Source organism: Centruroides sculpturatus, unplaced genomic scaffold (assembly GCF_000671375.1).
Source record: "Centruroides sculpturatus isolate CEXI.00-Female unplaced genomic scaffold, Cexi_2.0 scaffold873, whole genome shotgun sequence".
NCBI lineage: Eukaryota > Metazoa > Arthropoda > Arachnida > Scorpiones > Buthidae > Centruroides > Centruroides sculpturatus.
The window spans coordinates 260,445-332,533 of record NW_019385041.1 but is presented as its reverse complement, the minus strand read 5'-3'; the positions used below and the strand labels follow the sequence as shown (position 1 = coordinate 332,533).

At 28.1% G+C, this 72,089-nt stretch overlaps 3 protein-coding genes across 7 annotated transcripts in view; 2 read left to right on the top strand and 1 right to left on the bottom strand.

Annotated features, from left to right (window-relative positions):
• LOC111633763 (bestrophin-3-like) overlaps positions 1-3,378 on the bottom strand; it is a 19,256-nt gene extending 15,878 nt beyond the window's left edge. The window contains exons 1-2 of the mRNA XM_023378384.1: positions 3,277-3,378; positions 1,826-1,946 (exon numbers count right to left, since the gene is read on the bottom strand). The gene's annotated coding sequence lies outside the window, so the exon portion shown is untranslated. The remainder of the gene's footprint in view (positions 1-1,825; positions 1,947-3,276) is intronic.
• Positions 3,379-11,817: 8,439 nt separating this feature from the next.
• Positions 11,818-41,337, top strand: LOC111633764 (secernin-2-like). 5 transcript variants are annotated; one of them, XM_023378387.1, is made up of 9 exons: positions 11,818-11,965; positions 12,044-12,125; positions 17,696-17,868; positions 20,712-20,899; positions 26,963-27,162; positions 27,245-27,451; positions 29,285-29,379; positions 35,304-35,471; positions 40,799-41,337. In XM_023378387.1, the coding sequence occupies exons 3-9, from the start codon at positions 17,698-17,700 to the stop codon at positions 41,033-41,035; spliced, it is 1,266 nt and encodes a 421-aa protein (XP_023234155.1). In that variant the 5' UTR covers positions 11,818-11,965; positions 12,044-12,125; positions 17,696-17,697; the 3' UTR covers positions 41,036-41,337. The 5 variants fall into 5 exon arrangements, with proteins under 5 accessions (XP_023234155.1, XP_023234156.1, XP_023234153.1 ...); XM_023378388.1 differs by having other exon boundaries at positions 11,883-11,901; XM_023378385.1 differs by lacking the exons at positions 11,818-11,965; positions 12,044-12,125 and adding an exon at positions 12,254-12,443.
• A 10,230-nt stretch (positions 41,338-51,567) lies between these two features.
• LOC111633762 lies at positions 51,568-71,262 on the top strand. The gene is made up of 6 exons (XM_023378382.1): positions 51,568-51,657; positions 53,179-53,349; positions 66,437-67,557; positions 67,642-67,710; positions 67,820-67,909; positions 69,758-71,262. Exons 3-6 carry the CDS (start codon positions 66,586-66,588, stop codon positions 69,812-69,814), a joined length of 1,188 nt encoding a protein of 395 aa, XP_023234150.1. The 5' UTR covers positions 51,568-51,657; positions 53,179-53,349; positions 66,437-66,585; the 3' UTR covers positions 69,815-71,262.
• The last annotated feature ends 827 nt before the right edge of the window (positions 71,263-72,089 follow it).

Below are 72,089 nucleotides of genomic sequence, written 5' to 3'. Positions count from 1 at the left end.
CTTATTCTATTAATCTTATATAGCTTACTGTACCCGTATATTATTAGTAAAACATTGAACTACACTTGTTCCGTTTAAGATAAATTTTAAAAATTTGACATAAAATTTTCAATTAAAGATTTTAGTTCTTGGGATAAACACTTTAAATTTTGTATTAAATTTAGTTTTAAAGTTAGAAAACGACAGTAAGCAAATCTTGTGTTTGATTGATTTGAATTGATCCTATTATTTCAGAGTTCAGAAAATAAGACAATGTTACATGTTCGAAACGTTCTGAATGATTCAAAATTTAAAGTAAAACTGAATCTATGACATAGAATGCATTAGTTGTTATTTATTAAAATCAATTTGGTTACTCTTTACCAATAAAAACAAGGCTCTGAAAAGAGCCGTTTGGTTACTAGATTACACTAATCTAGCAATTCCATTTTCGGTTTCGAGGACGTTCATAAGATTACCGTTCTATGGACTTCCTATTCTCTTTCTGTTGCGACTACCCTTTCTACGAGATCTGCTTCGTTCCTTTTTCCTCTTAGATCTTCCTCTTTCTTTATTCTCTCCTACCCTTTTCAATTTTGATCGTCTTCTTCCGATCGTCCTTGTCTTCGATCTCTTCCTAGATGTTCCGTGTTTTTGAGTTCTCTTGCTTCCTGTCTGTTTTCTTAGAATATCGTTTTGCATTTTTCTGCTGGTGTCATAGAAGACGTGGTGTAAACTCCGAAGCATTTTTTGATCGACAGGAGTCGGTTTCTTCACTTGAGAGGAATCTTCCTTTATCATAGAAGGGCTGAGATCGCCTTTTCTCTTTTTAGTTTCCCAACGATCGTTCATGATGATATTTTTCTTCTTCGGAATCAAAGCAGAATAACGGAATTCGATATTTCGAACGATATTTAAAAAAACGATTCTGTTCTACGGCAATCGAATATTTAAATTCAAATTTAAACACGATTACTTACAAAATTTTTTTTTTTGTTTTGAAACAAGAGCGATGTAGTTTTATTAGCATTATTTAAAATGTTTATCGCAGTAATTTTTTAATATAGTTTCTAAATTTAGTTGAAAAATTTGATTAAGAACTTTGATTTTTTCACAGTTTATATATTAAAAGCATCAAAACTTATCGGCATATTCTTACTTCTAATCGAGAACAAATGTTTTTATCCTAGATGTTATGTAACATTGTCTTATTTTCTGAACTCTGAAACAATAGGATCAATTCAAATCAATCAAACACAAGATTTGGCTTACTGCTGTTTTCTAACTTTAAAACTAAAGTAATTCAAACACAAATTATTTATTGTATTTATTCAGACACTTGGCAAATCTCATCATTAAATTTTATTCAGTTGATACATGTTAAAACTAAAATTAATATAAAATTTAAGGTGTTTACACCAAGGACTAAAATCTTTAATTGAAAATTTTAAGTTAAACTTTTAAAATTTACAGCCGTTCTTCATAATTAGAAAATAATCGTGAAGAGCAACCGCATTCTTTCAAAAACACAAATTAAAGCATAATTCATTTTAAATTAAATCGTTTCGAATGCTGTACAAACTTTCGGTTGACTTTAAACACAGCAATTTAACGATTTAGATAATAAAAAATTTATTTTATTAATAAATCTCTAAAATATTTCAAATTGTTTCTTTGATACACACGGAATACTTAAAATTAATGATTTAATATTTACAATAGACATTGGCATAAACAGTAGCATCCGCTTATCTTTACCTTGGTAAATAGATTAAGAACGAAAAAGTTTTTAATATGGCAAACTTCTTCATACGCGTACTATATATACAATAAACGTGTGTATTACCTTTATTCTAAGTACCCTTATTCTTACGTCTTATTCTTCATTTATATCGTAATCATCATTTAATAAAAATTTCTTCTCAAGCGTTAGTCTGCTTTTTCCTTTGAGCTTAATTTTCTATAAACTGTAAAAATACAGGGTGATATAGTTGGAGTATCCTTATTCGGAGACGTCTAGAGATACATCTACTGGACATATTTGAACATTACTCGATAATAATACTAATTACACCCTGCAGACGTCTCTGAATAGAGATATATTAATTATTCTGTATATCAAAATATACCTAAATACGTTCATTTATTCCAAGCATCCAAAATATGATCAAAAACTTTAAAAAGTATGCTTTTCCAAACTTTAGGAAACGTCTTTCAGCATTTTTATTTCTCCTAACTTCATAAAAGTTTGCAAAAAAAATATACAAAATTCGATGCTTAGTCATAACCCATTTATCACTCGTTTTAATCTCAATTATAGATTTACTTTTTAGAAAATTTTACGTGATAATCAGTTCTTATAATTTTTTTTCTATTATTTCTTTAATTGCCAGTGTAGTGATTTTATCTGTTAACAAATATCTCTCTTTATTTACAAACTGAATTATTATTGAAATTCAGTTTACAAATAAATAAATAAATAAATAAAAACTTAAAAATAAATGGTGAAGTAAATACAAATTAATATTTTTTAAAATATTTAAAATTAAGAGTTAATACGAAACGTAAGTTTAATTTTTAGAAGCCGTTTTAACTATAGACAACATATGTACAGTATAGCATGCAGTAACTTACAATAACGTATTTTTCAGCTTGTGTTATCGTCCACACATATGGCACATATATTTAATTTATCTGAAGTAACAACAAATTAATATTTTTTAAAATATTTAAAATTAAGAGTTAATACGAAACATAAGTTTAATTTTTAGAAGCCGTTTTAACTATAGACAACATATGTACAGTATAGCATGCAGTAACTTACAATAACGTATTTTTCAGCTTGTGTTATCGTCCACACATATGGCACATATATTTAATTTATCTGAAGTAACAAGAATTTTATATTATTTAGATCTAGACATAAATGGAATGATGTCTGCAATTATTTTTGAAATATAGAACAATAAATCTAGACTATTGGAAATCAATGTAACTTATTCTGCTAAGATTGCAATAAAGTTCTACTACAGTATATACTGTATTCTGTATTGTACCGTACACTGTACACAGGGTAATGTAGTTTAATCATTGTACAATATAGTACAATGATTAAAAATATTAAATAGACATTTCGATTAATGATAAGTTTTATATATTTCTTAAAAATAATAATAAACTTTAAAAATTTATCCAATTACTTTAAGTAAATATTATTTTAAAAATTTGATTCTTTTAATAACACCTTGATGCTACTTTTTATTCTATTTTTTAATTGCTCAAAATAATAATAATTACCTTTGGAGATGACTTAAAACCAACAGAGAAATATTTTCCTCTTCATCTAGTCTGATAAGTTTTAATTAAAGAAATCATAGCGGCACACGAACAGTCAACAAGTCGTGTCATTTATAATCATTCCTAATTATCATACGGTAATTTATTAATAAAGTTTTTGCGATGTCACGAAAAACGACAAATTTCTGAACCATTTTGCAATAAATAAAAGAAGATGATATAGAACTTTCTAGAAAATCTTTTTAAATTTGTTCCTGAAAAACAGTAACGATATTAATTGATATGATGAATGCATCTTTAACGAAGAACAAGTATTTTTCATTACACAGTTTCTTTCTGTAGTCCTAGAAATGAAGAAACAAAATCTGATCGAAGAGAAATTAGAATTCAGGTTGTTCTAACGAAAATAAGATCCACTTCCACAATGATTCCTACAGCAAAGTCAAATTTAATGGTCTCTTGTTTTCCGCTCTGGGAAACATGGGAACGAATCCAGATGAGCAAATCCAAGAATTTTTCATCAGCGGTCTATTTGTCTCTTTTGGATATGTCAAACATTATTCTTCTTCAATCGCTGCTTCCTTGTGGGCCTGACGTAATGGACATAGAAAAAGCTCTCATAGAGCCCGCAAGGCGAAAATGGTCAAAATAGAAAAAAAAACGTTCCCTAAAATCCCCTAAAGATACATATTTAGAGTTTATACAGTAGTCTATACAATATATGCATATATATAAATTTATATAATTAGAATAGGCTTACGTGCTGTACAAACTTGTCAGTTACATAAATTTGTCAAAAAATGACTTTTTCCGTATTTTTATAAAAACATTCATAATAATATAAATAGTTTTATTTGATTCAAATACAAATTAGGACATATTTAAAGAATCATTAAATAACTAAGACAACCAAGACACTCTTTCGTGAATCCGAGTTTGCGTTTCAGGTCTTCCAGGGCATTTTCTTGGAATGTTGAGCTTTATTCCTCACCATCCTCAATCCCATATGGGTCTACTAATCAATAATGGTCATGTTAAAAACCTTCCGCACTATTCATAGGGTTTGAATATAAGTGTATAAATCGACCTAAACATGATGTTAATTGTCATGGTATACCTTAAATGGTTAACCTTAAATGAAAATATTTCTTACGAATTTTTCACGAAATATTCTTTATTTCAGTTTTTCGAATTGCCGTTATCTCATATAGTCCTTTCATTTGGTATTTAAATTTGAATTCCTAATTGCTTTATTTTATGAATTATCCTTCATCGTTCGGCGATTTAATTTTTCCCATTCCTAAAACAAAGACAAATTTTAATAAGTAGGCTTATATATAGGAGCAAATAATTTTCAAAAATAATTTAGAAGCATTTCTAAGCTAAACTGCGAAAGATATCTCATTTGGGAATTTGTCATTTGTGCATATTTGATTTATTATTTCGTCGCCTAGATGTCCACACGCCGCGGCGTGTGGACATCTAGGCGACGAAATAATAAATCAAATATGCACAAATGACAAATTCCCAAATGAGATATCTTTCGCAGTTTAGCTTAGAAATGCTTCTAAATTATTTTTGAAAATTATTTGCTCCTATATATAAGCCTACTTATTAAAATTTGTCTTTGTTTTAGGAATGGGAAAAATTAAATCGCCGAACGATGAAGGATAATTCATAAAATAAAGCAATTAGGAATTCAAATTTAAATACCAAATGAAAGGACTATATGAGATAACGGCAATTCGAAAAACTGAAATAAAGAATATTTCGTGAAAAATTCGTAAGAAATATTTTCATTTAAGGTTAACCATTTAAGGTATACCATGACAATTAACATCATGTTTAGGTCGATTTATACACTTATATTCAAACCCTATGAATAGTGCGGAAGGTTTTTAACATGACCATTATTGATTAGTAGACCCATATGGGATTGAGGATGGTGAGGAATAAAGCTCAACATTCCAAGAAAATGCCCTGGAAGACCTGAAACGCAAACTCGGATTCACGAAAGAGTGTCTTGGTTGTCTTAGTTATTTAATGATTCTTTAAATATGTCCTAATTTGTATTTGAATCAAATAAAACTATTTATATTATTATGAATGTTTTTATAAAAATACGGAAAAANTAGGCGACGAAATAATAGGTATAATAAATAGAATATAATATAATAGAAATAATAGGATCGCGATACGGTCAACTGAGTAACGGCGCATCGTTACTCAGTTGACCGTATTGCGATCCCAGTCTCTCACCACTGGACATCCAATTTAGGTCTGGCCGAACTCAACGGGTTTGCTAGAAAGAAGTCCTCTTAGCTCCCTCGGGATAGAGTTTAAAAAATTAATACATATAGATTAATAAAGGTAAATAAAAAGTTTTATTATTACCTCATGAAATTGTGACAATATGTGCAAATTTTTAAAGCTAATCTAGAAACAATGTTTATTAAGTCATTATTCTTTAGTCGTCCGATTATAGAATTTGAATTACAGTATATCTAGGATATCTGCAAATCTACCAGATAGTTGAAGCAAAATGTCACAGGCAACTAGATCCTGCCTCATGAGAAAAATGCTGTTTGGCTGTTCAATTCCGACATCGTCGGTCTGAACTTCAACATGTGGTAAAATATTTATACTAGTTTCGTATAAAATATAACAAAGTAATTGATGAAGTAATAAATTTATTCGTTTTTATATCAATATACTTATATAATTTTCCATTGCATAAATCTCATCAACATGTCACAGAGCAATTCTACTAAAAGTAAAAAATTTGTAAGGCATATTGTTTCTTTTCTTCAACCCCCTTCTAAAGGTTTATAGATCCACTATTGTTTACAACACTGTTTTTAAAACCGACGTAAATCTACAAGGATGATTGTTTCCTAATATAGGAGCGATTGTTTTTAGTCCATTCGTATTTTCTATTGCTTCTTAATATATTATATAATTATAATGCCAAAATATATTAATTCCGTAACTCACGTTATTTATTTTATAAAAGCATAATAATTTTTTATTTCATTATAATTTAATATAAATTTAAATTTTATATATTTCTTAAAAATAATAATAAACTTTAAAAATTTATCCAATTACTTTAAGTAAATATTATTTTAAAAATTTGATTCTTTTAATAACACCTTGATGCTACTTTTTATTCTATTTTTTAATTGCTCAAAATAATAATAATTACCTTTGGAGATGACTTAAAACCAACAGAGAAATATTTTCCTCTTCATCTAGTCTGATAAGTTTTAATTAAAGAAATCATAGCGGCACACGAACAGTCAAAAAGTCGTGTCATTTATAATCATTCCTAATTATCACACGGTAATTTATTAATAAAGTTTTTGCGATGTCACGAAAAACGACAAATTTCTGAACCATTTTGCAATAAATAAAAGAAGATGATATAGAACTTTCTAGAAAATCTTTTTAAATTTGTTCCTGAAAAACAGTAACGATATTAATTGATATGATGAATGCATCTTTAACGAAGAACAAGTATTTTTCATTACACAGTTTCTTTCTGTAGTCCTAGAAATGAAGAAACAAAATCTGATCGAAGAGAAATTAGAATTCAGGTTGTTCTAACGAAAATAAGATCCACTTCCACAATGATTCCTACAGCAAAGTCAAATTTAATGGTCTCTTGTTTTCCGCTCTGGGAAACATGGGAACGAATCCAGATGAGCAAATCCAAGAATTTTTCATCAGCGGTCTATTTGTCTCTTTTGGATATGTCAAACATTATTCTTCTTCAATCGCTGCTTCCTTGTGGGCCTGACGTAATGGACATAGAAAAAGCTCTCATAGAGCCCGCAAGGCGAAAATGGTCAAAATAGAAAAAAAAACGTTCCCTAAAATCCCCTAAAGATACATATTTAGAGTTTATACAGTAGTCTATACAATATATGCATATATATAAATTTATATAATTAGAATAGGCTTACGTGCTGTACAAACTTGTCAGTTACATAAATTTGTCAAAAAATGACTTTTTCCGTATTTTTATAAAAACATTCATAATAATATAAATAGTTTTATTTGATTCAAATACAAATTAGGACATATTTAAAGAATCATTAAATAACTAAGACAACCAAGACACTCTTTCGTGAATCCGAGTTTGCGTTTCAGGTCTTCCAGGGCATTTTCTTGGAATGTTGAGCTTTATTCCTCACCATCCTCAATCCCATATGGGTCTACTAATCAATAATGGTCATGTTAAAAACCTTCCGCACTATTCATAGGGTTTGAATATAAGTGTATAAATCGACCTAAACATGATGTTAATTGTCATGGTATACCTTAAATGGTTAACCTTAAATGAAAATATTTCTTACGAATTTTTCACGAAATATTCTTTATTTCAGTTTTTCGAATTGCCGTTATCTCATATAGTCCTTTCATTTGGTATTTAAATTTGAATTCCTAATTGCTTTATTTTATGAATTATCCTTCATCGTTCGGCGATTTAATTTTTCCCATTCCTAAAACAAAGACAAATTTTAATAAGTAGGCTTATATATAGGAGCAAATAATTTTCAAAAATAATTTAGAAGCATTTCTAAGCTAAACTGCGAAAGATATCTCATTTGGGAATTTGTCATTTGTGCATATTTGATTTATTATTTCGTCGCCTAGATGTCCACACGCCGCGGCGTGTGGACATCTAGGCGACGAAATAATAAATCAAATATGCACAAATGACAAATTCCCAAATGAGATATCTTTCGCAGTTTAGCTTAGAAATGCTTCTAAATTATTTTTGAAAATTATTTGCTCCTATATATAAGCCTACTTATTAAAATTTGTCTTTGTTTTAGGAATGGGAAAAATTAAATCGCCGAACGATGAAGGATAATTCATAAAATAAAGCAATTAGGAATTCAAATTTAAATACCAAATGAAAGGACTATATGAGATAACGGCAATTCGAAAAACTGAAATAAAGAATATTTCGTGAAAAATTCGTAAGAAATATTTTCATTTAAGGTTAACCATTTAAGGTATACCATGACAATTAACATCATGTTTAGGTCGATTTATACACTTATATTCAAACCCTATGAATAGTGCGGAAGGTTTTTAACATGACCATTATTGATTAGTAGACCCATATGGGATTGAGGATGGTGAGGAATAAAGCTCAACATTCCAAGAAAATGCCCTGGAAGACCTGAAACGCAAACTCGGATTCACGAAAGAGTGTCTTGGTTGTCTTAGTTATTTAATGATTCTTTAAATATGTCCTAATTTGTATTTGAATCAAATAAAACTATTTATATTATTATGAATGTTTTTATAAAAATACGGAAAAAGTCATTTTTTGACNAACGGGTTTGCTAGAAAGAAGTCCTCTTAGCTCCCTCGGGATAGAGTTTAAAAAATTAATACATATAGATTAATAAAGGTAAATAAAAAGTTTTATTATTACCTCATGAAATTGTGACAATATGTGCAAATTTTTAAAGCTAATCTAGAAACAATGTTTATTAAGTCATTATTCTTTAGTCGTCCGATTATAGAATTTGAATTACAGTATATCTAGGATATCTGCAAATCTACCAGATAGTTGAAGCAAAATGTCACAGGCAACTAGATCCTGCCTCATGAGAAAAATGCTGTTTGGCTGTTCAATTCCGACATCGTCGGTCTGAACTTCAACATGTGGTAAAATATTTATACTAGTTTCGTATAAAATATAACAAAGTAATTGATGAAGTAATAAATTTATTCGTTTTTATATCAATATACTTATATAATTTTCCATTGCATAAATCTCATCAACATGTCACAGAGCAATTCTACTAAAAGTAAAAAATTTGTAAGGCATATTGTTTCTTTTCTTCAACCCCCTTCTAAAGGTTTATAGATCCACTATTGTTTACAACACTGTTTTTAAAACCGACGTAAATCTACAAGGATGATTGTTTCCTAATATAGGAGCGATTGTTTTTAGTCCATTCGTATTTTCTATTGCTTCTTAATATATTATATAATTATAATGCCAAAATATATTAATTCCGTAACTCACGTTATTTATTTTATAAAAGCATAATAATTTTTTATTTCATTATAATTTAATATAAATTTAAATACATTTATAAATGCAGCGTTTATAGTATTTTCAGACATACAATCATTTTCAAGAAGCCCGAAATTCAATATACGGTAAGTTCTTCACGAATAAAATATAAAATTAAGATTTTTTACTATATTTGTTCTTTGTCAGTTTGTAGCAAAATATTCAAAGTTATTCTTCTAAGTTTGCTTATATCTTTCATGAAACTCTTTCGTGAGAATGAGTTTCATAAAACATTTGAGGAGATTGCTTCACTGCAAATAAAGTTGTTTATATTAATACATACTACTTCAAAATAAATTCTAAATTAGGAATGCTTTGAAAATCTAACCATTGTTTTAAAAATTAATACAGTGTCTAAATTTAATCACCATAGATTATAATATTGAGGTACGCTTTTTCTTTTTTAGATGGCTCATGTCTATAATACTTGCAATACATTAAGGAGAATTTGGGATATAGTTAAGGGTATTTATGTGAAATGCAACGAGAAATTCAATGAATATTTAAAACGCATTATTGGCTTAAATTCATAAACTGAATATTTAGTGAAAATACATTTGCAATGTATTTTAGTGGTTCTCAAATCTATTGTAATTGGTTAAATTGAAATTTTATAATTTTAGAATGAAAACATTAGGACATTGCGCGACTTTGTCGTATCGCGATAGAATTGAAGCGCAGTTGGAGAGAGAGACGATGCTTGCACTTGCCGGGCACGGACAGATGTCATCGGACAGACATCGCTGCACTTGCCGACATAGAGAAGTGATCCAAGAGTAAAAATCAACGTCCATTGCTTCGTTCTCGTGTTTTTTATTTAGTTTTTCGTGCCTATTTTCTGTTAGGCGTGCTCAATCGCTGCAGAAAACAGACTCCACTGTATATCGAAAACCAAGTCGTGTACTCCCACTTTTTATTACATTTTTGGATTCTTCATCGCAATTAATGGAAAAGGCAAAGCTTAATCAAAATCGATCGATTAAATTTTGAAAACGAACGCAATTCTAAAAGCCACAAAGCAGTGGCTTTACTAACTCTCTGTCTCAATGATCTATCTTTATATTTATCTAAGATATTTGATTTTTGTATTAGTATTGGTGTGTATTGATGTCTTGTATTGATATTTGATATTGTATTCATAAATATCAAAGAGAAAACTAATACATTAAAANATCGAAAACCAAGTCGTGTACTCCCACTTTTTATTACATTTTTGGATTCTTCATCGCAATTAATGGAAAAGGCAAAGCTTAATCAAAATCGATCGATTAAATTTTGAAAACGAACGCAATTCTAAAAGCAACAAAGCAGTGGCTTTGCTAACTCTCCGTCTCAATGATCTAATCTATCTTTATATTTATCTAAGATATTTGATTTCTGTATCAGTATTGGTGTGTATTGATGTCTTGTATTGATATTTGATATTGTATTCATAAATATCAAAGAGAAAACTGATACATTAAAAAAATTAAAGTGAAATTAGAAAAGTTTTGTGTTAAATAGTCGTTCTTCCTGAAACAGCGTCGTATCACTTATTAGGGCCCACCAGTGGCCGAGTGGAAAAACCATTGAATACCCATCTAAGTAGGAGCTAATTTCTCATAAAAAGACCTCCCGGGAGACATCCCCACGGTAGATAGCCCAGGTTCGCTTTGCCGTATGCAAATAAACCAATCGTGTCATTTATTTTTCAAATTGTCTGTATAAAAAGTCGTCCTTTTCAGCGCTTGCCTTATTCGTTAGTTACTAGGCTGGTTGGTTGAGCCCAATAACTAGTTTTTTTTAAAACTCTTTCCGTCCTGGGTGCACTAAGAGGGCCTCTTTTACCAAACTATTATGGATTCGGCCAGGCCCGCAATGAGACGGTCGAGTGGTGAGAGAGGGGGCCGACATATCCGGTCGGACCACCCCCTAAAAATTTCCGGTGATTTTTCGACCCGTCCGGATTCGATCCTGGGTCCTCCAGAGCGGTAGACTGCTAACTCGACAGTTCGGCCACTCGGCCGTCTGCCCAATAACTACTGATGAAGAGAGAGCAAAAAATGACATTTAAAAATCGGATAGAAGTACGGAAAAAATGACTCATTGGTGGGCCAGAAGGTTTTGTGATTATTTTATCTTATCTCAAAGATGTCAAAAAGCTAATAAGGGATATGAAAAAAATACCATACTGAAGAGAAAAAAATGATCCGTAACGCGCCTAGGCTATTAGACGATAATTTGTGAAATAAAGATGTTTGATAAGGAAAGCGCCGATAAGAGTATCTATTATTAATCATTAAAAAACAATTTTGACTGGAAAAAGAGTTTTATATTATTTGGATAATATTTATAAAAGTAAACGTTAAAATTAAACTATTGATTTCTTTACTACCGCACTACTACTAAACCCGGTACTGCACCATACTATCGCTTTAACAGATAATATCTTCATAAACAGCTTTCCTGGATAAAATTACTGTGTGTCTTTTTTTTCCTTCGATTTTTTCGCTAATGGCGCGACCTTCAGAACGTAAGAGTAGGTAATGGTACTGTTCCTTCTGATACGGTTGGCAACTTGCTTCCCTGAACTACATTTGACATGTGGTACGCGCTAATGTCTGTAAACGTGAACGTCGATCAATATGTTATTTTTTAACCTTTTTTTTTATTTGATTTTGCTAGGTGTATAAGAGCATTTGCTGGAAGTCAGTGACACGCAGAAAATAGAAGACACGCTGCTGCATAACAAATACCTGCGTAGAAGGTAATACAATTTTAATTAAAAAAAGTTTTTTTTTAATATATATTTTGTGTATAGGCTGTGTTTATACCTCGTATATAAGTAAATTTGCTACCGTAAATTCTCAAATTAATGTTATCTGTAGCCTACTACATATCATTTACACATTTTTTCCGTGACTCATGACTCATAAATAGTTTTGTTTCCATAACACAGTATTGTATTTTGAGATTTAAACTATATGGAATAAGATACAAACTTTTTAAATTTAAGTTTATTCAATAATTAGGAGGGGATAATTATGGAAGATATTGAAATAATGGATGAATTTTCATCCTAAAGGTAAAGAAGAATAGATTTTTATTAATATTCTGCCTTGATTAATTAATTATATATGTAATTGTTTGTTTAAAAAAATATGTTGAATGTTTTTGATAAAGCTTAGTTATTAAAAGCAGTAATGCAAATTTTTTTTTTTAAGTTTCTGTTAATCAATACTAATTGGTACAAGTTTTACACAAACATTCAATCAATTGAATTTTTTATTAACCTATTTGAAACTTCATATTTGTGTATTTAAAATTCAATATATCCTATAACTGTCAATCTCCCAAGAGGACTTTCTATGGGGAAAACTGGCCTCTATTTATTGCTACAAATGTGATGAAATCTGGAAAAGCTCACATTGGTGAGGTGCGAACACACAACCAACTACCAGTGTTCAGTGATTTTATCCAATCAGTCACTGGTAGGCTTNCAGATCGTCATTAATTATATTTTTTATGTCTAAGAGTGATTTGCCAATATAGTCTGGAAATGAATACACCATATGGTAATTCACTAAGTAATTTAGATAAATCAAAAAATTCTCCATAAAATTTACTTAATTTAAAGAATTAAGACTCACTTTGGAAAGTCATTTTTCATAATAATTAAAATTATTAACATCTAAAAGTGGTTCAAATTCTAAAGATTTTATGTCTGAAAATCTGTCAATATAATTATAATTAAATATAGCTTTGTAAAGAAACACACATAAAAATAACATAAAATCTTCTTTACTTTTTAAATTTTAAACAATCCACTTAGTCAAATAGCTCCTATGAGTCACTAATGGATGGAATCATTGGAAGCATTATACACTATTTTGGTGTGTAGCATCCATGAGCTAAACCACCTGAGGTTGGTGCTCTGTAAAGCACATGCGTGAATGCGTGTAATCTGGCTGCTTTACACGATTTAAATATTTTTGCCGTGGAAGCTATCCCATATTTGACAATACAGTGCTTCTATTGAGAATATGCATATACAAATTTATATTTGAATATACAATAACAATCTTAGCATTGTTTTTCACATGTATAGAAATTTGTAATAAAATACATAATGAGGTTATAATAAAATATTAATTTTGAGTAATTCAAAGTACATTAAAATATAAAAATAATTGCATAATATGTATTTATATTTTAGAAAATACAAAGGAAGTGCTGTTTCCACAGCTTCCATGGATGGCATGCCACTGATTAAATGTATACTATGGAGATTCCATTATAGATTCTCCCTAAAAGAAAGAGAATATTATAGATAATTTTGAGTGTTTTTTGTTGTAGATTAATTTTATAGTAAGAAAATCTGAAAAAATTAAAAGCACATCTTGGGCTGTGAACAGCTCACATATTTGTAAAATCTAAGTGACTCGTACAACATGGAATTCAGATAAAACGGAAAAATCAACAGTGTTATAGGGAGGTCGACTGGTATTTTAATGTACTTATTTTCTAATATAATATTTTCTACAAACTTTATAATTTAAAATAAGTAAATTAAAATGTACAAAAAACACTGAAAACACTACAAAATATTGATGTGTTTTTTGATGCTGAAAACTTAAATGGCTAAATTTCAAGTAATAAAGTACTGTATATAGTTTATTTTTATGTCAATATTACATAAATAATAAATGCACTACTTCATACATCAAATTAGATGGTGAAAATATCAATATGATTATATTATCAATACTGTCTTTCATATTTTTTAAAAGAATTTAAAAAGATTTAAAACATTATTTAGCTAATTTTTACAAAAAAACAAAACAAAATTCTAAAGGTAGGTGGATTAATTAGCTTCTAATCATTAAATTAGCCATATTATAGTCTGATAATTTGACACTTTATTTGACTACTAATAAATTAGGTTTAGAGATGATGATGATTCAAATTAATTATTAGTGAAATTTATTAGTGTTATTTAGTTATAATTTGTCAATAATTTCAAAATTTAAAAAGATACATTTCATTTAGTACAAAAAGTTTCTATAATTATGTAATTGAAATAATAATAATAATGGTTTTGAAATTTTTAGTTACCTTATTTTAAGATTTTTATTAAAATCTTAAAGCTTTGAGGATAGATCTTTTGTCCCATGAACATGAAAATGTTTGAGAATATCTGTAATCATTAGTTTTTAAGAAAACAACATATTAAAAGTATATTAAAGAAGTTTACAAATTATTATTTAATTAAAGATGGAATTATTTGTCTGTGTATGTTTTAATAATAATAATAATATAATGCCATATTGTTAGGAAATTCCTGAATACAGACACTGACACACTTATTTAATTTTAGTTTTTGGTTGCTATGTCTTGACTCTGGTCCAGCATAGTACACAGCCACCGGTATCAACCGAGTATAACCCATTAAATACTGTATAATAATATAATAATAATAATAATAATACATTAATGAAATGTGTTCTAAGGAATGATAGAAATATACACTGAACTCCCTATTATCTGTGGATGGATTATCCATGCATTGTCAAAATATTTTATCTGACTTGTTCATGGGGTTAACAAATGGGAAATTGTATACACATCATTAGTGTATAAGCAGTAAGCTTTCAAGCACAACTGACTTTCCAATAAATGATCTAAAATATCCAACAACATATTTGAAAAAAAATATCCTACTAGTCCTAAAATTATAATGTAGTTATTTGGACTATGTTTATTGACTAAATATACATAACAGCTTATGAAACTTGGGACTCACACTTGCATCATGTATATATCAAGTTGAACTGTATGTATACTATAGTTCATTTAAAACTTCTGAATAGCTTTTTTTTAATAGTTTAAAGGACTATTTTGGATTATTCATACTTTTCAGTTTTCTGTGCACACCCATCAATAATTAGCATGGATAATTGGGAATTTGGTGTATTTATCTCAGATGTGTATTCTTTTTGCAGACAATAAAAGTTTTTTTTAGAAAATTAATGTAAAATACATAAACTTTACAAAATTCATTTAAATTTTATATACTTTTTCTAATCAAGATATTTATAGTTTTATTACAGGTTTAATCAATATTTTATTATATATTGATTAGATTTGAAAATGTCACAATTTTATTTCTCTGATGTGATATTTTCTAAAGTATTAAATACAGTAGCGTGCTGTGACATTTGATGATAGGAAAGTTGTGTTTTCATAAAAATTTTAAACAAATACTGGAAATGACAAAAATAAACAGTTTATTTATTTTAATTCTAAAATAGATAATTGACATGAAACTAAGATATAAGAATTTGTTTTTATTATTTTTTATAAACTAACTCTATTTGGCAATTTTTTCCACAAAATCATTAATTACTTTATCATAAAAATTGCTTGTTGTCAATTCCATCAAAGTATTTAAAAGCTCTTTTTCTATTGAAAGCAAAGCTAGTGACAACAATCTTTCCTCTGACTGAATGAATGTTCCTTGCCAATGTATCAATTTGCTTCATGGTTGAAAAACTGTGCTGAACAGATGCACTTGTGGATGGTACCATAAAAATTAATGATATTAAATCATATCATTATTTTAGTACATCTTTGTTCAGATCGTCATTAATTATATTTTTTATGTCTAAGAGTGATTTGCCAATATAGTCTGGAAATGAATACACCATATGGTAATTCACTAAGTAATTTAGATAAATCAAAAAATTCTCCATAAAATTTACTTAATTTAAAGAATTAAGACTCACTTTGGAAAGTCATTTTTCATAATAATTAAAATTATTAACATCTAAAAGTGGTTCAAATTCTAAAGATTTTATGTCTGAAAATCTGTCAATATAATTATAATTAAATATAGCTTTGTAAAGAAACACACATAAAAATAACATAAAATCTTCTTTACTTTTTAAATTTTAAACAATCCACTTAGTCAAATAGCTCCTATGAGTCACTAATGGATGGAATCATTGGAAGCATTATACACTATTTTGGTGTGTAGCATCCATGAGCTAAACCACCTGAGGTTGGTGCTCTGTAAAGCACATGCGTGAATGCGTGTAATCTGGCTGCTTTACACGATTTAAATATTTTTGCCGTGGAAGCTATCCCATATTTGACAATACAGTGCTTCTATTGAGAATATGCATATACAAATTTATATTTGAATATACAATAACAATCTTAGCATTGTTTTTCACATGTATAGAAATTTGTAATAAAATACATAATGAGGTTATAATAAAATATTAATTTTGAGTAATTCAAAGTACATTAAAATATAAAAATAATTGCATAATATGTATTTATATTTTAGAAAATACAAAGGAAGTGCTGTTTCCACAGCTTCCATGGATGGCATGCCACTGATTAAATGTATACTATGGAGATTCCATTATAGATTCTCCCTAAAAGAAAGAGAATATTATAGATAATTTTGAGTGTTTTTTGTTGTAGATTAATTTTATAGTAAGAAAATCTGAAAAAATTAAAAGCACATCTTTAAACTTTTTTTAGTTCCCAATTAAATGTAAACAGATGAGCTAGATGCTTAAAACTTAAATCTTATTTAAATACTTTATATAAATTAGATAGGATAATAAAAATGTTAATAAAGAAAGATCTGAATATGATATGCATTTATTAACATTTTGGGAAATACAGGAAATCTTTTTTAGTTTGAAATTTAGGGTACAAAATATTAGTGACTTCAAATTATGAAACTTTGAATTATCCAAGTTTAACATATTTCTGTACAATATACCAAATGCCACATAAATGATGTAATTTATTAAGTAAGTGGAATATAGTTACTTATACAGAATGCTATGTCATTAATTAATAATTAATAATAATAATATAAATAAATTGCAGGTAAACTGCACATGTCTGGTGAGAACCTCAGCTTGCCAGATAGGTTTTTCTGAAAAGTAAAGCTGAATTACTCAAAATGTAGCTCCAATTATTTTAAAAGTGGCCCAAAAAAGTAGTAAGTTGTCCAAATGAAGTAGCCCAGAGTCCTACAAATATCTCAACCAATTACAAAGTAGCCATATTTTGAACTTACCAACTTCTTATCAGGTAAATCTTTCTATCCCTAGCCGAGACAAAAATACAGTTATGAACTAATAGTATTTCAAACTCTCCTAGTTTGAATTAACAAGGATTTCTTGTATTGCTTTAGGGAGTCTATTTTCTGTGCAATTTAATTGATAAGTTTATTAGTTTTATATTAAAAAGTAATATAATTAATTTGATTTTTTTTTTATTAATATCATTCCTATGTTTCTTTTTATGAAATAGATATGGCATCTCCCAAATTGAAGTGTTCCAGCTGTGATACATTTGTTGTTTTACCACCAGTCACAGCAAATAATTTTATTATATTTGGGAAAAATTCAGATAGGCCTTCTGAAGAAGTACAAGAAGTGGTATATGTCTCATCTCGAGATTATTCTCCTGGAACAAAATTAAAGGTAAAAGAACTTGTTTTTATAGAAGAAAGAAATTATCTTTGATATTAATCATTTGTCTTTTAATAAAAAGAAAGAATATACAAAATAACCATATTAATTTTGTATTTTCATTAAATTTAACAATATACACTTAATTTAATAGATGTTATTTAATACGAATATACTTTATAGCAGATTTTGACTGTTGTTTGATTATATGTTTACATTAACTCAAGGTGGTATAACTATCAGCTTCACAGCCAAATTCAGCTCAATCTTGGTAGTGAATTGATCTGCATTGTTGTCATTTGGTAATTACAGCATTTGTCTCAATATGATTTGCCACGTTCTACTTTTGTGCACTCAACAGGAGTAGAATATTTGGATATATTTCCAAATTTAATGTTTTTTAAGTAGGACTGCATTTAGCATAAGGTACAGTACAGTACATTAGTTACAAGCTGGGAGCCCTCACTTTAAAACCTCACTCCTCACAAAAAAACTATATAAAAAAACAATTTAGTTATTGGACTGCAATTTTGAAATTGCAGACGTGTACATTCCCATTGTCATCTTTCTGTTACGATATGTACTGGTGGCGACACATAGCGGCCAACAAAAAACGAAAGTCGTCTGTCGTCTGTCATACAGTCCATAACGAGTGTCTCCTCTTTAGTAGTAATAAATAATAATTTAAGTTTTGTCAGTCTTGTGCATTATACAACATATAATATAACACTTTCTTCCTTCATTAATCTCAAGAACAGTTAGATAGATGAAAATCAAGAACAGAAATGGAAATCTTATGGGCCAGAGATCCTGACTAACTATATATGAGCTTCTAGTCTGAAAGTCACATGATTTTTTTTAATTAAAATTTAAAAGATGATTAAAACCTGGCACTGTGACAATGTCACAATAAATGATTATAGTTGAAAAATAAAATGTATATTTTTAAATATTAAATTTATAAAGCCAAATAAACTGCCAAATTATTGGACTATGAGATGTCTATGAAATTAATTAGATACTAAATAATTTGTCTATAGGTAGACAATTATGCTGTCATTTCATGCTAGGCTTAATAATCATAACAAATTAAATTTAACTTAGAATTTTTTGGAAGAAAAGAATCAGCCTAAAGTGGACTTTAACCTGCAACTCCTGCATACCATGAAGACCTGTTGCCAGTTATTCTACTCAGATCTCCAACCAATCTTCATATTTAGAACTATTAATTTAGATATAATCATACTTGTCGTCATTGACTGGGAGTACTTTAAGCACCTGTACCCTTCCTCCTTAGCACTCAGCCAGCTAATAATGGAAATTATTTATTGTGTCTACATTATTTAAGTTAATTTGATGATTTTTTTAAAACATTACATTAAAATGTACACTAACTGTTGTTCTGGCAGATTAAATTATCTTTCTTACTATACTTGCAATGAATTTGCAAATAATAGAGTATTTGCAAATAATAGAGTATTATTTGCAAATAGAGTTAATAGCAAATAAAACAAGAGAAACATTAATACCAGAAATTAGGAAGCTGCTTATTTTGTAACAATACTTGACTCAACATCGCTGTTGTCCAGTTTAATAAAAACCTACCTATTAACATTAGGTATGATATTGCAAAATATGACATTAGAGAAACATTTATTGGGTTCATCAGTATCACACATCATAATTCCTTATGTTTAGAGGTAGTATTAAAAAACATTAGTGAACACTTCAGTCCAAAAGCCATAAATTGTATTCTAGTGAGGTTTTAATAACAATTAGTCGAAAATTTTTTATTTGCCATTCAAAAGTGTAAACGTGGCCCTGTTTTTAAACCATTTTAACTAAATGTTCCAAAACTTTCATAGTCAATGAAATGCTTTGTTTAAATCAGTATTTATACAAAGTTTATTCATATTTATCAATATAGATGCTTGCTGATCATTAAGTTTATTGACAATAAACCAATGTTGAGTCAACTTGATATACTATTTACAGGATACAATTATGTTGTGAATGAGATTATTACATAAATATTGTCTAGCTATATTCTCAGTTATTTAAATAATAATTCAAAATGTCTTACTTTCCACATGCAGATGAAAAAAATTATTTTTTAATCCTGTGATTTAAGCTGACAAGTACAGTTTGGCCCCTTAACTCAAAAAAAATTAGACCAGAAGATTATTAAAAGAATTTTTAAAAATGAAAATGAATGTTTAAATATTGCTTTTATTTATAAGAAGCAAAACTATGAACAATTTTATATTTACTGTTTGAAATAATTTTTAACATTTAACATAAATCTTAATAATATAAAATGTCTTTTTAATGANTCAGTATTTATACAAAGTTTATTCATATTTATCAATATAGATGCTTGCTGATCATTAAGTTTATTGACAATAAACCAATGTTGAGTCAACTTGATATACTATTTACAGGATACAATTATGTTGTGAATGAGATTATTACATAAATATTGTCTAGCTATATTCTCAGTTATTTAAATAATAATTCAAAATGTCTTACTTTCCACATGCAGATGAAAAAAATTATTTTTTAATCCTGTGATTTAAGCTGACAAGTACAGTTTGGCCCCTTAACTCAAAAAAAATTAGACCAGAAGATTATTAAAAGAATTTTTAAAAATGAAAATGAATGTTTAAATATTGCTTTTATTTATAAGAAGCAAAACTATGAACAATTTTATATTTACTGTTTGAAATAATTTTTAACATTTAACATAAATCTTAATAATATAAAATGTCTTTTTAATGAAGTTTTCATTAACTTGTGCATAAGTAAATATTTGTGTTTGCTTTGATAGCTAACTCTGTTTTAACTTACTTTTTTAGTGTACTTACATAGAAATTGATCAGGTACAGCATTCATATGCTGTAATCTTGAGTAAACCTGCATGGATGTGGGGAGCTGAAATGGGAGCAAATGAGCATGGTGTATGTATAGGAAATGAAGCTGTATGGACTGCTCTTAATAGTTCACGTGACAATGAAAAAGCATTATTAGGGATGGATCTTCTTAGGTAAAAGCAAGTAGGCCTATATGTACAAATAATATAAAGTTAATTTGTTATTTATACAAAATTTTTTTATTAATGTTAAATTAGATGTTTTGATCCTACTTTATTAACANTTTATATGAATTCCATGTTGTACGAGTCACTTAAAGTTTAGAAATACGTAAGTTGTTCACAGCCCAGCACACGTATTTGTAAAATCTAAGTGACTCGTACAACATGGAATTCATATAAAACTGAATTATCAACAGTATTATAAGGGGGTCGACCCCTAAAGCTAATTCCATTCAAAGTTAATTCCATTAAAAAAATGGAATTAATATCAAAGCTTTATTTATACCTTAGGTGGATAAATAAACCATATGTCTAACTATGAAATAAATAATAGTACAAAGTATTACACAACTTGCATATATAATAAACTTCCTGAATCCTGATGCATTGATACAAAACCAAATCATTACCATGATTAATCAAGCTATTATTTTGCTATTATTAATAATTAGATATTAAGTAATTTAGTAATAGATGTAGACATTAAGCACTATCTCTTATCTAAATTAATAATCGTAATTTTTAATAATTTATTAAATAATTTTGAACCATCTGGGAGGAAACAACTAGTCCGGAGCAGTTCTTTCAGACAGTTCTAAATTATTTAATAAATTATTAAAAATTATAATTATTAATTATTTAGATAAGAGATGATGCCTAATGTCTACATTTATTGATATTACTAAATTACTTAATATCTAATGATTAATAATAGCAAAATAATAACCTGATTAATTACGGTGATCATTTGGCACAACTTGCATATAGTGACATACTCCTGTAAATTGAATTAGTTAATAGAAGTTGAATGGAAAACTTGATTTGATTTAAATTATTATATAAATCAAAATCAAGTTTTTTATAGAATTGATGAAAAAAATAATAAAGACTGGAATACTGGAAAAAAATGTTTACTGTGTATCTGTGCAGATAAGATGACGTATAAATTTTCATCAAAGTTTTATAGTTTTAGCATATATCTGTCCTATAAGACGACTCCCAAACTATCAACAGCTTATGAATTTAGTTTAGATCAGCGATCATCATCTGGATAATAACACTATATAGTGTATATGGAATTATGTCTTATTTGTAATTTTTTGAAAGTACAGTGGAACCCCAGTTAACGAACGTCCTGGTTAACGACCAAATCAGTTAACGAACTTTTATTTTGCAAAAATTTTGTCTCAGATAACGAACAAAATTCAGATAACAAACGTAATGGTATTTTGTGTCAAATTTTAGTTGGTGTTAGGCATGCGTGAGTTAAGCATTGCTTTTCTGAGTGTTTGTGCTATACTTCTTTTTTCAGTTTTGTGATTTATATATTTAATCAATATGGCATCCAAGAAAGAAAAAAGTCATAGTGGCAGTAGAAAACGACAACGCAATATAAACGACAATGTGCTATCGCATTTGAGAAAAATTTTGATTAAAATAGTAAGACAATCAACTTTACATCAATTTCTTCCTTACAGAAAGAGTTTGTTTGTTTGTTAAGTTATGGCAATGCAACACTTGGGCGATCTGCCTAGGGGAATGCCTTCTGGGAGGTGTTTTTAAGGGAAACTGGCCTCTATTCAGGTGTTACAGACGTGGAGAAAACCTGGAAAACTCCACATGGCCGGCCCGTCTGAACGAGGTGCGAACCCACGAACGAACTCCCCGTGTTCAAGATACGAAGACCACTTAGCCACTGGTGGGTTTTTTTTTTACTGAAAGAGACTTCGACTCAAAGAATCTTCCAATGAAGTGCTACCCGTTATTTTTTTGGAGGGGATTCCCCTTCTAAGCATTAAGGTTCGTATATCTTCACTTTTTTGCCACCAACTATAACAAATGAAGGTATGTACAGTGCTGGTTTATTAAACAAAGTTTACATGTTTGTTGCTGTAATGATAGATACTACATTTTCATTAAAGAAAATTACTGTATATTACAAATAAAATCATAAAAATTTTGGAGACTAGACTGGATTAATTGCATTTGCATTAATTTCTATGGGAAAAATTGCTTCAGTTAACAAATGGAGTCGCAGAACGGATTAAGTTCGTTAACTGGGGTTCCACTGTACTTCAAATTTTATTTTCTTGCATCTGGCAGCACTGCCTTGTAATTGTTGCAAACATTCACACTGATTCAGGAATTTGGGTAATTATCTTGACTATTCACAAAAGCGTTGTATGGACTATTCTATTTTGTTGATATACCCTACTCTCTACCAGTAAATAATTACGGTTTGTTGGTTTTTTATAATGGTCTTAATTTATATAAATTTCAATTTTGTTTTTTTTGTTTTTTATTTGTCCTCTAAGACAACCCCAGATTTTGGGGGTCTTTTTTTTATGATTCAACTATTGCCTTATCTGGCAGATATATGGTAATTGAAAAGTTTCAGAAGTTTATCCATTCCAAATGTCTTTTGGAATGGATAAACATTTTTTCCCATTATTTCAATTTAAACCATTTTCAAATTAAAAAAAAACATTTGAAGAAATAGGAGCAGTGAATCATTTATCCAAAAACTGTAATAACTTAAGATTTACAGCTTTGCACTGAAATGTTGTAAATTGTATATTGAATATAATAGATCTCATTTTAAAACTGTTTTTGTAAATTTTATAAATTTTGTTAATAGAAGTATTACACACTAAAACTCTTTTACTTTAAAATACAGTAGAGCATCGATTATCTGACTCAATCGAGGACTCGGGTTGGTCGGATAACTGAAAAAATTGGATAACCGAAAATAATGAAAAAAATATATTATTACTATAGTATATTAGTATATCACTATTAATTAGTTAAATGTAATTAGTATATTAGTATATCGTTAACCTACTTCGCGTTGAATTTTCATTGATGTTAGGCCTAACAAATTTTTTTTTAAAATAATAATCGTCACTATTGTATCGTTAAAATTATTTTTAAATTATTTTATTGCTCACAAAACAAACAACCACTCATAATTAGAAAATTAAATCTCATTTAAATACTGGCTTCCCTTTCATGGTCGAGCTAGTATTGCCAGCTAAAACATGCAAAAATTTAACAAAAATTATATTAAAGTAGCCAAGACATATCCAAATATTGTAGCACCACATCACTAGCAGACATTTGAAATTTGCCGACTAGAACGGTCAGTTAACCGATGTGACGGTTAATCGGGGGTCGGATAATCGATGCTCTACTTTAGTTAATTATCAATAGTTTTTAGATCTTTCTGTATATACAAAATTCAATATCTTTGAAGTACACTTATAACTTTAAATTTTATCTTTAAAAATATCCGGTTATATCATTAATTTTCATATATATGTTTGATTGCTTTTTTAACCTGATGATGATGATTTAAAAATATATTATTTGCTGGATATTACTGGTATCATTTCATTATTTATATTTGTAATCTAGTATTATATAAATTATATTTTTTTTAGATTGGGATTAGAGCGTGGCAATACTGCAAGAGAAGCACTTGACGTAATAACCCAATTGCTAGAAAAATATGGCCAAGGGGGTCCTTGTTCTGATATTATGCCATCCTTTACATACCATAACAGTTTCCTTATTGTTGATAGAAAAGAAGCTTGGATTTTGGAAACAGCAGGAAAACTGTGGGCAGCTGAACATGTTACAAGTTAGTGAAAGTAAAATTTGATATTAACTAAAATATTTTGGTAGTAAATTTTATTTATTGATTTCTTAATTGATTATTTTAGGTGGATTTAGAAATATATCAAATAGTTTATCAATTCATACTAAAATAGATTTAATGAGTGAAAACTTGAAAGAATATGCCATGAAACATAAACTTTGGCATTTGTCTCAAGGAGAATTTGACTTTGCTGAAGCATTTGGTGATGGAACTGGAGATGATCCTAGATTTAAAAGTGGAAGACAATTATTGGCTCAGCATTCAGTTTCAAGTAAAATCTTATGAAATATCAATGATATATTTTTACTCTAAGCAGTGTGTTCTATAAGTCATGATCATTCTGTGAAATTTTTAAGCTCAAATTTAATTACTATTATTGATGATAATAATTAAATTTAAATATATATTATAGGCAATAAAATAACTGATTTTATCATTTCTCCAAAATATTAACATTATTTTCTTTTTATCTACTTTTTGATATAAATTTAATAATTTAAAATTATATTTAAATTATCCGTCAATGTCAAAAATGTAATTGTGTCAATGTCAAAAAATATGTGTTAATTATATAGAAAATATTTTTACTGTTTACTGTATTATGTATACTGTGTATTTTTACTGTATACTGATAGCTTATAGAACATATGGACATATTAGACACATCCATATTTTAGCTAGTAATATTCAGGAAAATATTTTAATGTATTTAAAATACATTAAAATATTTTCCTGAAATATTTTAATGTATTTCAGGAATAACAAACCTTTAATATTTATTAAGGTCTCCAGAGTGTTAATTGGGCTGCAATTTGAAGACTATACTTATAGGTCTATACTTATAGACTTATATATACTTATAGACTATACTTATAAACTTATATAACTTATAGGTCTATACTGTAGACCTATAAGTTTCCAATGTAATCCGTCCATCTTTGCTTAATCTCAAGAATGAAGTTTGAAATCCCTAGGGCAGGAGGCCCTGATTAATTATATGTGAATTTCTGATGTAAACCAGAAGTTCACATATAGTTAATCATGTTATTTCAGTTCAAAACTTTTCTCCTTAAAGCAGTTAATAGATGACTGCCACAACTGTATTAATAAAGGAAAAGTATGATGTACAGGTAGAAGCCACTACCATCAATAATTTGAGGCGGAGAACACACATTTTAAATTAAATAAACTAAAAACATGATTAAAAATTGCAGCCTAGCATTGTGACAATGTCACAATAAATAATTGCTCATTGTCAGATATGTTTAAATTAGAAAGAAAAACTCAAATATTAGGTTGGTGGTAGTGGTATTTAATATGTTTAAAAAAACTGAGATTGAAAATATTCATATTTCTGAGAACAAAATAAAACATTTTGCAAGTTATAAAAATATAAGTAGATATTAAATGATTATTTTGTTTAATTAAATAAGGAGTTATATGATGTATTGCTTTATACAAACTGCATAATCAACTGTTCATATGAAAATTTGATATTATATGTTTTTTAATTGGACATAGTAATTCTTTATAATGTTTTGTCTGTTTGTATAATATAAAACTGATTAATTAATAACATCAAGCAATACTACTAACTTTTGAATTATTATTTTTTCCTAATATAAAAATAATAATTCTTGTAAAATTGGTCTTTGGATGCTTAAGTAATAAGAATAAATTAATGAAACATTTTTTAAGGATGATAGAAACATATTTATCTCAGATACATAGCTACTATTTCAGTAACATTTTATTACTAATCTTTCGTGATTATTCTTACTAATCTATCAATATAATGAGTGGAAATCAATAATTGTAAAATTAGTCACATAAATTAAAATTTAGAATAATTGTATGTAAAGATAAGGTAAAGATAAGGTAAATGCTATATTATTAAATACTGTAACTCCTACATTCTGATCTCTGAATAAGTCAAACTGATGAGGGCTACGCCCAAAATACATATCTGACAGAGAGATTAGTAATAAAATGCTTCTGAAACAGTAACTATCTTAGTCCTTGTCTGATTAGTTCCAAAAAGCAACCTCACAATTAGTGAATAAAGCTATTTTATTATTGAAAACGACATTAATTAAGCTAATATAATAAGATATTTGTAGTTTTATTATAGATGGTTATTCAATATTTTATTATATTGATTAGTTTTGAAAATGCCATAATTTTTTTTTTTTTTTTTTTTTATGTATGCTATAAAGATATTGAAAAAGATTTCAAATGATACACTAAAAGAATGAAAATTGAACATGCAACATTGAATGTTGTAGAACAAAATTAAGTACAGGTAACCCCCATATAACACAGCACTTCTATAGCACGGATTCACTCTAATTTTTTAGATTGGGATTAGAGCGTAGCAATACTGCAAGAGAAGCACTTGACGTAATAACCCAATTGCTAGAAAAATATGGCCAAGGGGGTCCTTGTTCTGATATTATGCCATCCTTTACATACCATAACAGTTTCCTTATTGTTGATAGAAAAGAAGCTTGGATTTTGGAAACAGCAGGAAAACTGTGGGCAGCTGAACATGTTACAAGTTAGTGAAAGTAAAATTTGATATTAACTAAAATATTTTGGTAGTAAATTTTATTTATTGATTTCTTAATTGATTATTTTAGGTGGATTTAGAAATATATCAAATAGTTTATCAATTCATACTAAAATAGATTTAATGAGTGAAAACTTGAAAGAATATGCCATGAAACATAAACTTTGGCATTTGTCTCAAGGAGAATTTGACTTTGCTGAAGCATTTGGTGATGGAACTGGAGATGATCCTAGATTTAAAAGTGGAAGACAATTATTGGCTCAGCATTCAGTTTCAAGTAAAATCTTATGAAATATCAATGATATATTTTTACTCTAAGCAGTGTGTTCTATAAGTCATGATCATTCTGTGAAATTTTTAAGCTCAAATTTAATTACTATTATTGATGATAATAATTAAATTTAAATATATATTATAGGCAATAAAATAACTGATTTTATCATTTCTCCAAAATATTAACATTATTTTCTTTTTATCTACTTTTTGATATAAATTTAATAATTTAAAATTATATTTAAATTATCCGTCAATGTCAAAAATGTAATTGTGTCAATGTCAAAAAATATGTGTTAATTATATAGAAAATATTTTTACTGTTTACTGTATTATGTATACTGTGTATTTTTACTGTATACTGATAGCTTATAGAACATATGGACATATTAGACACATCCATATTTTAGCTAGTAATATTCAGGAAAATATTTTAATGTATTTAAAATACATTAAAATATTTTCCTGAAATATTTTAATGTATTTCAGGAATAACAAACCTTTAATATTTATTAAGGTCTCCAGAGTGTTAATTGGGCTGCAATTTGAAGACTATACTTATAGGTCTATACTTATAGACTTATATATACTTATAGACTATACTTATAAACTTATATAACTTATAGGTCTATACTGTAGACCTATAAGTTTCCAATGTAATCCGTCCATCTTTGCTTAATCTCAAGAATGAAGTTTGAAATCCCTAGGGCAGGAGGCCCTGATTAATTATATGTGAATTTCTGATGTAAACCAGAAGTTCACATATAGTTAATCATGTTATTTCAGTTCAAAACTTTTCTCCTTAAAGCAGTTAATAGATGACTGCCACAACTGTATTAATAAAGGAAAAGTATGATGTACAGGTAGAAGCCACTACCATCAATAATTTGAGGTGGAGAACACACATTTTAAATTAAATAAACTAAAAACATGATTAAAAATTGCAGCCTAGCATTGTGACAATGTCACAATAAATAATTGCTCATTGTCAGATATGTTTAAATTAGAAAGAAAAACTCAAATATTAGGTTGGTGGTAGTGGTATTTAATATGTTTAAAAAAACTGAGATTGAAAATATTCATATTTCTGAGAACAAAATAAAACATTTTGCAAGTTATAAAAATATAAGTAGATATTAAANATAAGGAAATTTATAAAGATCTTTTAACTAGAAGCAAGCAATCTAAAATTACATACACTTTTTGCAAAAGGTAAAGCATGAATCTGAAAATAATGCAGAAAAATGCTCAGAGGATAACAATAACTTGCCAAAAATAAAACGCTCTCGGTTAATAGTGCTTTTAGTGATGACAAAGAAAACATTGTCTGTATTAATATGTATCACTTAAGAAAATTTTAATAAAGATATTTAACTTAATTATGAAAATATAGTAGCATGTTTTTTAATTTTTGGAACCTAACCCTCCTTTTCGTACTAGTTCTTTGATTCGCATAACACGGCAATTTTTTGGAACGTAACTACCATGTTATACGGGGGTTACCGGTATATAAAATTTCTATTTTTAAAAAGTTTTGCATACTTTGTATATAAACTAAGCATGGTTTGATTAAGTCAAAAATGTTTCCGAATGAATCTTTTTAAGCAACCTAAATAATGAATTTTTTTTATTTATGAATTTTTTCATTAATGTTTATATAAAACTTTTTCTGCTATCTTTCTCCTATTTTTAATGATATCAGAAAGTTTCATATAAAGATAAAGAAAAATAGATATTCAAAATATGAACTATAATTTTAATTTGTTTCATTTATTTGTTTAAAATTCTTAAGTACCAATAAAAAGTATATCAATAAAATTGTTTATGTAATTTTCAGAGGATTTTTCTGAAAGGCATATGATGAAAATATTACGTGATACCACAAGTGGAATATGTATGTGTTCAGGTTCATTTGTCTCAACTGCAAGTCAGGTATTTTATCATTTTTAATAAAACACATGGTAGCAAAAAATATTCTCGGAATGATATTGATAACATACTTATAATGATAAAACAGCAAATTTGTTATAAACTAATTTGATGATATATTATACACACGATAAAGTATTTGCTTCATGATAAAATATAGGATGTTTTATTGTAAAAAATATAGATTCCTTCTCATAATGTTTCAAAAATGAATATAATTGATGTGTCAAAGATGATTCTTGCTCAGATTGGCTATCAGCTGCAGCAAATGAGGAAACATCACTAGAAATAGAAAAATTGAGAGGTGTAATAGAAGCTGCACTGATACATATACTAAAAATGCACTTCAGTAACCATAAATTGTATGTTAATTTTTATTTTAAATGAAATTAACTGCAATTTATCGTTATTGATTATTTATTTTTTCTATGAGTAATAGAAGACAGAATGTTTAAAAGATAAAATTGGGAATTTTGTGTTGGAATGGATATTTGTAACCCTTATTTAGGGCTGTGTAATTTGTACTGATTTCCTCAGATAATTTTGTCATTTTTGTGTAAATATAACCATACATTCAATGGCTAGATGGCTGAGGCAGAAAAGGTATCAGCCTATCTCTCTGGAACCCATATTTGAGTTTGGATTGGTCAGTAATTTTCAAGTGTGCAAAATAACAAGAACTGTACTTTGTATTCTCTGCATTATAGTGGAAAACTGCTGAAAGAAACTCTTTTAAAGAAAATGTTCCATATATATAATTAAAAAAGATAGAAATTGAATTTCTTGAACTTTTTGAAGCAATTATTGTATTAATGTAATTATATATTTTTCTTTGGTCTCAAAATCTTAATATTTTGAAATTATTGAAAATTGGAGTTTTGGAATGTTTTGGTTATTGAATATGTAAAAGAACTAAAGTATTCTGAAAAAAAGAATAATTTGTTCAAAATGATTATTTTTAAAAAAGTTATGAAATATTTAACAATAGTTTTATAACAAATTTGTTTATTTTTAATTAATTTATTTAGATGATAATATATAAAAAAAATTTTTAGATGTTAAAAAAAACACATACAGAATAACAGAATAGAGGAATATTCTAATCAATAGTTAGAATATACTTCATAAATAAAATAAAATTACATGCTACTGAAATAAGCTTATTAAAGTATCACTATTGAAAAATATATATCAGTATAGTTCCAGCTACTAGATATCTCTGCAGTTGAAATTTAACCAAAATCGAAAGGAATATTATTTGGAATGTGCTGAAGCAATTAAAAAAAATAGTTTCAGAATATTAGTTTTAGTATTTTTTATTAAGCAGAAAATACTGATAAAAATATATATAAAAATACAATTGTTAAACAAATGAAGAGCAATCAGTACAGTAGAGCATCGATTAGCTGATTCAATTGGGGTCTCAGGTTGGTCGGATAACCGAAAAGAATGAAAAAAATACATTATTAGTATAGTATATTAGTATATCCCATGTAATTAGTATATTAGTATATCGCTATTAACCAACTTCGCATTGAATTTTCATCGATGTTAAGCCTAACAATTTTTTTTTTATTTTTTTAATAATAATCATCGCTATTGTATCATTAAAAATTATTTTAAAATTATTTTATTGCACACAAAACAAACAACCACTCATAATTAGAAAATTAAGTCTCGTTTAAATACTGGCCTCCCTTCAATGGTCAAGCTATGTTGCCAGCTAAAACATGCAAAAATTTATCAAAAATAATATTAAAGTAGCCAAGACATAGCCAAATATCGTAATGCCACATCACTAGCGGATATTTGAAATTTGCCGACTAGAACGGTCGGTTAACCGATGTGATGTTAATCGGGGGTCAGATAATCGATGCTCTACTGTATTTGTAATTCTGTTAATGAATTACTCAAAGAAGCTATCTTTTAGTCATACTGAAATTAATAGAGGTAACAATAGAAACTATACAATATGTGTTCTACTCATCTGATACATAATGCATCTGATTGCATCTGATACATAATGCTTTAGACCAGTGTTGTCCAACCAAAATTGTTTACTTAGCCAAAACCAAAAATAAAAATACATTGTGGGCCACACATTTATTTAAAACAAAACATATACAATTATACAGTATTTTGTATGTATTTTAATGTGAAACTTGCTTTTCAATTTTTTCACTTAATTTTTTAATGTCAAGAGGTAGGTACTTTTGATGTTGTACAACATAATTGGTTTTTTAAATTTTTATCGGTCAATGACTGATAAAAATTAAAAAATTATTATGACTTTTACATTTAACAATCTTCAATTTTGAGAAAAAAGATTCACAAATATAGGTGATTCCCATTGCAGCTATAATGCTCATTGCAGTTTTTTGGGTTAGGGAATGTATTATTACAGACACATTTTGTATAAAACTGAACTTTGTTATTGGCCTCAAACATATATTTCAATTCAGAAAAAGAATGGAGGTCTATCAAATCTATCTGCAAATTTGTTGGAGCTTGTTCCACAATAATGTCAAATGGACAAAAGTAAGTATTAAATACTAGTAGCCAGGGATGCCCCTAATGCACATTCTACACATTCCTTGACAGATGACAGCTATGCAAATAGTGGGATCAATGGCTTATATAAGTAGATATTCTCATAAATTTTTAAATATAAAAATCTTTCTTGAAATTTTCTTAGTAAATTAGTAATTTGTTGTGCATATTTAGAAAAATGTTTTTTGTCACTATTAAATTTATATAATTTTGGACAATGAATTGTAGTTTTTGATTTTAACTGACTTTCATAAAGTTTGAGTTTTGCTATGAATGCTTCTATATTTTGATAACAGTTTGTGATCAATTTGTCTTCACCTTGCTTATTAAGTTTGTTTCCTTACTAATATCACAATGAAATTAAATATAAATCCAAAAACCACTGTTCATCATATAATTTAGGAACATTCTGATCCTTTTCATTTATAAAAATTCAAATTTCTTCTCTCAATTTCCAAAATTTTTTAAACATTTTCCACCACTTAATTAGCAGAGATAGCTAAACAGAATAATGTTATAAAAAATGGCTGCCAGGTCAAAGAAAAGAAAACCAGTAACTAACAGTCATCTGATTTTGAAATGATCTACAGAACATAACCATTACATGAAACGCCCTTTGATGGTTGACTATAATCAAATAACTTGCACAGTAAAACATAACTAACCCATTAACAATCTAAACATGGAATGATTTGAAATTTTAAATCTATCTGCACATGTAAATATGTAATATGTATGTACATATGTAATTCTAATTGAAATTTTATTAGGCTTATTTCCAAAGAATTTAAAGAAAACAATAAAATTTCTTATCATTTATTGGAAACACAGAAGACTGTTGTAACTTAAGAATGTGTCTATTGTTTGACATTTATTACATATATAGAGTAAATTTAAGGAAAAATAATTTCATTATACCAAAACACCAATTTAAAAATATTTGTTGTTGTAAACATACTGATTAAATACATATATATACAGTATGTACTGTACCTATATATATATTATATGTAATTCATTTGAAGCTTTGTTAAAAAATATTTAATACTGTTTTAATTTTTGATTGTACATGATAAGGTGTTATACATTATATTAATGTATTTAACTATACATGTGATATTTCATTGTAATAAAAATCTATACAAGATAATTACTGTTTTAAAGGACCGCACAAAAACATCAAGTGGGCCTTATGCATGCCATGGGTTGGACATTGCTGTCTTAGCCAGCAGAACATAACTGGTCTACAGTGATGTTTCAGAAGCAGTGTTATTCAAGATTACAGAATTAGAAACATAATGCTTTTGAATCATCTGTACAACCAAAAATCACAGAGATCGATTTCATTAACAATATGATAATGCTTGCTTGATAATGTTGAAAGTGAGCCATTATTAATCACTTTGTTGTTGATTAAATGTTATAACATCTGCCATACTGACTATTTACTGTGATATGTTCAATCTTGAATAAAAAAGAATCTGCCAAATCATTGCATCCTTGCTACTGCAATTATAGGGTGACAAAACTGTTTAGTATGTTTTGATATCTCTTGGTAGCAACAGAGAGATTACAGATCTGATTCAATGATTTTCTTGAGAAAAGTGTCTGTATCATGACTTTCATTAAGTAAAGGAATTTGTTGAATCTCATGGGGATTTTTCTCAATCTAGAGGAAGCAGTTGTAAGATATTCACAGTTATACTCATGCAAAAATGACTATCTCCTCAAAATATCTTGAACTATGCATTGTTTATTTCCATTTGAGTAAATAATGTAAGATATAAGTTAAAAAATAACAATTATAAAATTACAATATAAAAATAAACATTAGATATTGTGTGACGTGTTTTTGTAGTGTACAATTTGGTAACTAAAGTTTTCATATATTTTAATATCAATACAAAAAATTTTATAGTAAATTGTAAAAATCAAAATTATGATAAAATATAGACTGTATATATATAAAATTTAACTGCATTTAGTGAGTTACCGCAAAAATACTGGGGGAAAATACTGATATAACAATATTTTACAACTTTTGACAGTATATTTTTCTTTATTTTTGTAAAGTAGACCTACTTTACATTGCGAAATCTGTTTGTTTATCATATTGTAACTTTCGTCCTGATTTTTCTAAGATATCAAACATAAATTTTCTCTTTAAGGATAGAATGGACATATAAATAACCCCAATTTTCGATTCTTCTGATAAATAAATCAATTTGCATTGTATTGAAAAATTCTTTAAATTTTATCTTCCTATTTAAATCAATTAAATTTTTTAAAATATTTTCTAATTTTTTTTTCCTTTGAAATTTTATATTTAATTGCCTCAAGCTTGGGCATTAAATTTCATGCATAATTTGACATTGCATAACTTAGTAAATAAAGAATTTTAATATTACAGTCTGAGATAAAGAATAAAGTCTTTTTATATGTGTTTTTTTCGAATATTCAAGATGAGATTTAAAGAACAAAAACAAACAAATCTTGAACTACGTTTACAAAAAATATTTTCTATATTAAATACTTCTCGGTACATGAATTGAGGATCCTAACAGAATAAATAGGACTTTAACTGTAAACGGTTTAAAAGAGTGTATACTATGTCTAAATAAAATGTTTCTAGTTTTATTTATATTTATATAAACGTTCTTTCCGGCTCGATAGATGGATGAAGTTGAATTCATCATTCTCGCAATCTATCTTCTTTACCTGAATTCAAAATATCATCCTATCATTTTCCGTTTCCTTTCTTGCTTCTCTAAAGTGCAATATAGGATCGAATAGAAGAAAACAGATCGATTGTAGTAAGTTTAATATACAAACTTTGTTAAAATATTATATAATATTCACTTTAATTCCGTATATTTGTGTATTGAATCTTATGAATCGGCCTGTTCTAAATTAAATAGGATGTATTCAATACTTAAAAATAAGAATAAAGAAAGTTAATCACAATATTAGATATTCAAGAGGGTTAATTTAACAGATTTCTTAGAACATTGTCTATTATTATAATTAGAGTATCCGCCAAACAGTTTTTAAGAGTAAATGGGTCTAAAATAGCTAAATTTAGATTATTTTTTAGAAAATTATTTATGTATTTATGTATTGTATATTTATAAATTTGGTTATATTACNACGCAAGTTTGAGCTCTTTCTTGAAGTGATACACAGAAAAAACTAATTGGGAACCACTGGTGTATATAATAGTTAAATAGGCATCATGGTCATAGATTTTTACAAATCAACAGACACATGTCGATTATAATATAAGTGTTGATGATTTTAAATGACTAATTGAGGATGATTATTTATTGTTAGCAACTTTAGTTCTTTCTATTTTTAATAAAATTAAATATTTTTTTCAGGTTTCTGTACTTCCTTCAATAGCATCAAAAGTATTTTGTTATCACTTTTTCACAGCAACACCAGATCCATTGAGATCCATGTTTAAGCCTTTTATGTTTATTCCAAATATACAGTTTACAGAGAAAACTGTCTCTCCTACATATATGGATCCTAAAGATTCTACAAAAGTAAAAACCAATATTTATTTAAAAATTGTTTAAAAGATATAATTTATAATTCATTTTGTATTTATCTTATGCTATATGTATTTTAAGAAAGCAAAATATGCATAATATAATTTTAAATATTTTAAGTAAAAAGTCTCCAAAAAATAGATACTATAAATGCTTTTTGTTTTAATTACAAAGCATCTTCAGATATAAAAAAAGTTATCAAACATTTAAAAACAACATTTTAAAACATTAATTGCAGTTAAAAAAAGAAAGTGTATTCTTCATGCAATGAAAATTGTAATAATAAAAAGATCTGATTTATTTCTGATGAATAAGAATTGATGGATCATAACAGGAGTTTCCATAATTTTGTGAAATAATAGCATTTTCTGCTGCTTCTATCAGCAAAATTGCACATAGTATTATAGCCATTAGTATTATGATAGTATTATAGCTGTTTCTAGCATGATAATATTCGGCTTTGGTTGATGTATAAAGTTGCACTTTTAGTAAAATTTCAATTAGAATAAATAATTTTGAAATAGAACAATATATCTAACTTTGTTGACAACTAATTTGATTTGTCTTTTTATATGACTTTGTGAAAACTTGATCAGATCCTAATGCATCTCTATTGTTAATATTTTATGAAATAATATGGATTATAATGAATTTGGAGCAAAGGTTTTTTAATTTAATTTAATAACTGATAAATAAATATTAATAAATCTTGAAAAGTTTTAGTTATGCTAGGGGATTTGAAGTTTTTTTTATTTATTATTTCAGAATTCTGTAAGTATATCTTTTATGCTATAATTACTTTGTCTAGATATTTTATATATACTGATAGTTTCTACCAGTATATATAATGCTAATAAAGAATAAAATACTGTGTTTAATTTTTAACAGATTTAATGATCTAATAATGAACTCAGTAAAATTGGCAAAAAGTTATGATGTTATTAGAAATCTATTCATTGAAAATAAATCCCTTGTGTTAAAGCAGAAACAATCAGGAAAACAAATAAGTTTAGGAGCTAAAGTACTAACAAGTCTAATTTTGGTCATTTCATTGCTTAAAAATAAATCATGGCTTGTTAGAAGCATCAAATGTCAAGATTAAAGATTCAAAAAGATCAAGTTTACTTTAAAAAATTTGATGGTAATTTTTACTTGATTAGAACTATTATGATCCATCATGAATAATATCAAATGAATTAAATCAGATCTTGCTTTTTATTCTATGCAATATATAATATTGTATGCAGTTTTTCTAGATTTTAGAATATTTGAATTTGTTTTTAAATGTTTTAGAATTTGATTGTAAATATTTTATACCCAAAGATTCCTTGCAATAAATAAAAGCAGTGGATTGTATTTTTTGTTTTCTTTTTTAAGAATTTGCATAATATTGTACTGATTATCATTTTCATTACAATTTATTTCATAAAATTAGAAAAATTTAATAGAATATACTCAAAATTTGTTAAATTTTCAAGTTTTTTAATTATTTAATCATTTAATCAAAGCGTGTGCTTTGGTTTAAAATTTATAATAATAATAATAATAATTCTCTTCCGTGGTCACCACGGAAGAGAATTATTATTATTGGTCATGATGGGAGAGCCCAGTAATTTTACTGATCCATAGAGCAATGCAAGCTGGAGCACCAGCTCCTGTTAGGGACACCCATGCCAGTAAGGTCTATGGAGAGAATTGAAGCTAAGAGTGGCATTCTGTGGAGATATTTACCATGATAGTGGGTTCATGATTGCCATACAGGATTAGATTATAAATACTAAAAACTGCAGAAAACACATATTCAAGGTTACAACACTCACAAATGACACATGCAGAAAATGTCACATCATGCCAAAACTATATAACACATCACTTCCATATGAAATGTCTCTTTAATCCAAAACTTGTTTTGTAGACTGCCTCACAGCATTGCGGTTAGAAACATCTTTATTTTACAAAATTGGATTACAAATGCATTTCGGGTTGATTTATATTTATAACCCCTCTTTAGTGTTATATGGAAAAACAATTATATAAGTGGAACACTATATTTTCTAGATATCAGACATAAAAATGGCACACAAACTGGAAATATATACTAAAACAACCAATTCACACCTAAATGCTAATTCCAGCAAATGAACAGCAAAAAAATTTTAATGTAAACATTTTTGGCAGTCTTTCTTATATTTCTCTTTCTTCAATCTAGATATTGCAGAAAGAGGAATATTATAGTGAACATCACTTCCAGTTGCAAGCTCTTGGCACAGACAAATTATTTATATATACATAATCAAGAAGAAAATAAGAACATGCAAAGAAACACAAATTATTAGACATCTATGAACCATATTACAGATACATTCCACAGACAGTACTGGAAAACAACATGCACAAATGTACTACGACAGAGCCATAATCACAGATAAAACAATTTACCACGACAGACCAGACATCACACTCATTGACAAACACAATAAAATCACATATGTTATAGACCATATCTGTTCCAAACACTCACAATGTACAAAACACATGCACTGAAAAAATCAGCAAGTACATAGAATATAAGGAATGTGATGTATGGATAGGGTGCTTATTTTACTGGTCCTGTTGTTCTCTCCTTTACAGATGTCATATCACACACACTACACAAAAGCCTGGGAACATTACAATTGAAAAGAAATACATACATCACACTACAAAAGGCCATTATATTGAATACATGTCATATTGTTAGAAAATTCCTGAATACAGACACACACACTGACACACTTATTTAATTTTTGTCTTGTTCTGGTTGCTATGCCTTGACTCTGATCCAGCATAGTACACAGCAAACAAGCAAATAGTGTAATCCACCAAGTATAAATCCACCGAGTATAACCCACTAAACCCAATGTAACAACAATAATAACTACTTACATTGAAAAAATCAACAATTACACGCCACTCACTCAAGAAATGACAGATGTGGAGGATGGATAAGGTATTTATTTTACCTTTTATCCTCTCTTCTACTGGTGTTATACCACATACATTACACAAAAGTCTAGAAACATTAAACCTTAATAAAAACAAATACATGGTGCTACAGAAAGCTGCAAAATTGAACAATGTCACATATAATGTCACATTGTTAGGAAGTTTCTAGATATTGACATATATACCAATAACACAGAAGCTTATTGTAACACTTGTTTGGATAGCTATGCCTTGACTTTATTCCAGCATAGCACTTGTCAGCAGTATAAGATGAGCAGGACATTTGTAACATTTATACAGTAATAATTTATTTTAAAAATATCAGTTTTAGAAATGAATATTGTTTAATTGTGTATTCCTAAAACTGAATAAAATTAATTATGAATTTGTTATATTTAAACTAGTGATGTAACGAATATTCGGTTACTATTCGGTATTCGGCCTATTCGGACTATTTTTCACTATTCGGCCGAATACCGAATATTTAATCACTATTCGGCCGAATACAGAATACCTAAACACAGGAGTAATAAATAACAAAAACACAGTAAAATAATCGTTTTGGTATTTAGATTTAATGTTATGGAGTTAGTGTTGTTTGTTTATATTTATTTATAACTTGTAACATGCACAAAATAAAAAAGAAAATAATATTAGTCACATGTATTCACAATTTATAATTACAAAGATCAGCACACGTACACGTCTATCGTTGGAGAATCCTCGCACATCTGAGGGTCTGACCCTGCCTATCCTTCTTTTTAAGCGCTCGTCTTTGCTCTTCCCTTTCTCTTTCCTCTATCGCTCTAATCCATGTATGCCTGTGCATACATCATAATACGCGCTCACGATACTTTCGATTCGTCACTTTTCCGTCGTAGAGTTCCCATTTTACAATTACGTGACTCAGCCTGGTGATAACGGAGAAAAGAGACAGATAGGACGTCGATATAAGTCACAGTTATGATTTCACAGATTCGAGACAGCTTGATAGCCCGAACGGCCCCAGGCTTTCGCCCGTGCACGCTAAGTGACTTTCATTACAAGCATTTAGCTTTCCGAAGTCTATGACAACAATTGTTTGGCATTGACGGCCGCGAATTTCGTGCCAATAAGCTGCCTCGACTTGTTCGATTATGTTATCAACTCAATTTCATATTTATTTTCACATTTTCACTTCGCGGTCCTTCTCTGTTCTTTTTCCGTTATTTACACGTGTAGGTCATTTCATTGTTATCCACATTTGATATCATCATTTATCACATACTTCCATGACACTCTTGTCTGTCCGCTACAACTGCCAAGAATTAACGCGATTGGCGAAGCGTAGTGACAGCGGGCCAATAGAGAGCAGGATCCTTGCCATAATGCGGTTTGCGCGCCAATTTTCGTACGTGCGTTAATCAAGCCGAATAGTTTGGCCGAATATTCGGCTATTCGGCCACGCTCTTGGCCGAATATTCGGTATTCGGCCTGAGGCCGAATATACTATTCGTTACAACACTAGTTTAAACCAATACTTGGTAGTGACTCAAATTCACTTGCAAAATTTCTTGAGAATTCCTCACTTTTTGAAATTATTATTATCATAATATATTTATGGATGCCTATGATTTAATCATTATTTAGTTAAGTTTGAATGAGAATATTTTCTTTTTAATTTTCTGAAGTTAGATTAGTAAGTTTTTCATCACAAAGTGAAATCACAGTGCACAGAAACTATGTGAAACTGGCTACCAATAAATGAAAATAGCATTTTGAAATGATATAAATTACAATATTTTGGATATACAGTATATTATTTTAAATTTAACTTTAAGATGAATTTTTTATTTTGAGATAATATTGTTATATTACAAAAAGAATAAAGCTTTTAAAGCTTATAAAATATTTTTATATATCCTACTGGCCCAAATTTTACTCAATATTTTAGCAGTTTTAAAGATCAGTTAGGTTAGTTGTTACATAAATTTTATTTTGGTAATGTCTTTTATTTTACTCCTAGGAGTCTACTAATCAGCAATCATCAAAAATTGGGGTGCAGGTTGCTGAAAACTTGTCCCAAAATTTATTCTATTGTAAAGTGTAAATTTCTATTTTAATTATAAATTTATGCATTCGATATTATTGTATGTTTTGGTCTTTATGAAAAATATTTTCGATAGTCATGAAAATTGTAAGTACTGTACATATTATGGAATACATATGAAATATGCAAGGAAACCTACTTCTGGAGACTCCACAATTGGGAATCTACTTATGTTAGGGCCAGTATGATAAATATAAAATAAATATTGCATCATACATTTAATATAGTTTTTCTCTTAATTGTTTAGATTAAATCGTCATACGAAAAATATTTGGATCGAAGTCATTATTTATACAAAGTTCACAGACGAATATATTCGAACTTACTCGGAGAAAGAGAACTTCAAAATAAATTGAAAAAATTAGAAGATCAGTACATCGAAAAAACAAGAAAATTAGCTGAAGATGAATTAGAATCGTCTAGTAAAGCCAGTGTGTATACTGATGCAGTTAATGCTGAAATCGAATTATATGAATCAATATAAAAAATAAGTAGGTTTTCGTAACCTTACAAGTAATGATGATGATATGATAAAATATGAATTAAATTTGATTAGGCCTTAATTAAGTTAGCTAGCAATTTAAAAGATTTTATTAAAATTTTGTAATAATCTAATACTGTAGTGGAAAAAATTGTTAAATTTCTAGTCAGACAATCAGCAGTAACTTAAGTAAGTCGATTTCACATTGTGCCTCAATGAAAAAAAAAAGCTTTGTAAATTAAATTTTTTTGTAAGAAATTTGTAGAAATCTGTAAACAACTGTTTTATGAATTATATATTAAATGCATTTATATATTATTACTCTTGTTTTATTGTGGATTATTAAAAAATGAATATACTGTATTATATTTTAAATAACAGGAGGAGGAAGAAAATTTAAATATACTAGGGTAGCAAATCTTTTTAATAATGTGTTAAAATATATATAAAAAACTGGTTGGTGCCTACATTTTAATTAATTTCATTCTACTTTCTTTTAACATTAAATCCACAGAATTGAAAAATAAAACAGATAGCACACAGGAACTCTGAAATTCGAATGGCAATCGAAATTAGAGCCATTCGAATGATTCTGTTCAACCCAATTGCATGAAAGTTGTACACGTGACGGATCTTGCAGCTATGTTTAAGATTCCGAAGTTGATAGTGTACTATCAGTAAATGCATAATTTTCATTTTATTATGCAGTATTTATATGTTTTATTTATTGTTTTCATGTTTTAGTTTATTAATAGGGCATTTAATTGAATTATTTTTATTTTAAATTTTGTGTGTTTGCTGTTTTAAGTGTATCGAAATGTTTATGATCTGGTGATGGATTGATTAGGACTTCAAACAGCCTCCTGGAATGAATTGAATTTGAAGTACAAGGTACTATCTTAGAAAAATAAATCTGAACTTGATAAATCATTTAGTTGATATAAAAACTTTATATATTATAAGTAGGAAAGTTTTTAATTGTGGCACCACGGGGATTGTGTGAGGTACACCAAATGATGTGAAGACAACTTACTAAACCCAATGTAACAACAATAATAACTACTTACATTGAAAAAATCAACAATTACACGCCACTCACTCAAGAAATGACAGATGTGGAGGATGGATAAGGTATTTATTTTACCTTTTATCCTCTCTTCTACTGGTGTTATACCACATACATTACACAAAAGTCTAGAAACATTAAACCTTAATAAAAACAAATACATGGTGCTACAGAAAGCTGAAAAATTGAACAATGTCACATTGTTAGGAAGTTTCTAGATATTGACACATATACCAATAACACAGAAGCTTATTGTAACACTTGTTTGGATAGCTATGCCTTGACTTTATTCCAGCATAGCACTTGTCAGCAGTATAAGATGAGCAGGACATTTGTAACATTTATAATAATTTATTTTAAAAATATCAGTTTTAGAAATGAATATTGTTTAATTGTGTATTCCTAAAACTGAATAAAATTAATTATGAATTTGTTATGTTTAAACCAATACTTGGTAGTGACTCAAATTCACTTGCAAAATTTCTTGAGAATTCCTCACTTTTTGAAATTATTATTATCATAATATATTTATGGATGCCTATGATTTAATCATTATTTAGTTAAGTTTGAATGAGAATATTTTCTTTTTAATTTTCTGNTCAGCAAGTCTTCCTGTTCAATGATGCGCAAACACAATATATAGATATTACATGAACTAACAAGTAGAGACTTGTAAAACATAGGTAATAATATGCAGCAAGAAACCTCAAAATTTCTCTCTTAGGTGAGTCTTCAAGATGCAACTTTTCGTATAATAAATACTAGAAAGAAAACCTGACATGGTAAATTATTGTTGAAATGCGAGATTTCCCGGGAAAATAAAATTTTCCGGGATTTTTCTCGTAGGGAATAAACGGTGAGAATCCCGGGAAAGAAACCCTACTTGTGACCTCCTTCAGATAGAGAGATCTTGTGCTTCTCCCCACCTGCAATACATATCATTCTACGTACCCACATAAAAGTAAGAAAAAACTGTGGGTGGCCCCATACCAAAGAGCCAAATGACAAGTACTGTACAGTACATTGCTTGGTGTCATGAGATGCTGTTTGAGAATGGAAGGAAACCTCTTATGTGAACAGTATCGTGATAAGTAACGAAACTTTCCTTTATTACTATGATGTTCTCACAAAATCCAAAACAAGATATGGGTCTTTGAAGACGAATCATCCTAACAATCAGAAAATCATGGTCGGTGAAGAAGAGAAAGGTCACTGTATTCTTCACAGAAGAGTCCTAGAGTGTGGTACTGCAGATGCAGTGGACGGTTACGTTTAATATTTAAAATTGAATTTTAATTATTTACAAGAATTAAAATTTAATTTTAAATATTAAATGTAAGTAAAAAATAAATGGTTGCCACAACCTCTTCAGCCATTGGTCATGTCGACCGATGTTACCACTTCCAGGGACATGTACCCAGAGGATAGATTTTGGAAAGCCTGTTTAGATTATATAATCTGTTATTTGTAATGCACATGAATTGAATGTGCAGTGACAGGATACAAAGAATATGCGATTGTTTCAACTGTGTGTGTTTGAATATGAGAGATGGTGATGATTCAGTGAATGAATATGACAAAGCAATTACTAAACAATAGGAAAAAAATTAAAAAATCCTTGATTTCTTAAATCTAGGTTAGCAAATTAAAACTAAAATCCAAAATTTAATGTTAATATGACGAGGAAAAAGTTGCTGACATAGGATAGGAAGTCTTACTGTGAAGAATTAGAAGTTAAGGAGCAAGTCGTTCATATTCTTCATGAATCGACGTCTCCTTCGCATCTTTGCCCCCGTTGAACAGGAGGACAGTATTCGTTCAAAAAGAACGGAAATGTCTGCACAGCCCTCCCCGTTCAATGCGGCAAAGATGATGCATTTTTGTCGACAAAAAAGCATCGATATTATCATCTACTATAATTTCGTTATTCTGAAACAGTGTTTATAAAATAATTTAGGATGTAATTAGAATGTAAATTATATAAACACGGAAAAAATCCATTTTTAATTTTTTTATGTAAGTTTGTTTGCATGTGTCATTTTATGATAATATCTAATTGTTAATACAAAACAAATTAGCTTAAATGCTTTAAACCAGTTATTTTATTTATTTAAACAATGCTAATCATATAGGAATATTTGTAATTTTTGTTCAAGTACACAATAACAACAAGAAAATAAAAATAAACGTATGTTCCTTTTTTGGTCAGTCCTTTTTATTATTTTCAAACTTCCTCATCGTCTCCTCCAGAAGATTGAAAAGATCGTCTAAAACGAGACATAAAATTTTGTTTTCCTTGCTTCTTTTTGTTTTTTGATTTTTGTCCCTCTTTCTTTTGAGAACTTTGTGGAGATCGTTTAGTTCGACTAAAATCATCGTGATTATATTTTTGTTCCATTAAATCATCTCGAATATCAACTGAAATTTAGACAAATTTGACTTAAGTTCTAGTAATATAATAAGAAAGTGTTGTCAGCATTTTTACTTACCATCGGATGTGAAAACATATGCAAGCACTGCAGAAACAAACAGGAATAAAAATAAAGCTTTCATCTTTTCTGATACGTTCAAAAATTGTTGCTGCAAACTTTTCACCCTATTTATACGTACAATTCAAATTACATTATATAAAAGGTACGTGTTTAGAAATATTTTAAATGAGATATTAAGTGCAAATTTAATGACCCGGATAAAATTGTATTCATCATATTGGCTCATTTTTAGAATATACTTATGTCGATTGGCTTTTTGTTCTGTACACAAATTGAGAAATACAAATAACCCATTTTTCTAAATGCTTGTTTTTTTTAAATAAATATAAACTTTTGTTTATTTAAACAATATATTTATTAAAATCATTTTAAAGAAATTTATTTATTAATTGCATAAATAAGTAACATTGTTAATAAGCAAGTAACATCTGGAATATAAATTCCAGGTCCGAACCTGTCTCGCACCGGCCTTGCTCGAATGTGTAACATTTACAAAACTTGAAATAATGGCGAACTTCAAACGTTCCAAATTCTTTTACAGTACTTTTTAAAAAAATCAAACATTCAAAAAAAATCACCTGATTACATTCTCATAATTCACAACAGGTCCTTTTCGGGATTGAATTGCCACAAAATTTTTGTTATGAATAATCTAGGGAACAAGCGGAATATTTTTTAGAAAATAATCAAGAACCATACAGAACCATAATTCATATCTCTTCGGAGCACAACGAATTATAAAACCATTTAAAGGAAAAAACACAGTTGGTACTGTAGTTTTTCAGGACGAGTTGTCAAGAAGTTCGCGAAGGATATGGGTTCGTTCCCATTTAAAATTAAATATAGAGTATTTTATTTATTTATCAATAAAGATTAAAATGTATTTTTGTAAAGATGTTGTTCAATGAATTTACCAATATTTTAACCTGTTCTTAAATTAATCATAATTTTTATTATATTTTAACTTACAAGGAATTATAATTGCAATTTCTTCGATAATTACACCTATTTAAATTAACAAATGCAAAATTATCGTGTCTTGTAAGTTACATGTACTTTTTTTTTTAAATTCTGTATTCAAATGAATATACAATTTTAAAAATTTAACAAATTAATTCTTTCTGCAAGTAATAATCGCGTACTTAAAAATCTTGAATAACTTAGAAAGTTATTTAGGATTTTTATTTTATTTTATTCTTGCACTTTCTCTGAAATTTCGCGAGTCCCAGATTATTTATTTCTCAGAGGAATGGAAATCAGTATAAAGGATTAAAAGGTTTTAAAAAATTCATTATGATAATTTTCCATTACGGGTTTGCTGCAAAGATTAAGGGGAAATTGTGCGTTTTTAACCACTTCGGACATCCAACCTTCGATCTGTAGATCTAACAAAATATTGAATTGAAATTTAGTTTTAATTATATTAAATATGACCACTTAGAAANTGATTAGGACTTCAAACAGCCTCCTGGAATGAATTGAATTTGAAGTACAAGGTACTATCTTAGAAAAATAAATCTGAACTTGATAAATCATTTAGTTGATATAAAAACTTTATATATTATAAGTAGGAAAGTTTTTAATTGTATACAAAGAACGAGTTTTGGGTTTATTAATTACAATAAGACAAACTGACATTTATTTTTTTAATACAAAAATTTGATGGCTTCGAGAAATCTCATCTAAAAATATTATTCTCCTTATGTAGATTCATTATGTATTCTCCAAAACATAAAAAATAAAAGTGAATCCTAATCTAAACTTTTTATAGAGACAAAAACATTCATCATATATTGTTTTCTATTAGATTAAAATTTCACATTACTTTTTAAAATTACTATGTGCAGTTACTTAATTTTTGATGAACACGATATCAATTATTAAATTTCGACTGGTATCGTTTCTGACATCAATATTCGTTATTAATGAGTTTAAAATATTAAATCGTAAAACAATTTCTTAAAACTCCAATTTTTATACTTTTTAAATGATTCGATAATTAAAATTTTCGCAAATAATTAGAATACGTATTCAGCAGCATGCTAAATGCCTGGAATTCATAGGTGGTAATGAAAGATCAGGGAAAAAAGAATACTAGCACTGAAAAAACTCTTACAAGAAAATTCTTAGAATAAGATAAACACAGAAAATAACCAACAAATAAAAGCAAAAAATAAATAAATACTGTAAATAAAGTAACCTGTTAAAGAGGCTAATACACAAAAATGAAATATATTTGAATATATCTGTAGAATAAATTATCAGAAAAGATTAAAATTCTGATGTTTGGTATTACAGTATAAATAATACGGTTAGAAAAAGATCTCACAAAGTGCGGCTGAACGAACAACACTATATCAACTGAACCATCATCTTTGAGAGAGAAAAAAGTGCAGGGTGATAGAATGAAAAAGACATTAGACGTCGGCAAACATTTAGTTCAAAACTATTAATGACGATGATCATTTATGATAAGATATTAAAATTATAACGAGAAATTCATTGAATATTAATTTTCCCAAGTAATATTTTTATTTCGAAATGAATTTTTATAGAAACTAAAATGTATATTGCATCAATTCATTTTGAAAAAGATTAAAATCTACTTTTATGACTGACTGATGTCAAACAAATTAAATTATTGACGTTTTAACAACTACGATTGATCATATCGTGTTTACTAGTAAATAAATTATATTATATCGCTTAAAGTGTCATTTGAAAATGATCTGTTTAAATATTTATTCATGAGTCTATTTTATAATAAGTTATTTGTGACGTCAGTGATCTGTGTATAAAAGAACGAGCAATTTCGAGTCAATGTAGAAAAGATGAAGTTCTGTCTTATAGTCTTCTTGACAGTTGCTCTTCTTGCTTTTGCTTTAGCATCTAATGGTAAGTTATAACATTAAGAGAATTTTCGATAATTAATAATGGAAAATAAACTTTTTCAAATTACTTTACTTATTTTATATAAGAAATATATTAAATATAATTTGTTGTTATTCTCATTTTAAAGCAATTAAAAATCTCATCAATATTAATTTAAAATAGAATTTTACATTACTTTCCGTATTTATAAAGTAAGATTTTTATCAAAAGTAATTCTTTTTAAGTTTAGAGATTTTTAGTAAATGCAAGTATTGATAGAAAGCACAAATATTAACATAAACAAAACAAAATAATAAGAACAAAATATTTCGATAGAATACGAAATTTCTACATCCCTAAATTTCTTATTATTATAAGAAAATCAATAAGAATATCAATTAAGTTTTATCATTTGATAAATTCTGTAAATTTATGCTTTCACTCAATTTGAGAGAAAATTTCCGTCTCTGCAGAGTGTATGTAATAAACTAATACCGTATTATAATATTATAAAGTAAAAAATAATTCAAATAAAGCTATTTTTAACATTATAAAATCTAAAATTTAGGTATTAAAGATAATATATTTATTTATTTTTAATTTCTTTTGGAGATTTAATTTTATACATGATTAAAGATATGCAATCATAAATTTTTTCAGTTGATGCTGAAGAAAAAAGCGTAATTTCTTCGCATGGAGTAAATAAATATGAAAACAGATTCAAACGATCTCCCCAAGAGGAGGAGGAAGACGAGGAAGAAGGAAGACAACAAAAGAAAGGAAAAAAACATGGCAAAAAGCATGGGAAGAAACAAAAAGGAGAATAATTTCTCGCTGTAATTTTTATCAGTTATTAAGATTAATAAAATTTCAGCAATTTAAACTGTAATAAATGTAATTTTATTTATTTTAAAGTTGGAGAATCGTTACGTCGTTTCTCGAAAATATTTGGCTGGTAGATGAAAAACTGTTTAAAGTTATCGTATTTTTACAATAAAATATATACAAGTTCTTCATTCGTATTACACTAAAGTCACATTTTAAGGATTTTAATAAATTATAATATTAATATTAATTATCAAAGTTTTTAATTGTATACAAAGAACGAGTTTTGGGTTTATTAATTACAATAAGACAAACTGACATTTATTTTTTTAATACAAAAATTTGATGGCTTCGAGAAATCTCATCTAAAAATATTATTCTCCTTATGTAGATTCATTATGTATTCTCCAAAACATAAAAAATAAAAGTGAATCCTAATCTAAACTTTTTATAGAGACAAAAACATTCATCATATATTGTTTTCTATTAGATTAAAATTTCATATTACTTTTTAAAATTACTATGTGCAGTTACTTANTTTATATTTGAAATAAAAATACTTTTAATATTATATTTAGACTATATTATTATGAGAATAAATTATATTTTAAAATAATAGAAATCAAACGAACTACGTCATTAATCTCGTTAGTAAGATGGCATTTGTAATGCATTCGCTTTTAATTTAAAAAAAAAAAAATAGAGTTAGAAAATTTAGTTTGGGTTTATAACATTTTAAATACATTTAATGATTTTGGAAGACAATAATAAATCGAAGAGAAACATTACTAATGAAGTCCGACAGTACGCAGATTAGAATTTGTCGGACGGCCTGACTACCGTTCTTGGGGATCGGTCGAAACCTACAATTTATCCAGGAACGATCTGTTTAGATATGTTGACTCTTGTCTCTCATCACGTTGTCATGTTACTCACGTTCTTTGTCTGGCCGAGACGATGATAGACTTGATAAAGAAAGTCGTCTTAAAAGTTAGTGCCGATAATGGACACCAAGAGGCTTTTTTCCTGCTTCTGGTTTGGGCGGAGTCTAATGCAGTTTTCTTTATACTATTTGTGGTTTTTAGATTTTCAAAATCGGGAATATTTCATGATGTATACTCTTACCTCTCGCACTACATTTGCAACTCAATGATCGATGCTCAAAACAATATTTCAGTGGTATTCAATAGAATACATAAATCATAAGGTTCGATAGAGGCAAGCCGTCAGGTAAGACAGTGAACGTTTCTATACTGGAATTAGAACACCTTTCTATTCGAATTCACATTTTATTGAAAAACTAAAGATATACGCATCATCCGAACAAAATATGAGTGTCATCGACATTTTCTATTTTTCCCGATATTTTTCATCTCACTTAAAAAAATTCTTTTCCTCTCCTTCGGCCAAAAAAGTATAAAATTTAAATTTTTAAATAACAAATTATTGAATTTATATTAGTCTACATTAATATAATGTTCGAACTCTGGATTATGAATGGGAAAAATTTAATTCCGCCTCTGGAACTGGAAATGTGGAACTAATCCTAGTGCGAATCTATTCCGACGGAACGATTTCACGGAACTCAGTGTGTTGGACTAGACGGTCCCACGGAATCAATATATTCTGTCAGGATTTCTGTTAGACTCGACTTTCTGTTAGTTTCTCATCGGTTATATGTAGATAATGTATAGATAAGGTATAGAATTTTTGCGTCTGTCTGTTCTTAGTATTTTGGTCGATCTTCACCAAATATTTTATACTTATTCTCTGGGACTCGAGGGAAAATATCGACTTTCATGAAATCTGAACGCCTCAATCTCCTCCCTATTTGATCTTGACAAGTGTCAAGATACTAAAGATACAAGATGACGAAAACTATATTACAAGTTTGATTATTTTAGCCCACCGTTGTTATGGTTGTCACTTACGGTGGGCTAAAATAATCAAACTTGTAATATAGTTTTCGTTTTAACGTTTATCCATCTTTTTGGCCAAGCAATGCCGCACATACAAAGGCGGATCTACATAGGGACTAATAGGGCTTAAGCCCTGGGCCCCCAAGTGTCCACAAAATTTGAATTATTATCATAAATTTTTAATACTTTTTCATTAACAACGAACACGTATTGTATAGTAAAAAATAGTTAATAGATTAGGTAAAAATGAGACCCCATTATACTTCAATAAGCCCTAGGCCCCGAAAAACCTAGATCCGCCCCTGCGCACATATCTGCTAGTTTACTAATAAAAACATATAATTAAGAACTCTAATAAAATTGTAAATTTTTAAAATATCTTTCTTTATAAACTTAAAATACAATTAATTTCATTATTTCTTTAAAAGTTGTGGAACATTGTCAATTAGTTTTATGGGTTCAAATCTTTCACAAAGGGTTCATTGTGTCTCTTAAAAGCTGTATTCATAAAAGTACAAAATGAAGAATGTATTGATAGTTCCGGAATCGGAACTGTCTCGACACTGTGGAACTGTTTCTAGTAGTTTCGAGTCCGAGCGGTCCCGATTGAAATTATTCATCACGTTAATGCCATCTTGGCCTACCAGTTGTTATTGTGGCGATTCCATTCCCTAAACACTGTCAATTCGGTTGTGGGTTAGAGCCTCGCCAGGACGGGCTGGTCACGTGGAGTTCTTCAGGTTTTCTTCACGTCTGTAACGCCTGAATAGGAGCCAGTTGGCCTTAAAAAGATCTCTCTGAAGGCATCCCCCTAAGCAGATTGCCCAAATGTTGCATTGCTGTAACTTAACAAAAAAATAAAAAAAATTCTATTTGAGAGTAAAATAATATTTAATTGTAAAAATTAAAGTAATTTTAAAGATACTTTTCGATTATTATTTATGTTCTGTTTGAGAAAAAATTATTTTGAAGATAATTTTGATTTCTAACATACTTTATTAGCAATTTTCTAAATGTGATCATAATCTTATAAATATCTAAATATATAAATATCTTGGATGTTATAAATTTTTCTATAAGCATGTCACATATCTTACAGTTGTTAATATTCTGGAAATATTTTACCATTTCAAATTTCCAGTATTTTTATTTACAATATACTCTTATAAACCTTCTAAATGTTCTAAATGAAAAATTCTATCAGAAAATTATTATATAAACTATTTCTATCAAATTTCTAACGTTAAGAAGTTTCTTTTCCCAGGAATCGAATGAACTCAAGTTAATTACGCATGGATAAAGCGCGAAATTATGTTTATAGAATAAAAGTTATTGACCACCGTAAATCCTTGCTTTTGATTTAACTGATCGGGATTTCTGTCGGGATTTCTGTTAGACTCGACTTTCTGGAAATCCTGGAAAACTGTTATAATATTAAAATATCTTACTTAAGTAAACCGCCGTTTCCATAAGCTCGTTATTATAAGTTGAGATTATATTTTCCTGGAAATCCAGAAATGTAGTTTTAATTATATTAAATATGACCACTTAGAAAATTTTCTTTCATAACAATAATTGATGATATCTATATGTAATTTACATAATTATGAATATTAACTCAAATTACCTCTTTTAGGTTAACTAATTTTATATATTGTTAATACTGTAAGTATATCAAATAGTTTATACTAGTGTTGTAACGAATAGTATATTCGGCCTCAGGCCGAATACCGAATATTCGGCCAGGAGCGTGGCCGAATAGCCGAATATTCGGCCAAACTATTCGGCTCGATTATCGCACGTACGGAAATTGGCGCGCAAACCGCATTATGGCAAGAATCCTGCTCTCTATTGGCCCGCTGTCACTATGCTTCGCCAATCGCGTTAATTCTTGGCAGTTGTAGCGGACAGACAAGAGTGTCATGGAAGTATGTGATAAATGATTATATCAAATGTGGATAACAATGAAATGACCTACACGTGTAAATAACGGAAAAAGAACAGAGAAGGACCGCGAAGTGAAAATGTGAAAATAAATATGAAATTGAGTTGATAACATAATCGAACAAGTCGAGGCAGCTTATTGGCACGAAATTCGCGGCCGTCAATGCCAAACAATTGTTGTCATAGACTTCGGAAAGCTAAATGCTTGTAATGAAAGTCACTTAGCGTGCACGGGCGAAAGCCTGGGGCCGTTCGGGCTATCAAGCTGTCTCGAATCTGTGAAATCATAACTGTGACTTATATCGACGTCCTATCTGTCTCTTTTCTCCGTTATCACCAGGCTGAGTCACGTAATTGTAAAATGGGAACTCTACGACGGAAAAGTGACGAATCGAAAGTATCGTGAGCGCGTATTATGATGTATGCACAGGCATACATGGATTAGAGCGATAGAGGAAAGAGAAAGGGAAGAGCAAAGACGAGCGCTTAAAAAGAAGGATAGGCAGGGTCAGACCCTCAGATGTGCGAGGATTCTCCAACGATAGACGTGTACGTGTGCTGATCTTTGTAATTATAAATTGTGAATACATGTGACTAATATTATTTTCTTTTTTATTTTGTGCATGTTACAAGTTATAAATAAATATAAACAAACAACACTAACTCTATAACATTAACTCTAAATACCAAAATGATCAATTTACTGTGTTTTTGTTATTTATTACTCCTGTTTTTAAGTATTCGGTATTCGGCCGAATAGTGAAAAATAGGCCGAATAGGCCGAATACCGAATAGTAACCGAATATTCGTTACATCACTAGTTTATACATTTGTCAAACTGTAGAGTATATATTTAAGCTTATAATTATATTGATATGTAATTTAAACTCATTTTTGAAAAATAATTTGTGAGATTGGCCGTTTGGCGTCGTTTTAATAGACATTTCGCAAGAAATCGATTTTGTATCGATTAATTTCCATTTTCCTATTTTAGTTAGATATTGTCATAACGAATTTCTCCTTTGACAGGTTACCGAACTAATGCTAACGAAAATCTAATATAAACTAGAATGAATATCTCAACGATTTGTAATTCCAGCCATGAATTAATTAAAAAGAATGAAAATGATCTATTTGATGATTGTACGATTTTTTATATTATAACGATTATTATGTAGGCTATATTACATACTCCAATAGGTAAGCATAAGAAGTGCTAACTTATTAATTACTTAAATTTGGATTATCGCTTTTTATTTAGAGTCGAGACATTTAACTTTAGTATTTACTAAAATTAAATTTAAAAATTTTAGATATTTTAATGACTATTTTATTATGATTTTAAGAATGTAGAATAATCGTAAGCTATAATTTCTTAAATTTAAGTTAAATTACTTAATAATATAGTCTATAAATTTTTGTTATAAATTAATAAAAATTATTTTACTTTTAATCATTACACGTTATAATCTCGAAATATATACTATTTAAAACTGTTATAAACATTTATCTTATTTAATTTTAACTTTATAAGTATTATAATGAGAAAATTTAATATTTATTTACGTTTGATTTCTGAATAAATTATATAAAAAACAACTCGTTGCTGTTTAAAAAATATCAAAATTTAAATAAACTTAATATATGATTTAATTATTAAAACATTCTTAATTCGATCTGTTTATTTCGTCCTAATTGACATTATAATAATAATCTTGAACAATGATATAATTTATCGATTTTTGCCAATCGAATTTAGAATTCAAATTCAAGTTCAATTCGAATTTAAATAAAATCTAACTTGAAGTTTTATAATTTCCTACTTAAGTTAAGGAAAATTGATAGATTCGTTAAGAGTTGAGATGATTTTTATTAATTACTAGCAAAGTTATCCGGTGTTGTCAGGAAAATTTTTGATGATATATATTTAACAGAATAAAGATAGAGATAAAAAGGTTATGTCTATAAAAAAATATGTAACATAATAGAATAAAAACGACAAAAGTCTACTTTGAAGAAGAAAAAAATAATAATCATATTTATATTCATTTAATAAAAACAAAAGAGCAATTATTTATTGTGGCATCTTCACAATGCCGGGATGCAATTTTTAATCATATTTTAAATTAATTTAATTTAAAATATATACTTTCCACCTCAAATTAGTAGTGGCTTGCCCCTGTACATCATACTTTTAACAATATAGTCGTGCCTGTCATCTGTCTAACACATTTCAGAAAAACTTTGAATTGAAATAACGTTACTTCCGTTTTTCATTGGAAATTCGTATTTAGTTAATCGAGGTCTCCTGCCCATAGAGTTTCATATCTGGTCTCGTCCTTCATCTATGTAACATAGTTATCGAGATTACGGACAGACAGTCCGTGGGAATTTATAGGTCTACAATTTTTTTCAATTTGCAGTCCAATGAACAAAATGCAGTCCAATGTGCATTTCGAGGCAAACGGATCAAAGATTCGTGTCAACATCCTGAAAAACTCCTAATTACAATTCTTGCTAAGAATGCACACTCGAATAGTATGAAATGGCGAAACTTGTCAGGTAAACAGGAATTGATGTTCTTCAACTGAAAGTAGTGCTTGATTTTTGCCTACATGAAAGATAATTCAAGATTCAAGAATTCAAAAAAATTTATCCAAATTTTTCCTAATGTTAACTCTAACCTATCATTCACAGTCGAATATGAAATGATAATCGGTTACTCAATCAAATTTCGCGAAAAAGAAATTAAATATTTAAACTCGACACTCGAAAATTCCTCAAAACATTTTGTGCTCGCTGGTAATTTTGTATTAAGTAATTTTCCTATTTGAATATTACTCTCCCATTGGTCAGAAAGAAAGGGGGAGACGGAGGGTTGAAATCAATTCGATCAAAATTAGTAGTACTGCTGAACGAGATTACCCCCGAAAAGTTTCTTTGCATTTGTTCAAACCGTGAATGTATAATGAACAAACTAACAAACTTTCTTTTTTGTAAATTAGAAGATTATTCTAAAATAAAAAAATTAATCAATACTTTATAATTATATTAATTTGAGAATCGTTTCTTATTTCTCATTTTAAATGTATCTTATATGTAAATCGCAATATTTGAAACATTTATTTGTTTTATTGGCAGATCTATATTTTTCTGTAATGGTCTCTAGGCTATATAAAAGCTATTCTCTACAGTTTATATAATACTTAGTTTAAAAAAGTCACAAAAATAAATAAAGTAAAAATAGAAATGGAGATATCGTGATTCGATGAATTGTCACGAAAGTTTTAAACTAGGCGAAGCGAGGGGGCATAGTTACCCTCTAGTGGAATTAAAATTATTTTAATTATAATGGTTACATAAGTTTGATTTATGTAATGATTCATGAATCGTGTTTTTATGTTGTTCTTTATTATGCGAGTTTTGGAATAAGACTTTATGATAATATCTATTAATATTTATTTATTACTTTATTATATACATAAAATTAAAATAATGCGGTGTATTTACACCGCTTTATTTTAATTTTATACAAACGTAAACACGTTAACATGCAGCATCTTAAATTATATATGTGTGTATATAAATAGTATAATTTAGACGAACTATTTAAAGAAAACTTCTTTCTTACAAAGTAGGATATATGTAAAATTTGTTACAATAATTCTTTTGATTTTTTACGCCAATTATTTCAAAATTTATTTCAAAATAAATTTATGCAGATAAATAGTATAATTTAGACGAACTATTTAAAGAAAACTTCTTTCTTACAAAGTAGGATATATATAAAATTTGTTACAATAATTCTTTTGATTTTTTACGCCAATTATTTCAAAATTTATTTCAAAATAAATTTATGCAGATAAATTAAAAATAACAGAATTAAATAAACCGAAAAATATGTACTGTACAGTATATCGGTGATTCTCTACTTATTCTTGAATCATATCAGTCCGAATTTTAATGTATTTGTATGGAAACTCGGTTTTAATTTAAGTGAATCATTGAGCAAATTTCATATTTATTTCAAATTTGCATTTCTCAGTAATTTGGTTAATATTTTAATGAAACTATCTTAATTAAGTATAACTAGTAATTGTTAAATTTAATCATAGGAAAGTTAATCTAATTTTTAGTCGTAAAATGTTGTTAATATTAAAAGAAAGAATATGCTAAAGCGTTACTATATATAGATTTTGTTGTTTTTATTTAGTTCTACTTTGTTTTTCTAATAAATTCAATAAGATAATAGCGAAATTACGATACAGAACTAATTGTAACTACATTGTTTTCTATTTTAATGAAAGGATCGAATTATCAACAGTTGTATTTAGGTCTATATTTTAAAATTTGTTTTAAACATTTAAATATATAATAAATGCAATTTATAAATAGCAAATTAATTAAAATAAAATAATATATTCGTTATCGGCTACAATAAAGTTTCGGAAGAATGGAATATTGAAAACAGTAGCATCTTTCAGAATCCATCACACAACCTGCCATTAATATTGTGCAATGTAAAGTAAAAAATTCTATATTCCGCTTAAAATTCTTCTAATTCTTTGCATATTTTCAATTACATTGGATTACAATTTGAAATGGTTGTAGACCTATAAATTTCCACTATCGTCCGTCTCAATTTTCATCTAACAAGTAAGTAATTCTGCCGTTCTCGAGATTAAGGAATGACAGACAGACAGACAACAGACGAACAGAGACCTTATATGAAAAGATTAGGGGGAGACCCCGATTAATTATATATGAACTTTCAGTTTGCACTGGAAGTCATATTATTTCAATTCAGAATTCCCCTATCAATGTTTATTCTCCATTACTTACTGTTAGAAGGTTTGTGGGTTTGTAGTTTGGGCATTGGGTGTCTAAAATTTGGTTCATACGAATGTACCGTTACTTTCAAATGCTTGCTCAAAGTTAACTTTCAAGTTACGCTTACAATTACTGTTTATATCACACAACAAATAACAGTCAGCAAACTTAAAATTGTTACATAAGTTTAAATATTATGTACCGAATTATAAAAAGAAATTGTATAAGTATACAATTTCTGCCGCATGTGACTCGCGAGCAACCGTGGGTCTATATATTTAAGAGTCATTTTTTTAAGTAAATATCTGAATAACTTTAAAATAATCTATAAATAATACTAAGAGTTCACGAATAATTAATAGGTAAAAATTTATTGTAAATATACCAAACCAAATCAAATATTTATTAACGTTGAAGAAATTATTCCCTAAGGAGAAACATATAATTTCCAATATAACAAATGCAAATTATAATCTTTATTATAATTTATAATTTGCATTTCATTTAGATTAATTTGCATTTAGATTATAATTTGAATATATATCAGAAAAATAAAACTAAGGTGCAAGTAAACAAGCAATGACAGAATCCGTTTCATATGAAACGAACTACATCATTGGCTTGACTACGTAGCTGTTTGTCGCCTAGATGCGCTCATATATTTACATAGAGATTTCTGAGACGTTATGAAATAATAATACGAAATTATATTTGTTTAGAAATATTGATGTTGTTTTACATAACTATTTATTTTGTTATTTATTTATTATATGAACTATTATATTAATATTTATTATAAGTAAATAGCTGCAAATGAAATTAATATACGTATTCATAAGAATATGAAATAAGGAACATTGTTTTATACTAAAACTTCCATCTGATCTAACCACAAATATTTAAGTTAATTATGATATTTTTTACGTATTTATATTAATATGTTTAAAATATGTTTAATATATATTAATTTAAAAAAGCTTTAACTTTTATAAAGAAACCGTTTATTTAAAAGATATTTTGTTATATATTAAATTACTTAATCATTTGTCATAGCTATATTTTTGGTACAATAAAGGTTTTTATTATATCTTTATTAAGTTAATATATTAAAATGAAAATCTAGTTTCTTTTAGTGTATATATTTAACTATCCATCCTGTGGACACTATAAAGGTCTTTTCCGCTAAGTTCATTATGGGCAATGGGAAACCGAGTGGCATGGGAGGAGGCTCGACATATCCGGATGGACCACCCCCGAAAAATTCTTGTGATTTTTCGAGCCGTCCGAATTCATTCCGGGCGCTTGGTCATCCGGCCGTTTCTTTCAACATATTAATATCTATAAATATTTTCTAACTTTATAAGATAGGGGATATTTTGGATTTATTTACTTACAAAGAACTTTTAAACAAATAAAAATATGTGAATAATCAGTATCTGTTTAGGATGACCGAAAAAAAGTGGGAATAAAATTTAAAAAACTAATCAATGAAGTATTAATTCCATTTTATTGCAAGTCTTGGTAGAGATCCAATAAATACAACGAGCAATTATTTATTGTGACCTCGTCACAATGCCTGGCTGCAATTTTTAATCATATTTTAGATTTATTTAATTCAGAATATACGCTCTCGACTTTATTACTGTCTTGCCCCTCTATATCATACTTTCTCTGTTAAGATTAAAGTCATGCATCTAACTTCGTTCTGGGAAAAATTTTTGAATTGAAATAACGTCCGGTTCAAACCGGAAGTTCGTAAATAGTTAATCGGGTCTCCTGTCCTAAGCTTTCCATATCTGATCTCAATGTTAATCTAACTCTGTTTTCGAGATTAAGGACGGACAAAACAGATGGAGTCTAGTGAGAATTTATAAGTTTGCAATTTTCAAATTGCAGCCCCCAAAAAAGTGCATAATGAATTATCTAAGATTAATCTGATATATACATGTATATTAAATTAGATGTATAATTAAACGATAAAATATATACATTATCAAATGCTTTTAATGTTTTTGAAACTGAATGTATTAACAGCAACAGTATTAATGACAACAACTATTGTCAGATTGTGAGTTATTTAAAATGAAGATTTTTCAAATCAGTTGAGGAAAAAAAAAGGTATTGAGAAATTGTAGGGAATTCAATATTCTTGAAGGAATAATTGGGCAATATAAAATTTTTTATTTAATGATTATTTTTAATAATAATAAATTAATTGTTTTTAAATTCTTTTATTTCCCTCAAGTATTATTAACATCTTATCTACAATATCATTATTATAAAATAGAATAAATAAGTAATAAAACACCGCCTTATATTTTTAGGCTGGCTACAAGTGTTATAAAAATAAATTCACATATATTTAAAATGACAAACTTCTCAAATTATGCTGCAAATTGCCACTGTCTATCTGAGGATAATAAGGACAAACTGGAGACAATAAACTGTCTTTATTTAAAACCATTTTGTTTATAAACCATTAAAATGCATTTCGGCTTCATTTTCTTGTAGCCCTCTTCAGTTCTAAAAATCACAAAGTACTATTTTGGTGACATTTGTAAACAAAGTGTAAACAATACTTACAAAGAGTTTATCGTAATAGTCTTAGAGAAAAAAACTTTCTCTGACTTTACAAAAAATACTAGTCTACTCGATACAAAAGGAAAGAAACTACAATAAATATTTCTTAAGAGTTTATAAATATACTCACAAACTACGTAATATCTACTCTTTAAATTAATTCTTTTTTACAGAATCATAAGCATGAAACAATTACAGTATGAAGCAGATTCCACGTATTTATAGCTATTGCGACGTAGTTATATCACTCTAACAGTCATCTAATTTGCATCCTGTATTTTAATTAACTAAATTTTTATTTTTAACGGCACGCAAAAAAAAGAAGAAAAAAAGTGTTCATTCGTGGAGATTTAAAAGAACGCGAGTTAGACTGTTTAGATTTAAAACATTTTAATTTTGCGCGCCCATCTTTAATTGGAAGTTGGAATTTCTCACGTGACTGTACATGCGCAAAAAAGATGTATTGCATAGAAAAATAGTAGAAACAAAGTACAGAAAATTTGAAAAAATAGCACTTTCAACCATGAAAACAAGCTATAAAGTTTATAAAGTATTTATTTAATTAATCCCGCCAACAATTAAATCTGCAAAATATATAGTAAAAATCGTAAAGGCATATTTTATATGCTTTTTTAAAAATGCACATCAATCAATCGGACAATCTTAATTTGATCCATTTAAACCCAAATCATGTTTATATCGAGAGATTTTAATATCATAGCATTTAAGAAAAAAACATGAATGTACAGAACATTCAAATGCGCCCTTTAGAGGTGAAAAAACGAATACACACTTCGTTTCTTCGATTTCTGCGAAATACTAATTAATCTCGGATAAAATTAAATTGTTTAAACTCCATTTATAGTATGATGTACTGTGGTAGACGAAGGTTCTTAAATTGTCGAGTTTTTTGTTCGAAAAAGTCCAAGATAATCATTAATAGAAAATTTATAAGAAATTGAAAACACTATCTTTGAAAATAAATTTCGACATAGAAAAATTTTAAAATTTTTTAATGTAGTATGTTGTAAGTTACCGTATGTCACGATTTTATATAATTATCTACATTAAATTTGTTAATTGACTGTATATTTATAGAGTAGTCAATCATATATATCGCTTAATTAAAGAGAAATATACCGAAGAGAATCAAATTAAATCGTTTATATTGGTTATACATAAAATCGATTTAGAATCGTTCATTTCCTCTTTTGGTAATAAATCAATAGAAATATATTCTATAAAATTCGATATTTTAAAGGAATTCGTATCGAATATCGGTTACATAACTGAGTTATTATTTTCCAGTTCGATCTTGAAATTTTTCCATTAATTTTTGATGTCTGTCTCAAATTTTGCCCAAATTTCAAATAGTAATTTTCTTTTTTACTCAATGTAGATAAAGGAGGTTAAAAAATGCATACGTAAGAAAGAAATTGCAAACAAACTATGGAGTAAATAAATCGATGATAAATAAAACTTGTCGAAATAAAAATTAACTATAAGCGAATAAAAGTAAAGTACGACCAAAAAAAACCTAGTTAAAAGACGACTAAATGAGAAATGAGATCACTTAACGGTGGTTCTGTCCCGGATATGTCGGGCTTCGTTTTTCCCCAATTCAAAAGCTTCCGTTGGGACTTGGCCAAACCCACTATGAGTATTTAAAGAAGCCCTCTTAATACCAACACGACTGAAAGAATCAAAACTGAAAAAAACCAGAAATATCTATACATGTATGAGGACTACGTCCTTTTTTAGTTAGCTAAAAATATTCTAAAGACAAACATATTCCGTATGCTCCTATTTTTCTTTCCACTTTTGACACCTCTGTGTTGAGCGCAACAAGAAGACATTTTAACACCATGCTCTCATTACCATGAGAGCATAATGTAAAAAACGAGCCAAGCCATTATGTGAATAATGGCTTGGCTCATTTAGCCAAGGCATTATTCACCATTTAGTCAGGTAGTGACATATCGGGAGGCGACATATCGGGTAGAATTACCCGTAAAAACTTTTGAGTCGTTGAATATGTTACTGAAGTCAGTTACTTAACTTTAATTAATTAAAGACTATTGGAAAAAAGATCGATTTACGTTCATTGTATGCCATATTAATTAAGTTTGGTTTTCAGTTACAAAATAAGTAGCATAATAAATAATAACAACAATAATAATCAAAACTTCTAAAAGCTAATTGAAAAATAAGAATTTAATACTAAAAATGATGGACCTTAATGTAATTATCATTTATTGCCATCAGAAATGCTATTTATATTAAAAACTTTTAAATCGATTATTTTATATAAGCTGTAAATGTAATAATATTATTGAAATCTTTGCTATCGATCTCTCAAATCAGTAATGTGTACTGTAGATGGTTTGCATTACTGATTTATGTGATAGCGCGTGATATACGATATACAGTACTGATTTAAGTGATATGCTATTAAACTAACGAAAATCTTCGATAATTATTTATTATAGACAAATATTTTTATAATTTAAATTGTAAACTTCAATGTATTAAATACATGTCTATTAAACTAAAAAGACAACGAATTCAGATTAATATTGATTATTGAACCATATTATTAATTAAGATTGATTCTCTACGACGGAGTCCGCGGTGATAACTTATGTAGCAAAATCATTTCGTCATACTGAGATAGAAAAAGACGTGTTTACAGAGTTGAATCGAACTCGATTTTTACGTATGTACAGTACAAGCAAAAAGTTGAGTATTTATGTTGGCGTTATTGAGCACTGAACGATTCAGATTTGTGCAAAAGTCTTCTTCCAGTTATAAACTGCAGCTATCAGTTAAGAAGAAATAATAGTACTGTATATTGTTTGGTAAATTACATGTAAAAATTAAAATAACTACAGTAGCTATCACTTTTCTAACATGTTTTGTTCGAAAATATCGTTTAGCAACGTTCATAATGAAAATTATGAATGTTGGCGGGAAAAGGCCTAAAATCACTAAAATAAAATAAAATAAAAACGGTCATTGGTGTTTAATACAGTAGGATCTGTATTTAGGTTATTATCGGCCAGAGGGTCGTGCGGCATGAATTCTATGACTTCTCAAAGCGATTATATTTGAATCTACTTCAGAATCACCAGCCTATTACGCCTCGTGGTAGGATTGAATCTAAACTAGATTATCCAGATTTTTCATGGAAAATTCGTATTCGCGTTTCGTTCATCATTCATGCTGGAAAAATCAATTCTTCCGTAATAAATAAAATTAGACAGTCAAACATTTGCGAATTAGTATTTCTCGTGCAATAATTCACTCTATCATTATTTTTTTTAACTTTCTCAGTCCTGTGGGCACTAAGAGGGTCTTTATAACAAGACCATTATGGATTCGGCTAGACGTCAGTCAGGTGGTGAGAGACTGAGCCAGACATATCAGGACGGGCCATTTATGAAAAATTGCTGATGTTTATCGATGCGTCCAGAATCGATCCCTGTCGCCCAGAGCTGTACCACCCATGGGCGTTTGCAGAAAAGTTTCCAGGAAGCAAAGCTTGGAAACTTTTGGATCTCTGGGTCGAAAACGGCCCTGGATCTGCAAGTTTCTCATCACTAATTCTGCTGCTGTCATAATAAAAAAGTTACAAGATACTGTAGCTAAATGAAATAATTAAATAAATATTTACGTAAAGTTTAAGACATCATTTATTAAATTAATTAAAATAAGAAATTAAATATCAAAAGAAAAAAACTTTTTTTTCATTTTTCTTTCAACATTTGGAAATAATGTATATTTTAAATTTATTTTTATTTTATTTCTTGTAATTAATAAAATTTTATGATTAAATATTATATTATTTTATAATATGACCTGTAATATTTTATTTTTACTAAATTATTTATTCATTTTATAATTATATTTATTAATAATAACAGAAATAATAATTAACCTTTCGAACTGTTTCATTTTGTAAGTTTTTAAGAATCGGGCTTATTTCAAGACTGATTTTCATATGAGCATTAGAACCGTGTTTATTAACGCGGAATGCTAAAAACGAAATCTAATTGGCTAGGAGGGTGGTGCGAAGAATTTTTCTGAGTAACTTTGGACGGTATCCTGAGTCAGCGTGGAAGAAATAAAAATGATTATTCTTCATTGTAGTCGTAATTTATCACCGTTATAATATATATATATATATCAGGTTATAAAAGCGAAATTTAAACATTTTGAAAAAAAAAATCTTTATTGACAATTAACTCAACAACTATTACAATTCAGTCTTGTAGATAATCACCATTAATACCAATTATATCTCACTATCTTTACTGTAAACTTTCAATCCCATGAATGTAGAATGACTGTGGTTTCCTATGATTAAAACCTCGAGCTTCATTTTCACGTGGGTATTGTCATTGAGCTGAATACTGAACTGTATATTGGCAATATGGTTCTGCAAGGTGTGAAATAGATGTTAATCAGCTGATGCCGAGTCTGGGCAATAAGGTGAACGAAACAGAATCTCCCAGCTCAAACCGGCCAGTTTCTCTAAGATTATCTTTGTTCTATATGCTGGCGCGTTGTCGTAGTTGTATCGGACTTTGTCAATTTTTGGAGTGTATGGGAACACTTAAGTTGTGCAAATTCTCCGGTAGTCAATCGTGTGTTAGTTATCTATCAGTTACCGGAGAACGTCGTTATCAATTTTGTGAAAACGTTGTCTGGATGGGGTTCATCTTGAAGCGAGAAATCTTCATTCTTGAATTTCTTGAACCAATTGTAGCAGGTCTGCCTGTTGACTGTCCTCATCAGATGCTTTGCAGATAAGATCGTGAGCCTTCGTTGCGTTGCGTTGTGGCCACTTTTGAAGCGATAGAGTGATAGAGCAACAGTACACGAATGCGTTCTTTTAAAAATTTCATATTGTCTGACAATATGAAACTTTCAAAAACAATCAGACATATTGCTAATGCATCTATTTACAATGAAATATGTGATGTAATGCCTCTTGGTTACTTTACTTTTATACCCATAGCGAACGTTCTAGAACATTTTTTTCCCCAGTCGTTTCTAGAAGAAAATCGAAATATCTAAATTTTACCTTTACAACCTGATATATGATATATACAGCAAAACCTCGGTTTTCAAACTTGAGTCGTTTCTAGAAGTTGTTCGACAACCGAAACAAATTTTTCCGTAAGAAACNCGAAAAATACTTTGTCCAGTGTAAGTTATATTCTAATTCTGATTTATACGGAAAGAGAGAGATGTTTAACATTTCTTCATTTTTAAAACGTTTTTGTTTTATATTCGATTCACTAAATTCAATCTACACATACTTAAGAACGGTAGTAATAGTCAAAGTATTTAACACTGGATACACAAATATAAATTCATACGTAATGCGTATAAAAATTAAAGGGACATTCTTACGTGCGATTGAGCTAGAGCATGTTATTTATAAATTAACTTTTGATGAGATTTCCTCTATCTAGCCTGTCTGAGCCATAATTCGACATAAAAAAATTGCATCAGAATCTTCTACTTGGTTTTTCTATTAAATTGGTAGTCATTGTAATCTCAATAATTAGAGCATTTCTTTTAATATCATTTATCATAGACATTATTACTGTGATATTTAACAGCCAGTATGGAAGTATTTATAAATTTTAACAGCCGATACTGCCGTACGATTCGAACTGGTTGAATATCACCCCTACTTAATGTTATAACACTTTTACTATCAATATATTGTATATCTTATTTAAAACGTTGAAAATAACTTTATTAAAACTGAAAATTTGTATATAATAAAAATATTTATTATTTTTGTCATAAACGAATGAAGGTCAACTTTTATATTGACTCGGCAATTTGATTTTACAGACATCAACGATGAAAACTACACCGAATATTTAATCTTTGCACATATTTTAAATTGTTAATAATTCGACTTTGTTAACGTAAAATATAAATAATTAAAATTAATTTAAACAATTAATATTTTATTAATATTAATAACTAACTATCACGAAAAATTATTAATTTACGTCTGAATAAGCTTATTATTTTTGAAAGTTGATCTCAAATTCATCTATTCACGAGATTCTATGAAACTCGCTACTGTATTAAAATGAACAAAGCTGCCCCGAGCGCTGAACTTCATTGCGTAAACTTATTTAACCCTTACGTAACAATCAATTATTACGTAACGGTTACATGCAATTCCTACTTATATAATAATGCAATAAATTAAAAATATCACGGTGCGAATGGAATTGGAAATGTTTTCCGTATGGTTCATAAGAGCAAAATAATAATAATTAAGAAAAAAAATTTGACTAATAATTAATTAAATTTATATTTATTATTAAAAACTTTTACGTATCTTAGGTAATTTTGACTTAGTAATTACCTAACTGAAATCCCGTCGCTGCTCGGAAGAAAAGTAATAAAAACAAACATTAAAATGAAAATCATATTAAAAGTTTGGTTTGTTTTATCTACCATTGTTTTATCATAAAGTGTCAAGGCAATGGTTCCCAAACTCTTGTGACTCGCGGATTCCTTAATCTGCTGCTATCTGGCAGTGGCTCTCAACTTGTTATTAAGTTAAATACTGACATTATATATATATGTTATATTTGGAGAGAAAACTCAGGTTAGGTGATACTCTATCTAAGAGTAATGGGTGTGTTGGTATTAAAGAATAAATACTACATTTATCGATAGAATATCATCAAACGAAAAAAATTCTCAAAAAAATTTTCTTTATTTTTCTTAATATTATATTAAAGCTTTTTTTATATTAGTCTTTTTATATTAAAGCAATATACAAATTTATAAAATTAGACTTTACGATATTTAAATCATTAATTTTTTTATTTTTCAGATATGGATTATTTCGTTTTAAGATTTCATCGTTTTTTCTTCAAATATTTTATTACAAAATTGACTTGTTCCCATCATATTCGTTAGATTTAAATTAGTTAAATAATACTTAAGATCTTCTCTAACTTTAAAATAACTATTGTTCAAGACATGGAGGATTCAGATTGTTATATTTGTATTATGAAATATATATTTCTTTATCTTAAAATATTTGGTTTATCAGGGATTATTCCTGATAAATTGTGTAAGCATGAATCGGGACGACATTCTAATAAAAGGCAAGTAATCGAGTTTCTTATCACTTTACTGTCTTGGGGACAATTTTCCTTTTGGTTTACTTTGCTTGTAATTGAAATTAAATACGGATTAGGCAATACTTTTCATCATTTAAATTTTTTAAAGAAATATACAAATGGAATTAGATTTTTCCTAAATTTTCAAACAAATTTGATATTTTTCTATTCATGTATCCAAGTTATTTTCAATTTCATTCGAAATAAGGACATAGCATTACAAATTGTAGAATTATGGCATAAACAATCACAAAACAAGCCATATTTTTCTTCTAAAAGTGGTATTCCAAAGGTTGTAAGAGGATCAAAAATTGTTGGCTTATGTTTACCTTTCATCATGATCATTGTCGTAATAGGAATAACATCCTTGTTTAAGCAAATTTACAGAGAAGCAATACGGGAAATTGGTTACTTAAGAAGCTTATTTTGTTTAATATTGTATGTTATATCTTTTTGTTACGGATTTGGAATTTTTATGACTGCGTATATCTACGTCGTTTTCATATGTTTCATTTCAAGAAACAAGTTCATCGAAATTGCAAATGAATTAAAAACTTTCAAGGAAAATCCTGAAAGAATAAAATATTTTAAAACAATCCAAAGTCGCCACAATAGTGTTTGCAAATTAGTAGAGTTGTTTGATAACGTTTTTCGATATTACATATTTCTAGTATATTTCCATATGCTCCCTTTGACTTGTTTCATGTCTTATCAAGCTTTGTTTGAAGGGAGACCAGCTATTATAACTATAGCTATAATTACTGTTGTACTAAGCATGGTTCTTACTTTTACTTCTTTAACGATCATCTGTGGATCAGTTACTTCTGCAGTAAGTATAATTTATCTTGTATATAAAATTATAAATTTTATGCTTTCCTTCAAAAAATTGAATATAGCCTACTTATGCGTATAGGCAGATTATCCTCGCAAAATTATTCATGAAATTTTTAACTTGGAAATCCCATCGGAAATTCGATTACAAGTAAGATTTTTTTTTTTTAAATAGAACTTTTATCTGTTTAAGAATATGGTAATAATATATCTTATATAAAGTATTTTCATTTATAAATTTTTGTATAATTTTATTTCAGGCGACGATATTTTTACGAAGATTGAATGGACCGACAATAGGTTATACCTGTCTCAACCTATTCGTAATAACGAAAAATACTTTGTCCAGTGTAAGTTATATTCTAATTCTGATTTATACGGAAAGAGAGAGATGTTTAACATTTCTTCATTTTTAAAACGTTTTTGTTTTATATTCGATTCACTAAATTCAATCTACACATACTTAAGAACGGTAGTAATAGTCAAAGTATTTAACACTGGATACACAAATATAAATTCATACGTAATGCGTATAAAAATTAAAGGGACATTCTTACGTGCGATTGAGCTAGAGCATGTTATTTATAAATTAACTTTTGATGAGATTTCCTCTATCTAGCCTGTCTGAGCCATAATTCGACATAAAAAAATTGCATCAGAATCTTCTACTTGGTTTTTCTATTAAATTGGTAGTCATTGTAATCTCAATAATTAGAGCATTTCTTTTAATATCATTTATCATAGACATTATTACTGTGATATTTAACAGCCAGTATGGAAGTATTTATAAATTTTAACAGCCGATACTGCCGTACGATTCGAACTGGTTGAATATCACCCCTACTTAATGTTATAACACTTTTACTATCAATATATTGTATATCTTATTTAAAACGTTGAAAATAACTTTATTAAAACTGAAAATTTGTATATAATAAAAATATTTATTATTTTTGTCATAAACGAATGAAGGTCAACTTTTATATTGACTCGGCAATTTGATTTTACAGACATCAACGATGAAAACTACACCGAATATTTAATCTTTGCACATATTTTAAATTGTTAATAATTCGACTTTGTTAACGTAAAATATAAATAATTAAAATTAATTTAAACAATTAATATTTTATTAATATTAATAACTAACTATCACGAAAAATTATTAATTTACGTCTGAATAAGCTTATTATTTTTGAAAGTTGATCTCAAATTCATCTATTCACGAGATTCTATGAAACTCGCTACTGTATTAAAATGAACAAAGCTGCCCCGAGCGCTGAACTTCATTGCGTAAACTTATTTAACCCTTACGTAACAATCAATTATTACGTAACGGTTACATGCAATTCCTACTTATATAATAATGCAATAAATTAAAAATATCACGGTGCGAATGGAATTGGAAATGTTTTCCGTATGGTTCATAAGAGCAAAATAATAATAATTAAGAAAAAAAATTTGACTAATAATTAATTAAATTTATATTTATTATTAAAAACTTTTACGTATCTTAGGTAATTTTGACTTAGTAATTACCTAACTGAAATCCCGTCGCTGCTCGGAAGAAAAGTAATAAAAACAAACATTAAAATGAAAATCATATTAAAAGTTTGGTTTGTTTTATCTACCATTGTTTTATCATAAAGTGTCAAGGCAATGGTTCCCAAACTCTTGTGACTCGCGGATTCCTTAATCTGCTGCTATCTGGCAGTGGCTCTCAACTTGTTATTAAGTTAAATACTGACATTATATATATATGTTATATTTGGAGAGAAAACTCAGGTTAGGTGATACTCTATCTAAGAGTAATGGGTGTGTTGGTATTAAAGAATAAATACTATATTTATCGATAGAATATCATCAAACGAAAAAAATTCTCAAAAAAATTTTCTTTATTTTTCTTAATATTATATTAAAGCTTTTTTTATATTAGTCTTTTTATATTAAAGCAATATACAAATTTATAAAATTAGACTTTACGATATTTAAATCATGCATTTTATCTTCTTTATATATATTTATTATTTTCAATTAGCCTGTAGTCTGTATTTATTTTATTATTATTTTTATCATAAAGTAAATTAATTTGCAAGACGTTTCTTCAAAAAATGCACACCACAAGTCTACATTTACAAATTTTGTGTAAAAATTAAACATTACAAATGATTTATAAATAATTTTTTTTCTTGTTACAGATGCTGAGTATATTTATCACCTATTTTCTTCTTTACATACAATTTATGAAAGAATAATTATTGGCATTTTCGGAAAACAAAAAGTGAATCATGGTGCTATTCATATATTGGATTTTAAAGAAATATTTGATTTTAAAGAATATTTGAAATGCAAATATGAATATTTCTATTACTTGTTGAACTATTTTCTCACATTAAACAATTATATAGTTATATAAACTATATGTATATATTTTAAATAGTTTATATTAACGAAACTTAATTTGTATACTTTTAGAAGATTATTACTTTTTAAAATCTTTTTCTTATCCTACAAACTTATATTTAAAAAGTGTAAAATACAACAGTTAATATACTATTTATCATTGTGCTAAGTAAGAAAAATTCAAATTTTAAAATAATCTTATAATTTTTCATTATTTAATAACTAATGCATTTGTATGCATTAGTTAATGCATAACAATATGCATTAACTAAATGTAAGTATTGAAATACATACTCTTGACATGAGAATGCTGCTAATGAATAAATTAATAGATTGTAAATTCAGACACGTTAATGTTTTGTTTAATACAAAAATTTTAAACAAAATAACAAACATTTTTGTTTAAAACATTTTAGATTATAACAAAGCATTCTTTTATGAGGACGAGTCAAAAAAGGAAGAGTAAGAGTGAATTTGTTACTCACGAAATACATTAGGTAGGGTTTAGGTTTATAAATTCTTTTTTCAAAGTAGTCCCTATTGACTTGGCAGACAATTACTGTATATACAAGTCAATGGAAGACGTACTTAAACCCATCTTTTGACATCATCTTTAGGATAGTAGTTGATGAATCAAAACACTGATCAACAGCTCCAGTTTTATAGGAGTGAACAAATTGTCAACAAAGTCCGGTCTGTATAGAGAATGCGGCACACATTCGATATTTTATCAGGTCAAATATTGTAAAACAAAGTTGGCAAAGTGAGGGCTTGCATTATCGCAGTGTAAGCGCCAACCAGTTTGATGCAGCTCAGGGTTTTTACGTCGAATGTTTGGCCAAGGATTTCAAAGTTATCACGTGATACTGCCCAAAAACCGCTGAATGCAGGAGCACTTTATGTTGATAAACTGTTTCACTAACCGAAGAAGGAAATCACCATTATCTTTTTCACATTCCGTACAACCTTGGCCATGGGATATGTACAGTGTATTAAAGCATCGAACATCAACGGATGCCACGCCTTCTACAGCCATGTCATTACTCCGACGTGAGGTTTTTTTGTTCTCTCATCTGAAATTAGAGCTGCGGGACCTATAGACCTACGTTCGGTTCATTAACAGGCATTCTGAAGAATATATAATAGCATTATTTAACTGTAAAGCCTAATGTAAAATTCAGTGAGATAGCTAGAGGAGCCATTGGAATTACTCAAAACATACCTACTACTAAATAAAATTAAATACCGTATTTACTCGGATATAACACGATCTCGCATATAGGACGAGGTGTGACTTTAAAGATCAAAATAAAGAAAATTAGATTTATTATTACAATTCTAATTTTATTTCGTTTAATCACAAATAAAATATCAAATGCATGTAAATGCACACATTGTCCCTCAAAAATTACTGGCATTTTAAACTTCAAATAAAAATCTTGTAAAATCGACAACATAATTTGTTCATGTAAAGCTGGACAATTATTGGGAACCTTTTTTTCCAATTCTTAATTAACAGTCGAATTCACTCTTCGTCGATTACAATAACGAGTTTCTCCGAATTCTGATTTCCAAATAATCATCTGTTTTTACATGGGAATGAATTAAAACTTATATCGGGCTCCCGTGTAATTTTGGAATTTAATTCAAAAGCTTTGCTTTTCGTATTGTTATTCATCTTTACTCCTGATAATACACAAGAACGATTCAAACGACCCAGATAAATATTTTTGTTTTTAAACACCACGAGGTGAGAATCCGGTAAAAAATGCGAATACACAGTTTACAAAAATTATTGCAAAAACGAAATGAATTCTTCGCTCGCGCGTATAGGACGACCTAGGTTATTGAAGCAGTGAAAAAATGAATAAAAACCTCGTCTTATATTCGAGTAACTACGGTAAGTTATCTAGAATGTTTAAAATACATTTTCNAACAAAAAGGACAATTGTTTTATTTTATTTTCTATAAAACTGTACATAATTCAATATGGAAAAAAAACATATTGTATAATATCACACAAAATAATAAATGATATTTTGAAGTCAAATTTCAAAAGTTCAAATATTTTAAATTTATAGTTTAATATTTTTTCTAAAAATCCTTTAATCAAAAATTCTATTAATT

Excerpts from the sequence above, each read along its gene's own strand:
- LOC111633764 (XM_023378385.1), top strand. Across the intron at positions 20,900-26,962 it reads TTAGGGATGGATCTTCTTAG|ATTGGGATTAGAGCGTAGCA; the intron begins GTAAAAGCAAGT and ends CTAATTTTTTAG. Across the intron at positions 27,163-27,244 it reads GGCAGCTGAACATGTTACAA|GTGGATTTAGAAATATATCA; the intron begins GTTAGTGAAAGT and ends TGATTATTTTAG.
- LOC111633762 (XM_023378382.1), top strand. The coding sequence starts at position 66,586 with ATGGAGGATTCAGATTGTTATATTTGTATTATGAAATATATATTTCTT. Across the intron at positions 67,558-67,641 it reads GTGGATCAGTTACTTCTGCA|GCAGATTATCCTCGCAAAAT; the intron begins GTAAGTATAATT and ends TTATGCGTATAG. Across the intron at positions 67,910-69,757 it reads CGAAAAATACTTTGTCCAGT|ATGCTGAGTATATTTATCAC; the intron begins GTAAGTTATATT and ends TTCTTGTTACAG.